Below are 72,089 nucleotides of genomic sequence, written 5' to 3' on the forward strand. Positions count from 1 at the left end.
CCTGACAAATTTCAGTTGGTGGATAATGAATCTATAATATATGAAAGTTTAATTGTAATCATTACATTATGGTAAATAATGAAATTTAACACTATATGCTAATTTTTTGAGAAGGACCTGTATATTGATAGAGCAGGCGATTCTGAATGCGGTGATCCCAAATATGTGTATATTTGTTTTTTTTTTGTTTGTTTTTTTTTGGGCGAGAGGGGGTGATATGAACTTTTATAATTTTTATTTCTTAATATTTTTAAAAACATTTTTTTTTTTTACTTTTTTACTTGCTTCAATAGTCCCCATGGGAGACTAGAAGCTGCACTTGTCTGATTGCTTCTGCTACATAGAGCAGGGCTACAAAATATTTTCCACATTCTGAACATGAAAAAGGCTTCTCCCCTGTGTGGAGTCTCTGGTGTCTAACAAGATCTGATTTCTTCAGAAAAACGTTTTCCACATTATGAACAGGAAAAAGGCTTCTGCACTGGGTGGGTTCTCTGGTGTCTAACAAGGAGATATTTCTCTGCAAAATATTTTCCACATTCCGAACATGAAAAAGGCTTCTCCCCTGTGTGGAGTCTCTGGTGTTTAACAAGATCTGCTTTTGTCACAAAACATTTTCCACATTCTGAACAAAAAAAAGGCTTCTCCCCTGTGTGGAGTTTCTGGTGTCTAACAAGATCTGCTTTCCTCACAAAACATTTTCCACATTCTGAACAAAAAAAAGGCTTCTCCCCTGTGTGGATTCTGTGGTGGTTATCAAGATGCGATTTCTGGATAAAACATTTCCCACATTTTGAACATGAAAAAGGCTTCTCTCCTGTGTGGGTTCTCTGGTGTCTAACAAGACCTGATTTCTTCACAAAATGTTTTCCACATTCTGAACATGAAAAAGGCTTCTCCCCTGTGTGGAGTCTCTGGTGGTTATAAAGATGCGATTTGTGGATAAAACATTTCCCACATTTTGAACATGAAAAAGGCTTCTCTCCTGTGTGGGTTCTCTGGTGTACAACAAGATTTGATTTCTTCACAAAACGTTTTCCACATTCTGAACATGAAAAAGGCTTCTCCCCTGTGTGGAGTCTCTGGTGCCTAACAAGATATGATTTTGTCACAAAACTTTTTCCACATTCTGAACAGAAAAAAGGCTTCTCCCCTGTGTGGAGTTTCTGATGTCTAACAAGATCTGCTTTCGTCACAAAACATTTTCCACAATCTGAACATGAAAAAGGCTTCTCCCCTGTGTGGAGTCTCTGGTGGTTATAAAGATGCGATTTCTGGATAAAACATTTCCCACATTCTGAACATGAAAAAGGCTTCTCTCCTGTGTGGGTTCTCTGGTGTATAACAAGGTCTGATTTCTTCACAAAACGTTTTCCACATTCTGAACATGAAAAAGGCTTCTCCCCTGTGTGGAATCTCTGGTGGCTAACAAGATCTGATTTTGTCACAAAACTTTTTCCACATTCTGAACATAAAAAAGGCTTCTCCCCTGTGTGGAGTTTCTGGTGTCTAACAAGATGTGATTTCGTCACAAAACATTTTCCACATTCTGAACAGAAAAAAGGCTTCTCCACTGTGTGGAATTTCTGGTGTCTAACAAGATGTGATTTCGTCACAAAACATTTTCCACATTCTAAACATGAAAAAGGCTTCTCCCCTGTGTGGATTCTCTGGTGGCTATCAAGATTCACTTTGTGGATAAAGCATTTCCCACATTCTGAACAGGAAAAAGGCTTTTCTCCTGTGTGGATTCTTTGGTGTCGATCAAGATGAGGTTTCCTATTAAAACATTTCCCACATTCTGAACATGAAAAGGACTTCCTTGCTTTTGGAGCAGTTTGTTTTTTAATGCCTCTTTTGGGTCTTTGATTTTCCTTAGTAGTCGGTACTGAATCAGATGACAGATCTTTGCTGTGAAGGGATGATAGTATAGCTGGAGTAATGGCATTCACTTCAATTGTATCCTGTGAGATCTCAAGATCATCTGATTTTAAAATTGAAGATGTCAGCTGTCCCTCTGATCTCCAGGTACAGTCATCTGTCAAGAATAAAACCAATTATTTTTCAATAAAATATCCATGAACTTTATATTTTTGAACATTTCTCCTAAAACTGTCTGTAAAAATGGTAAGTTGATGTATATACTCGAGTATAAGTATAGGTTTTCAGCACATTTTTTTGTGCTGAAATCACCCCCCTCAGCTTATACTCGAGTGAGGTGTCCAGAACATGGAGGGGGAGAGGCAGCAGCGGAGCATCGGGTCACAGAGGTAGGACCCGGCTGCTGCAGCTAACTCCGATGCTCGCTGCTAAAAAGAAATGAATATTCATTTCTCTGTAAAAGCTCGATCAGTGTCGGTCCTGCAGTTGCCGGGAGGTCACGTGTGCCGCTACTTAACCGAGATGAATATTCATTCTGAATATTAATTTCTCTTAAGTAGCGGAACACATGACCGCCTGGCAGTTGACGCTGTGTGCGCTACTTAATACTCACTGCCCCACACACATAGTTCCGGCGTTGGGAGCGGTGAGTATTCCGGAAGCTGTGCTCTACGTGTGAGCAGCGCATGACGTCCCTGCCATGCAATGCTTACAAGCATAAAGCAGCTGCTGGCATCGAGACAAGACGCTGCGAGGGAGCGAATGAAGGTAAGTGTAATGGTTTATTTTTTTATGTTTTTTTGATGGAGGCCAATCATACAAGGATAGGGATGGGGCCGTGCATACAAGGATAGGGATGAGGCCATGCATAAAAGGATAGGGGTGGAGCCATGCATACTAGGATAGGGATGAGGGCATGCATACAAGGATAGGACTGGAGCCTTGCATACAAGGATAGGAATGGGGCAATGCATACAAGGATAGGGATGGAGCCATGCATACAAGGATAGGGATGGGGCCATGCATACAAGTATAGGACTGGAGCCTTGCATACAAGCATAGGAATGGGGCCATGCATACAAGGATAGGACTGGAGCCTTGCAGACAAGCATAGGAATGGGGCCATGCATACAAGGATAGGGATGGGGCCGTGCATACAAGGATAGGGATGGGGCCGTGCATACAAGGATAGGGATGGGGCCGTGCATACAAGGATAGGTATGGGGCCGTGCATACAAGGATAGGTATGGGGCCGTGCATACAAGCATAGGGATGGGGGCCAATCATACCAGGATAGGGATAAGGAGCCTTGCATACAAGGATAGGGATGAGGAGCCTCGCATACAAGGATAGGGATGGGGCCGTGCATACAAAAATAGTGATGGGGCCATGCATACAAGCATAGGGATGGGGGCCAATCATACCAGGATAGGGATAAGGAGCCTTGCATACAAGAATAAGGATGAGGATCCACGCATACAAGGATAGGGATGAGGGGACAATGCATACCCGGCTTATACTCGAGTCAATAAGTTTCCCACTTTATTTTTTTTAGGTAAAATTAGGTGATTCTGCTTATACTCGGCTTGGCTTATACTCGAGAATATACGGTATGTAAAAATAGCTTTATTGATTTATTCTCATTTGCACAAGGAAAGACTAGAAGCAATGGGATGAAACTGAAGTGGAGGAGACACAGATTGGATATTAGAAAAAAACCTTTTGACAGTGAGGGAGATCAATGAGTGGAACAGTCTGCCTCGAGAGGTGGCGAGTTCTTCTTCAATGGAAGTGTTCAAATAGCAATATGACTTTTATAAACCAATCCATCTATATCCACTTTCACAAAGTCAAATCTTCCCATTGCTTCTGAGCCTTTCAGTGTGCCCAAATCAAAATTAGGACCCATGTAGTTGTCATTATTATTGTGAGAAGAACCCACTTAATTTACGGTGTGTGTCTCGTGGAGCACAATCTGGGCACTATGTGGTGAGTAATAAAATGGTATATTCACATTTTTCACTCTCCAACATCCACTGCACACTAATTTTTGGAAAGTGGCTATGGAGTCAAAATAGTCACTACTATAGATTAATTCACTGAAGGTTAATGTAGCACCCCAGGTAACCAGTTGCTACAGAGATGTTGCTATTCCTTCGGGGAAGGTAATGTCATGATCAGAGGCAAGGGAGTTCTCTTCACCAGGTAAGGCACCCACATGCAACACATTCTGAATCCAGGCCAGGAGGAGGATCTCAAGACCCGGATTCAGGGATACCCCCAGCTATATGTATCCTGACCTGGAGGAGGAGTTAGGTTAGTTGGAGAGGAACAATTTAGTGGACGGACATCTAGGAGAGACGCAGAGAGGTCTGACAGCCACGAAGGAGCTGCAGCCTCTGGGAAAGGAGAAAGAACCTGGAGCGTTGATGTGGTGTACCTGGAGAGGAAAGGAGCAAAGGTTATGAACAGGGCTCAGAGGGGAACTGTGACCGGGCACCCTCAGAGCCGAAGCGCCAGAACCAGGTACCGGGAGCACGAAACTTTTGTGGAACTCTAGGACACAGAGCAGAACTGGAGGGCCAGGAACTGTATGTAATTGGCCCACACCTCGCCTGAGGTGCAGCAGCACCTAAGGAGCCCGGAGCATGATAGAGTCCCTGTAAAACAGCTCGAACTGCCCATTGTGCAGGTACCTGTCCCAGGACAGGGGGAAAGTGGAGGACCCTGTAGGAAATTTCAGGCAGCAGGGACTTCGTCTTTAAGAGGCGCTAGAGGAAAGGCTCACGGACCTCACCTGGAGAAGGGGACCCTCCATTGCCTCTGAGCTGGCCGGGCCATACCACCACCTGTGCCGGGTGCCCTGGACTGTGGCCAGCCAACTGCAGTAAACCAGGTAAAGACTTACAACTTGTGTCCTATCTTGATTCACTGGCACATAACATCCACGCCTTACATCTTAGGACCCTGCTTCACCTGTGGGAAGAGTAACATCAGTGCTGCCAAAACATCCCCTAGAGGACTCCTTTAATGCAGCTTCGGTCCCACTATTGACCAAACTCCACAGGTGGCATCACGACAGGCTTTAGACACTTTTCCCTTAAAAGACCATTCCCCTTTAACGTTGAGGCCCAGGGCCATGGAACGGATCACAGCCACAGTGACATTCCCCCTCAAGACTGGACCCGATACAGAGTACCCCACTGCCCTGGGGGTGAATCATTATCATTTCCAAAATGGAGTCACTTTATGAGGTTTTAAACTGCTCTGGTTTTCTGCATTTTGTCATATTAAGGCTTGTGAAAATGGTGTGTACCATCTCGCCTGGGATCCGCACCTGCCACCTCTACTTCTGTCACCAGGCATGGTCTCATTCATTCTGCAGGCAGCACTGGAGATGGAAGAGATATCGGAACCAGAAGCTCTGGATGGTGCAGGCTCTGTTCAGCCACTTAAGGTACCTTCACACTGAACGATAATCGCTAGCGATCCGTGACGTTGCAGCGTCCTGGCTAGCGATATCGTTCAGTTTGACAGGCAGCAGCGATCAGGATCCTGCTGTGCCATCGTTGGTCGGCGCAGAAAGTCCAGAACTTTATTTTGTCGCTGGACTCCCTGCAGACATCGCTGAATCGGCGTGTGTGACGCCGATTCAGCGATATCTTCACTGATAACCAGGGTAAACATCGGGTTACTAAGCGCAGGGCCGCGCTTAGTAACCCGATGTTTACCCTGGTTACCAGCATAAACGTAAAAAAAACAAACACTACATACTTACCTTCCGCTGTCTGTCCCCCGCTGTGCTTCTCTGCACTGTGAGTGCCGGCCAGCCGGAAAGCAGAGCACAGCGGTGGCGTCACCGCTCTGCTTTCCGGCCGCTGTGCTTACACAGTGCAGAGAAGCAGAGCGCCGGAGGACAGACACCGGAAGGTAAGTATGTAGTGTTTTTTTTTTTTTTTTACTTTTACGCTGGTAACCAGGGTAAACATCGGGTTACTAAGCGCGGCCCTGGTTACCAGGGAATCGGCATCGTTGGTCGCTGGAGAGCTGTCTGTGTGACAGCTCTCCAGCGACCAAACAGCGACGCTGCAGCGATCGGGATCGTTGTCTGGATCGCTGCAGCATCGCTAAATGTGAAGGTACCTTTAGATTAGGGTTGCTGTGAACTGTAGTACCATCCAGTCAGGCATTATGGGTGTGTGCTGTCCATCTGGAGTAATCTGCTTCCTGCTTTCGCCAATTGGAAAGCACCCCACCCTACTAAAGCTCAAAGCAAATTGCAGGAAGATGCCAGATACAGCCTTGTTCTACTCTGATTCAGTCCTCTGTGCTAAGCTGCTGTGACCCCTTAATCTTGCTTCTTATGATTTTGTATTTTCTCTGCCCTCGTGTATCTTACCCAACTACTTGACTATTCGTCATCCCACCTCACTCCACAGAACAGCAGGTAACACCATGGCCCAAGCCTAGGGATCTCTGTGTAAGAACAGATCCATGTAAAGAATGTTGATCAAGGCAATCCTTGGGATCTGCAAAGCTGAGTAGATAGTGCCAAGCCTGATTGTGGTAGCCATATTTTGAGCTGCCAGGTAACCAATAAGTTGTGTCTGGAATCTATTCCAACAAGATATGCATTCAAATAGCTAAATGGCGATCCTACCCTTCTTAACCCTGCCATGTGCCCAGACAGTAGTGTACAACCGTATACAGGGTATTGTTGGATTCAAGAGATGTTGGAAAATAATTTGTGAGGTCCATTTGTTTCCCATTATCCTTTGTGAAGAAGTCCACAATTATCACTACAAAAAGCGACATGTCAGATGTGAAAAATGGGAGTATGTTGGGCAGTAACTACTGTAGTAAAAAACTGTGACTATGAACAATAACACATCTATCAAAATGTTCAAACTCAACAGTCTTCATCAGTAAAATATGAGTAAGGAGGTGGCTTCACAGAGCCTGCTCAGAGCAGGCACTGTGAAGCCTGCAGTGCTCTGAGACAGATCGGTGAACTGACAGAGTGCTGTGCAAACTGTCAGATCACCGATCTGTGATGTCCCCCTCTGGGACAAAGTAAAAAAGTAAAAAAATTCCTAAATAATGAAAAAATATATATATATTATTCCCATAAATACATTTCTTTATCTAAATAATAAAAAAAAAAAACAATAAAAGTACACATATTTAGTATCACCACGTCCGTAATGGCCCGACCTATAATACTGGCCCCCTAGTTAACCCCTTCAGTAAACATCGTAAGAAAAAAAAAAAACGAGGCAAAAAACAACGCTTTATTATCATACCGCCGAACAAAAAGTGGAATAACACGCGATCAAAAAGACAGATATAAATAACCATGGTACCGCTGAAAACGTCATCTTGTCCTACAAAAAACGAGCTGCCATACAGCATCATCAGCAAAAAAATAAAAAAGTTATAGTCCTGACAATAAAGCGATGCAAAAATAATTATTTTTTCTATAAAATAGTTTTTATCGTATAAAAGCGCCAAAACATAAAAAAATGATATAAATGAGGTGTTGCTGTAATCGTACTGGCCCGAAGAATAAAACTGCTTTATCAATTTTACCAAACGCGGAATGGTATAAACGCCTCCCCCAAAAGAAATTCATGAATAGCTGGTTTTTGGTCATTCTGCCTCACAAAAATCAGAATAAAAAGCGATCAAAAAATGTCACATGCCCGAAAATTTTACCAATAAAAACGTCAACTCGTCCCGCAAAAAAAACAAGACCTCACATGACTCATGGACCAAAATATGGCAACGCAAAAAATATTTTTTGCAATAAAAAGCGTCTTTCAGTGTGTGACGGCTGCCAATCATAAAAATCCGCTAAAAAACCCGCTATAAAAGTAAATCAAACCCCCCTTCATCACCCCCTTAGTTAGGGAAAAATTAAAAAAATGTATTTATTTCCATTTTCCCATTAGAGCTAGGGTTAGGGTTAGGGCTAGGGTTAGGGTTTGGATTACATTTATGGTTGGGAATAGGGTTGGGATTAGGGTTAGGGGTGTGTTTGGATTAGGGTTTCAGTTATAATTCGGGGGTTTCCACTGTTTAGGCACATCAGGGGCTCTCCAAACGCGACATGGTGTCCGATCTCAATTCCAGCCAATTCTGCGTTGAAAAAGTAAAACAGTGCTCCTTCCCTTCCGAGCTCTCCCGTGTGCCCAAACAGGGGTTTACCCCAACATATGGGGTATCAGCGTATTCAGCACAAATAGGACAACAACTTTTGGCATCCAATTTGTCCTGTTACCCTTGGGAAAATACAAAACTGGGGGCTAAAAAATAATTTTTGTGGGAAAAAATTTTTTTTTTATTTTCACGGCTCTGCGTTACAAACTGTAGTGAAACACTTGGGGGTTCAAAGCTCTCACAACACATCTAGATGAGTTCCTTAGGGGGTCTAGTTTCCAAAATGGTGTCACTTGTGGGGGGTTTCTACTGTTTAGGTACATCAGGGGCTCTGCAAACGCAATGTGACACCTGCAGACCATTCCATCTAAGTCTGCATTCCAAATGGCGCTCCTTCCCTTCCGAGCCCTCCCATGCGCCCAAACAGTGGTTCCCCCCACATATGGTGTATCATCGCACTCAGGACAAATTGGACAACAAATTTTGGGGTCCAATTTCTCCTGTTACCCTCGGGAAAATACAAAACTGGGGGCTAAAAAAATAATTTTTGTGGGAAAAAAATTTTGTTTTATTTTTACAGCTCTGCATTATAAACTTCTGTGAAGCCCTTGGTGGGTCAAAGCGCTCAAAACACATCTAGATAAGTTCCTTAGGGGGTCTACTTTCCAAAATGGTGTCACTTGTGGGGGGTTTCAATGTTTAGGCACATCAGTGGCTCTCCAAAAGCAACATGGCGTCCCATCTCAATTCCTGTCAATTTTGCATTGAAAAGTCAAACGGCGCTCCTTCCCTTCCGAGCTCTCCCATGCGCCCAAACAGTGGTTTACCCCCACATATGGGGTATCAGCGTACTCAGGATAAATTGTACAACAACTTTTTCGGTCCCATTTCTTCTCTTACCCTTGGGAAAATAAAACAAATTAAAACAAATTGGAGCTGAAGTAAATTTTTTGTGAAAAAAAGTTAAATGTTCATTTTTATTTAAACATTCCAAAAATTCCTGTGAAGAACCAGAAGGGTTAATAAACTTCTTGAATGTGGTTTTGAGCACCTTGAGAGGTGCAGTTTTTAGAATGGTGTCACACTTGGGTATTTTCTATCATATAGACCCCTCAAAATGACATCAAATGAGATGTGGTCCCTAAAAAAAATGGTGTTGTAAAAATGAGAAATTGCTGGTCAAATTTTAACCCTTATAGCTCCCTAACAAACACAAAAAATTTTGGTTCCAAAATTGTGCTGATGTAAAGTAGACATGTGGGAAATGTTACTTATTAAGTATTTTGTGTGACATATCTCTGTGATTTCATTGCATAAAAATTCAAAGCTGGAAAATTGCGAAATTTTCATAATTTTCACCAAATTTCCGTTTTTTTCACAAATAAATAAGTACCTGCTACTATCAAATAATTTTTACCACTATCATGAAGTACAATATGTCACGAGAAAATGTCAGAATCACTGGGATCCATTGAAGCGTTCTAGAGCTATAACCTCATAAAGGCACAGTGGTCAGAATTGTAAAAATTGGCCCGGTCATTAACGTGCAAACCACCCTTAGGGGTAAAGGGGTTAAAAAAAAAATACCAGGGAGTTCCAAACTTACAAACTCACCTAACTGAGGCAGGCTGATCCTACCACAATCAAAGTATCAACCAGAATGAACATGTAAAAAAAAACAAAAAAAAAAAAACATAGAACAAAAAATATGTTACATCTCCCCCAAAAAAGTATGTACGAGGGGAGAACTCCAACACTAAACTGGAGTTGCACTCATTTATGGTGGACCATTGAGTCATAACCAGAAGAGTAGAGAAAGTATTAGTGCCCCCATTTCAGGAGAGATTGTGCAGTAATCTGAATTTCTTATGATTGAAAACATAATGTAATTTATGACATGGAGTGAATCTATGAAACCAGGACTCGCGCCATGCCAACACATCTCCTGCAGGCATGCTATTCCATCCGGTTTGCGTTTAGTTGGACCATCATTTATTGTTCAACAGGACAATGACCCCAAACACACCTCCAGGCTGTGTAAGGGCTATTTGACCAAGAAGGAGAGTGATGGGGTGCTACACCAGATGACCTGGCCTCCACAATCACCAGACCTGAACCCAATCAAGATGGTTTGGGGTGAGGTGGACCGCAGAGTGAAGGCAAAAGGGCCAGCAAGTGCTAAGCATCTCTGGGAACTCCTTCAAGATTGTTGGAAGACCATTTCCTGGTGATTACCTCTTGAAGCTCATCAAGAGAATGCGAAGAGAGTTCAAAGCAGTCATCAAAGCAAAAGGTGGCTACTTTGAAGAACCTAGAATATAAGACATTTTCAGTTATTTCACTTTTTTTGTTAACCCCTCTGTGACCTTAGACGTACTATCCCGTCGAGGTGCCCTGGGCTTATCTGACCCTGGATGGGATAGTACGTCATAGCCGATCGGCCGCGCTCACGGGGGGAGCGCGGCCGATCGCGGCCGGGTGTCAGCTGCTTATCGCAGCTGACATCCGGCACTATGTGCCAGGAGCGGTCACGGACCGCCCCCGGCACATTAACCCCTGGCACACCGCGATCAAAGATGATCGCGATGTGCCGGCGGTGCAGGGAAGCACCGCGCAGGGAGGGGGCTCCCTGCGGGCTTCCCTGAGCCCCCCGCAGCAACGCGATGTGATCGCGTTGCTGCGAGGGTCTCCTCACCTCCCTCCCTGCTCGAGCCCCGGATCCAAGATGGCCGCGGATCCGGGTCCTGCAGGGAGGGAGGTGGCTTCACAGAGCCTGCTTAGAGCAGGCACTGTGAAGGCTGCAGCGCTGCATGTCAGATCAGTGATCTGACAGAGTGCTGTGCAAACTGTCAGATCACTGATCTGTGATGTCCCCCCCTGGGACAAAGTAAAAAAGTAAAAAAAAAATTTTCCAAATGTGTAAAAAAAATAAAAAAAAATATTCCAAAATAATGAAAAAAAAAAAAAATTATTATTACCATAAATACATTTCTTCATCTAAATAAAAAACAAACAAACAATAAAAGTACACATATTTAGTATCGCCGCGTCCGTAACGACCCGACCTATAAAACTGTCCCACTAGTTAACCCCTTCAGTAAACACCGTAAGAAAAAAAAAAAAAAGAGGCAAAAAACAACGCTTTATTATCATACCGCCGAACAAAACGTGGAATAACACGCGATCAAAAGGACAGATATAAATAACCATGGTACCGCTGAAAGCGTCATATTGTCCCGCAAAAAAAGAGCCGCCATACAGCATCATCAGCAAAAAAATAAAAAAGTTATAGTCCTGAGAATAAAGCGATGCAAAAATAATTATTTTTTCTGTAAAATAGTTTTTATCGTATAAAAGCACCAAACCATAAAAAAATGATATAAATGAGGTATCGCTGTAATCGTACTGACCCGAAGAATAAAACTGATTTATCAATTTTACCAAACGCAGAACGGTATAAACGCCTCCCCCAATAGAAATTCATGAATAGCTGGCTTTTGGTCATTCTTCCTCACAAAAATCAGAATAAAAAGCGATCAAAAAATGTCACGTGCCCAAAAATGTTTTCAATAAAAACGTCAACTCGTCCCGCAAAAAACAAGACCTCACATGACTCTGTGGACCAAAATATGGAAAAATTATAGCTCTCAAAATGTGGTATTGCAAAAAATATTTTTTGCAATAAAAAGGGTCTTTCAGTGTGTGACGGCTGCCAATCATAAAAATCCGCTAAAAAACCCGCTATAAAAGTAAATCAAACCCCCCTTCATCACCCCCTTAGTTAGGGAAAAATAAAAAAAAATGTATTTATTTCCATTTTCCCATTAGGGCTAGGGTTAGGGCTAGGATTAGGGTTAGGGCTAGGGTTAGGGCTAGGGTTAGGGCTAGGGTTAGGGCTAGGGTTAGGGCTAGGGTTAGGGCTAGGGTTAGGGCTAGGGCTAGGGTTAGGGCTAGGGTTAGGGCTAGGGTTAGGGCTAGGGTTAGGGCTAGGGTTAGGGTTAGGGCTAGGGTTAGGGCTAGGGTTAGGGTTAGGGCTAGGGTTAGGGTTGGGGCTACAGTTAGGGTTGGGGCTAAAGTTAGGGTTAGGGTTTAGATTACATTTACAGTTGGGAATAGGGTTGGGATTAGGGTTAGGGGTGTGTCAGGGTTAGAGGTGTGGTTAGGGTTACCGTTGGAATTAGGGTTAGGGGTGTGTTTAGATTAGGGTTTCAGTTATAATTGGGGGGTTTCCACTGTTTAGGCACATCAGGGGCTCTCCAAACACGACATGGCGTCCGATCTCAATTCCAGCCAATTCTGCGTTGAAAAAGTAAAAAACAGTGCTCCTTCCCTTCCGAGCTCTCCTGTGTGCCCAAACAGGGGTTTTCCCCAACATATGGGGTATCAGCGTACTCAGGACAAATTGGACAACAACTTTTGTGGACCAATTTCTCCTGTTACCCTTGGGAAAATACAAAACTGGGGGCTAAAAAATAATTTTTGTGGGAAAACAAAAAGATTTTTTATTTTCACGGCTCTGCGTTATAAACTGTAGTGAAACACTTGGGGGTTCAAAGTTCTCACAACACATCTAGATAAGTTCATTGAGGGGTCTAGTTTCCAATATGGGGTCACTTGTGGGGGGTTTCTACTGTTTAGGTACATTAGGGGCTCTGCAAACGCAATGTGACGCCTGCAGACCAATCCATCTAAGTCTGCATTCCAAATAATGCTCCTTCCCTTCCGAGCCCTCCCATGCGCCCAAACGGTGGTTCCCCCCCACATATCGGGTATCAGCGTACTCAGGACAAATTGGACAACAACATTTAGGGTCCAATTTCTCCTGCTAACCTTGGAAAATTACAAAACTGGGGGCTAAATTATAATTTTTGTGGAAAAAAAAATATTTTTTATTTGCACGGCTCTGCGTTATAAACTGTAGTGAAATACTTGGGGGTTCAAAGCTCTCACAACACATCAAGATGAGTTCCTTAGGGGGTCTACTTTCCAAAATGGTGTCACTTGTGGGGGGTTTCTACTGTTTAGGTACATTAGGGGCTCTGCAAACGCAATGTGACGCCTGCAAACCATTCCATCTAAGTCTGCATTCCAAATAGCGCTCCTTCCCTTCCGAACCCTCCCATGCGCCCAAACGGTGGTTCCCCCCCCACATATGGGGTATCAGCGTACTCAGGACAAATTGGACAACAACTTTTGGGGTCCAATTTCTCCTGTTACCCTAGGGAAAATACAAAACTGGGGGCTAAAAAATAATTTTTGTGGGAAAAAAATTTTGTTTTATTTTTATGGCTCTGCATTATAAACTTCTGTGAAGCCCTTGGTGGGTCAAAGTGCTCACCACACCTCTAGATAAGTTCCTTAGGGGGTCTACTTTCCAAAATGGTGTCACTTGTGGGGGGTTTCAATGTTTAGGCACATCAGTGGCTCTCCAAACGCAACATGGCGTCCCATCTCAATTCCTGTCAATTTTGCATTGAAAAGTCAAACGGCGCTCCTTCCCTTCCGAGCTCTCCCATGCGCCCAAACAGTGGTTTACTGCCACATATGGGGTATCAGCGTACTCGGGACAAATTGGACAACAACTTTTGAGGTCCAATTTCTTCTCTTACCCTTGGAAAAATAAAAAATTGGGGGCAAAAATATAATTTTTGTGAAAAAATATGATTTTTTATTTTTACGGTTCTGCATTATAAACTTCTGTGAAGCACTTGGTGGGTCAAAGTGCTCACCACACCTCTAGATAAGTTCCTTAGGGGGTCTACTTTCCAAAATGGTGTCACTTGTGGGGGGTTTCAATGTTTAGGCACATCAGTGGCTCTCCAAACGCAACATGGCGTCCCATCTCAATTTCTGTCAATTTTGCATTGAAAAGTCAAACTGCGCTCCTTCCCTTCCGAGCTCTCCCATGCGCCCAAACAGTGGTTTACTGCCACATATGGGGTATCAGCGTACTCAGGACAAATTGGACAACAACTTTTGAGGTCCAATTTCTTCTCTTACCCTTGGAAAAATAAAAAATTGGGGGCAAAAATATAATTTTTGTGAAAAAATATGATTTTTTATTTTTACGGTTCTGCATTATAAACTTCTGTGAAGCACTTGGTGGGTCAAAGTGCTCACCACACATCCAGATAAGTTCCTTAGGGGGTCTACTTTCCAAAATGGTGTCACTTGTGGGGGGTTTCAATGTTTAGGCACATCAGTGGCTCTCCAAACGCAACATGGCGTCCCATCTCAATTCCTGTCAATTTTGCATTGAAAAGTCAAATAGCGCTCCTTCCCTTCCGAGCTCTCCCATGCGCCCAAACAGTGGTTTACTGCCACATATGGGGTATCAGCGTACTCAGGGCAAATTGGACAACAACTTTTTGGGTCCAATTTCTCCTGTTACCCTTGGTAAAATAAAACAAATTGGAGCTGAAGTAAATTTTTTGTGTAAAAAAGTTAAATGTTCATTTTTATTTAAACATTCCAAAAATTCCTATTAAACACCTGAAGGGTTAATAAACTTCTTGAATGTGGTTTTGAGCACCTTGAGGGGTGCAGTTTTTAGAATGGTGTCACACTTGGGCATTTTCTATCATATAGACCCCTCAAAATGACTTCAAATGAGACGTGGTCCCTAAAAAAAAATGGTGTTGTAAAAATGAGAAATTGCTGGTCAACTTTTAACCCTTATAACTCCCTAACAAAAAAAAAAATTGGTTCCAAAATTATGCTGATGTAAAGGAGACATGTGGGAAATGTTACTTATTAAGTATTTTGTGTGACATATCTCTGTGATTTAATTGCATAAAAATTCAAAGTTTGAAAATTGCGAAATTTTCAAAATTTTCGCCAAATTTCCGTTTTTTTCACAAATAAACGCAGGTACTATCAAAGAAATTTTATCACTATCATGAAGTACAATATGTCACGAGAAAACAATGTCAGAATCACCAGGATCCGTTGAAGCGTTTCGGAGTTATAACCTCATAAAGGGACAGTGGTCAGAATTGTAAAAATTGGCAAAAATTGGTGCAAACCACCCTTGGGGGTAAAGGGGTTAAGTATATAATTCCACATGTGTTAATTCATAGTTTTGATGCCTTCAGTGTGAATTTACAATTTTCATAGTCATGAAAATACAGAAAAATCTTTAAATGAGAAGGTGTGTCCAAACTTTTGGTCTGTACTGTATATATATTTATATGTAAATGTCCTCAATGGGTACTGTTTATAGGATTGGGGCTAGAATAGGATAGGCTAGAACTGTAGTGGGGCTAGAATAGAGGGGGGCACAGTAGTAATAGATGATATCATAGAATAGAGCAGGAGGTAGGCAGCACAGGGGTTAACTAAAGGGGAGGTACAGCCAGGAGCAGGGAAGTATAATCAGGATACTTCCTGATTAGAGACAGACAACCTGGCAGCCTTGCCAAGGGCAGGATGCATTCAATGTATGAGACAGCTACAGGTCATGGGGGTAAAGCTGCGGATGGCAATAAGGGCTCCCAGGCTGGAGAATAGTACAGTCGGGCATCAGCTCAATAGGATCATCCTCAGGGCAGTTCTGGGGTCTACGACTGGGTCGGGGGTCAGCAAGATGGAACTCCTGGCACCTTTGCAAGATGGAATCGGACAAGGGGCTGACAGGGAGCTGGTGATGCAGGTAGTACGGAAGGGGCACGGATTGTCCACAGAAATGGCATGGATTTCCAGGAGAGAAGAAGGAGAGGTTATAGAGGAAATGGAGTCTGCCCAGAAGGAAGGGAAAGTGCAAGATATGATGCTTTGTGTAAAATGTGCTGCAAAAGTGATGGGTGCCCATGTTATCAGTAAAGTTGAACTGTTTGAAAAGGACTGTAACGCTGCAGTGTTTTATGGAACCTGGAATCCTGAAGCTGGAGTGAAAGAAACCGAGGGAACTGAAATGAGTACTCTGCTGCACACATCTCACACACACACACACACACCAGAAAGAACTCTGTATTTCATCTGCGGGGCACCAGGGTGTGAAAACACTACAGCTCGCTGCCACGACTACCACTCTGGCTGCATTATACTTGCAGGTTGTAAGCGCTATACAAAAGAGTTTTCAAAATTTCACAAAGCCATTTAAACATTTTCGGATGGAGGAGAATGTTATGCTCTACCCGCAAAATGGGGATCACATGATGCCACGTCCGAACTACACCATTGATAAAGCAGCCACAGCCAGTGACTGAGAAGAATCTGTGACTTCTCTGTAGTTAGTGGTCACTACTCACCTGGGTATTCATATGTACGAGTCTCCTCTTTAGACCGCTCATCACCCCTCACATATGTCTCTGTAGTATTAATATGGGTCAGATCTTCACCCTGAAACAAATATTGTAAAAGTCACAGACAGATGGAGAAAGTCACATCTATAATCAGCTCTAATCCTGCCATCTCCACCGTATGAAACATGTAACACTGGTGGATAAAACTGACTGAGCACAAGACCTTCACAGCCGTCTACACATCATAGGGAAGATCTCATGACACCTTCTCTCCATCTACCTGATGATTCTGAGAGACATTGGGATCTTCTTGTTTACAGTCCTGTGGAAGAAGAGGATGGGGACATCTCTCGGGTGTTGTCCTCTTACTGGATAGATCTGGAGGAAACACACAGGCACTGAATTCATTCCTTACATACAGATAATACATATAATTATAGGCTGTGTGCATTTCATCCTATTACCCGGTGAAGTGAGGGGCTGGGGAACCTCCATCATGACGTCCTTGTACACATCCTTGTGTCCTTCTAAATACTCCCACTCCTCCATGGAGAAATAGACGGTGACATCCTGACACCTTATAGGAATCTGACACATACAATGATACAGTCATCACTCCGATCCCTTCATAGCATTACTGTATAATGTCCCAGCATTCCCAGCAGTGTCACCTCTCCAGTCAGCAGCTCAATCATCTTGTAGGTGAGTTCTAGGATCTTTTGGTCATTGATGTCCTCATGTATCAGTGGGTGAGGTGGAGGCCTTGTGATTTGGCTCAGGGGTCTTTCCCATCCCTCGGACACAGGGGCCTGACAGCGCTCACTAGAGGTCTTCTTCACTGCTGTGTAATCCTGGATAAGGAGAGACACATTAATAAATCTCACTACAGACATTTCCAGATTCCTCACCTCTTGAGTTCTGTCCAACAGTTTTATTGCCATAAATAAGAATTATGTAATGTGACGCTATAAAAATCTCTCACCTCTCTAGTGAGACGAAAGAGGATCTCTAGGGTGAGGTGTAATATCCTCTCTGCCATCTTGTCCCTCTTCATATCCATTCTTGATGGGTAGTTAAGAAAAATTATCTTAATATAGAAGATGTCTACTGAAAGGATCGGATATTGTAGGTACCTGAAGAGGAAGACGATGAGAGGATGAATCATTACAAAGAATTTGAATAATAATAAAATTACTGGAGATAACAAAGGAAACATTTCAGAAGACAGAACGTGTAGATGTTGTATTCTCTAGTCTTGTATGGACTGGAACATAAGCTGAATTACTGAGTAAGACATCTCCTCCATGCAGCCAATCACTGGCTATGTTACTCACTGCTTCGTCAATTAATTTGCTGCAGGAATCACAAGTTCGTTGGGACAGACCAGAAAATACAGAGTGTGGTGGGGACCCAAGCAGCTATTACCGTATTTTTCGGACTGCAAGATGCACTTTTTCCCAAATACATTTTTGTTGGAAAATGGGGGTGCGTCTTCTAGTCGGAATATACTTACAATTAGTGTGACAGCAGCAGGAGTCGGGTGATTCTACGGCGGTCCAACACTGCAGGGAGATCACACTCCCTTCCTAGGTTGGTGCGGCAGTATTCGGCGGTGTGCAGTGGTGCAGGGCTCCACCAACATTTTTGGAAAACCCAGAGCACTGCACATCCACACTGCTGCCATGCGGTAGCCCCTGGTAAAATGGCCTCTAGGAAAATGGCCACCGGGTTGGCATATGCACACATTGAAATCTCGGGAGATGAGATCTTGGAGCCGAGATCTCAATTTGCAGCAGCATTTTCCCAGAGGCCATTTTACTGGAGGCCACCGCATCGCAGCAGTGGGGGTGTGCGGGGCTCGAGGGCTTTCACAAAATGACAGGGTAGCCCCCGCAACCCTGAACACCGACAAACCTGCCGTGTCAGCCTGGGATGGGAATTCCCAGAGGCTACTGCTTAACAGCAATGCATGTGCGGGTGCTCCGGGCTTTCAGAAAATGTTGGAGGAGCCACCGCACCAGTAGAGAACCACAGAACCTACCGCATCAGTCTGCGATATTAGTCATATCACTGCTGGACCACCGAACACCCCCTGTGAACACCCTCCACCAGCGCTACGGATTTCCCACGGCAAGCTGAATTTGGTCTGTACGACGGGCCATCATTTGACACATTTTTTCCCTATTTTCCTTCTGTAAATTTGGGGTGCGTCTTATGGTCCGGTGCGTCTTATAGTCCGAAAAATATGGTATATTTTTATTATTTTACAACATAGGTTTTATTAGTAGATGTCAGAGAAAAAACAATAAAGTTTAGGCCACAGACAACAAATAGTTTGTTCCTCGGAGTCGGCAGCTGAATACGTTTCTCATAGACTCATCTTCCATAACGCTAATTCTCGTCTCATTTACAGACCCTGAAATCGGCATTAACAATACTGCAGGAGATATTCATTACACGTGACAGGAGAAATAACGACTTCATGATGAGGATGACATCATATTCTACTTCGGCTCTAGGAACATATTTGTCCAAAGTCCATCACTGACTACATCACCACCAGCCATCTAAATGAATGTTTCCAGTCTTCCCCGCACTGTAATCTTCTATTACGTCAGATCTCATGTCTGATTCACACACATAAGTTTGAGGCTTTTATAAAGAAAAAAAAAAAATTTGTTTTCAAAAACACTATGGTCAGAAATTACCATATTTTTTGGAATATAAGACACACTGGACCATAAGACGCACCTAGGTTTTAAATTTTATATATACAGCTCTGGCAAAAATTACGAGACCACTGCAAAATTTTCAGTTTCTCTGATTTTTCTCTTTATAGGTATGTTTTTTGATTAAGATGTACACTGTTTAATTTTATAAAGTAGTGACAACATGTCTCCGAAATTTAAAGCTAAAAATGTTGTATTTATTTTAAGCAAATGAGAAATTGACAAAAAATATAGTTCTTACCGATAACGGTATTTCTCTGAGCCCATGACGGCACCATGGAGAAAGGGGATCCGCCCACCAAGGACAGGAAACCTACAGATAAAAAGGCGGTACCACTCTCCCGCATCAGTTGTTTACTAGAGAACGATGGGAGACTATGGAATAGCGTATTCGTTTTAACATTACTTAACTTAATTGAGATACCGCGTGACCTAATCATATAAAAGCATATGGCACTATGTTAGTGTGCACACCCATAAGTGAAGGGATGGACTGTACGGGTGCCGTCATGGGCTCAGAGAAATACCGTTATCGGTAACAACTATATTTTTCTCTGACGCCCATGGAGACATTTGCATAGATTGTACATTCAGGGAGGGACCACCGCTTCCAGAACCCTTTTACCAAAGGTAAGGTCTGAAGAGGAGATAAGGTCCAATCTATACTGCCTATAGAATGTGAATGGTGATGACCAGGTAGCAGCTCTACATATCTGGTCAATTGAAGCCCCAGCCTTCTCCCAGGACGGACATTGGACTTGATGAGTATGACAGGCTGATGGCATCCGTGATCCATCTCGCCAAAGTGGCTTTGGAGGCTTTTTTCCCCTTCTGGGGACCCTGAAAGCACACAAAAAGAGGCATCCTCCCTACTCTCTCTCGTGGCTTCTATGTACTGCATAAGGCATCTCCTGACATCTAGCGTATGTAATGATTCATCCTCATTTTTAGGGTTGGGACAAAAGGAGGGAAGAGATATCTCTTGAGTTCTGTGGAACCGGGATGTCACCTTCGGGACGTATGCTGGGTCTATTTTGAGAATGACTCTATCCTCTAAAAACTGTGTGTAAGGAGGGTTAGCAGATAGAGCCTGTATGTCGCTAACTCTACGAGCAGATGTGAGGGCGACGAGCAGGGATGTTTTGAGGGATAGGAATTTCAATGGGATATCTCCTAAGGGTTCGAAAGGAGGTTTAGTCAGGGATTTAAGGACCAAATTTAAATCCCATTGAGGGTAACTTTGCTGCCCCGATTAACCTGGAAACCCACCGATTCCCTGCCAAATCATAGTTGAATAGGGCTCCCTATGCTGCCACATGGACTTTTAGGGTACTCGTGGCTAGACCGATTTCCAACCCATTTTGTAAAAATTCTAATATGGATTTAAGAGGCACCTCTTCCCCTATTTTAGCGCCCGATGATGAAAGGAATTTTTTTCCATATCTTCCCATACTGCTTTGTTGTAATCAGTTTCCTAATTTGTAAAAGAGTAGATACCAGCCCAGCCTCTGCTTTCTAGTAGCTCCCTCTCAAATGCCAGGCTGTCAAGTGTAAGCTCGTAACTTGTGGATGGTGAACTGGACCCTGGGAGAGTAAGTTTGGGAGGTCTGGGAGTACCCACGGGTCGGATATCGACATTCTCCACATCCAAGAGAACCAAGGCCTCTTTGGCCAGAACGGGGCTATTAAGATCACATGAGCCCCGTCCTTCCGAATCTTCCTCAGCACTACTGGAATCAGAGCAAATGGGGGAAACGCGTAAGCCAGCTGATGTAGCCATGGTATCAAGAACGCATCCAAAGCCACTAGATTCCCCAGTGGAGTTATGGAGCAAAAAGAGTTTACTTTTTTGTTTAGGTTGTTTGCAAAGAGGTCTATGTTGGGTACCCTCCATTTTTCCGTGATCTGGGTGAATATTGCCTGATTTAGCTCCCATTCCCCTTGCCTTAGACGGGAATGACTCAGAAAGTCCGCTTTGTAGTTGTCCACCCCTTTATATGCAGACTTGTCAGAGATAGAAGGTTCCTTTCAGCTATTTGAAATATTGACTCGGTAACTTCCATCAGATTTTGAGAGCGAGTACCCCCTTGGCGATTCAGGTACACCAATACTACCCTGTTATCTGACATAAGTCTGACATGGTGAGAGTGAAGGGCCCCCAAGAATTCCAGCAGAGCGAACCTGACCGCTAGAAGTTCTTTCATACTGGAAGATTATTTTGCCAGAGACGACGACCAGGTGCCTTGGGCTAATAGGTTGCCCATATGAGCCCCCCACCCACTGGGGCTTGCTGTGGTTACGATTTTTGAAATTGGAGTTACCCACGGGACTCCCTGGGAAAGATTTTTTTGCGATGTCCACCAAATTAGTGACCGAGTTGAGCGTGGAGATAACCTGAACCGACCTTCTAAATGCCCCCTTAGGGAGACTTCCTGACAAAATTTGCCATTGAAGGTCTCTCGAATGGAGCTGAGCCCATTGGGCTGCAGGGATGCATGAAGTCATGGATCCCAAGAGGGAAATAGCCTGGCGGAGACTTATGGCGGGGAGAGCTTGTATTTTGGACACCAGCCCTGTTATTATTTGTATTTTTGTCCCCGGGAAGGCAACATTCCTCCTTTACGGAGTCTAGAGTGAGACCTAGATATTCCTGGACCTGGGAAGGCAATAACCTGGACTTTTTAAAATTTATCAGCCAGCCCAGCTCCTCTAGAGAACGCATAACTGTTTCTAGCTGATTGTTGTAGTATTGGGGAGAGGAGCCTATTACCAAAAAGTCATCTAGGTATGGCACAATCAGGGTGTCCTGATCTCTCAGATGAGCCATTACCTCCGCGATTAGCTTTGTGAATATTCTTGGGGCTATGGCTAGTCCGAACGGTAGGGCTGAAAACTGAAAGTGGTGTAACACCCCCCTGATGTAAACTGCTATCCTGAGAAACCTCTGGTGATCTCTGTCGATAGGGACGTGATAGTAGGCATCCTTCAGGTCCAGGACTACCATGAAACACCGAGGAAACAGCATTTTTATAGATGTTTATTGTTTCCATCTTGAACGCTTGTACCTCTAGGCATTTGTTTAGGTTTTTCAAGTTTATGATAGTCCTGTAAGACCCGTCCGTTTTTTTCCTCAGGAACAGAGGGGAATAGTATCCTTGCCCTCTTTCTTGTGGGGGGGAACTTCAGGAAGGACTCCCTTGTCCACTAGTCCAATGACCTCGTTTTCCAATGCCAATTGTTCTTTCACTGAAGACCTTGGTGATGTTATCAAAAAGGAGGGGCGAGGGGTTTTGAGAAGTGTCAGTTTCAGCCCTGATTTTATTATGCCCAGGATCCATGGGCTGCGGGTAATTTTCTCCCAGGCCGAGAGAAAGAGTGACAATCTTCCCCCCACCTGGGGCAAACCTTCATTGGGAAGGTTTTCTGTTGCCACTGGGGTTTTTATTAAACAAGAATCCTTTATTTTTGTTTTTCTTGTCCTCCCATTTTTCCTGGTTTTTCCCCGGCTTTTTACGGAAAAACCTCTTGCTCCGAAAGGGCCTTCTATAAGAGGGGAAACCCAGGGAGGGAAAAGATTTCTTTTTATCACCCACCTTCTCTAGGATGTCATCTAAGGAGGGACCAAACAGGAATTCCCCCTCACAGGGAATGGTACATAATTTTGATTTTGTCTGTAAGTCCCCTGGCCAGCACTTAAGCCAGAGGGCGCGCCTAGCCGCGTTAGAGAAAACTGCTTATCTAGCAGCTAATCTAATAGAATCGGCAGAAGCATCTGCCAAAAATGCGGCTGCCCCCCTCATTACCGGCAAGGTGTTTAGTATGGAGTCTCGGGATGTTTTCCCTTTTAGCTTCCAGTTGGTCTAACCAAACCATTAATGAACGGGATGTGCATGCGGCGGCGACTGCCGGCTTTAGACCTCCCCCAGCTGCTTCCCAGGAGCTTTTGAAAAAGGAGTCTGCCTTTTTGTCCATGGGGTCCTTCAAGACCCCTATGTCCTCAAATGGGAGGGCGAATTTCTTTGATGCCTTAGCTATGGCGACATCTACTTTGGGGGCTTTTTCTCAGAAGGAGCAAGATTCATCCTCAAAAGGGTACTTTCTTTTTGGTGTTATTTGCTCAAGACCCCCGAACATGATGTCATGTACCGATCTTTTTTTGGGGTGAGAGTCCACTAACCCCATAGTGCTTCTAACTGCTTTAATGAGGCCATCTGTGTCTTCCAAGGGAAAACAACTGTGACCCCCAGAGGAAGAAGAGGATGATGAAGAAGAAGAAGAGGAGTTAGACGTATCTGAGTGGAGCGCCCCCAGACACAGGGCCACAGATTCTCGGTATCGGTCCTCTCTGTCTTGGTGCTGGGGTTGTCACGGTGGCTAGACCCGGTCCGTGACCCTGCTAAGGGGCGTCCAATGAAAGGTGATGGTGCGTGGTGCAAGGTGCGAGGAATAACGAGGACACAGGATTGTAGTCTCTTTACCTTTACTGAAGGCTTTGGGGTCCGCAGTCCAGAGCACTGCTAACGGGGCTGGCTGAGACCGGCCGGTCCGAAGGCACATCCAGAGTTCCCTTTGCAGGTGGGAATCAGTGTCTACCTTCTAGCGCCCGTGTGTTGTAGTCCTTCCCTGCTGAGCACCACGGGATAGTCCTCACAACTGTCGTACCCGGAATCCATCTTCTTGTCGGTAAGCTGTTGGTCTCCCATCAAGGACAGAAAACCAACTGATGCGGGAGAGTGGTACCGCCTTTTTATCTGTAGGTTTCCTATCCCCTCTCTCCGTGGTGCCGTCATGGGCATCAGAGAAATAATAAAAAAGAAACACTGCTTTCAGACCTCAAATAATGCAAAGAAAACAAGTTCTTATTCATGTAGAAACAACAATACTAATATTTTAACTTAGGATGAGTTCAGAAATGAATATTTGGTGGAATAACCATGATTTTTAATCACAGTTTTCATGCGTCTTGGCATGCTTTCCACCAGTCTTTCCCACTGCTTTTAGGTGACCTCCTGGAACAAAAATGTAAGCAGTTCTTTGTTTGATGGCTTGAGACTATCCATCTTCCTCTTGATTACATTCAAGAGGTTCTCAATGGGGCTCAGGTTTAGAGATTGGGCTGGCCATGACAGGGTCTTGATGTGGTGCTCCTTCATCCACACATTGATTGACCTAGTTGTATGGCACGGGGCATTCTCCTGCTGGAAAAACTAGCCCCTAGAGTAAGGGAGCATTGCCTGAGCAGAAGGAAGCTGTTGTGAATTCTGCTTTTGGGCTCCCTCCGGTGGCTGTAGATGGTAATGCAGTTGTGCCTGGACTGCAGGATTGGACAGGTGTATCTGCTAATTGCAAAGCTGACTGGGGTATTTAGCTGTGCAGGATTCATTAGTCCCTGACAGTTGTCAATGTTCTATTGCCAGTAATGGTTCTCTGCCTGGCCTCTCCTGCGTGCTGCCATTTCAGCTAAAGATAAGTGTCTCATTCTGTTTCTTAAACTCACAGGCTTTGTGTCTATTTTTCAGTCCTGTTCATAGTTTCTATTTTGGTTCCAGCTTCGACTGTCCTGTTGTTTTCTCAGTCTGGTTGGATTCGCTGGAGTTGCAGATATACTCTCCACACCTTTAGTTAGGTGGTGGAGTTTTTGTATTTTTCTGCTGTGGATATTTTGTAGATTTTGTGCTGACCGCTCAGTATCCTGTACTATACTTTCCTATCCAGGTAGAAGTGGCCGCCTTTGCTAAATCTGTTTTCCGCCTGCGTGTGTCTTTTCCTCTCCTACTCACCGTCATTTGTGGGGGGCTGCCTATCCTTTGGGGGTCTACTCTGAGGCAAGTCAGTTGTCCTATTTTCTATCTTTAGGGATAATTAGTCCTCCGGCTGTGTCGAGGTGTCTAGGTCTGGATAGGCACACCCCACGGCTACTTCTAGTGTCTGTGATAAGTTTAGGGTTAGCGGTCTGTATAGTTACCACTACTCCAGCGAGGGTTTTTTCATGTTGTTCCAAGGCCGCCTGATCATAACAGTACAACTGGCCAACAATGAGTTAATTGCATCTCAGAAGAAGGGAGGAAAGGTTTTGAGCCATTTTTTTCTTCAGCCTGTTTTGTCTTCTCCTCCCTCTTAATCTCTGGGTGGCTGAGGAACCTAGAACTAACATGACTGTTCAGGAGTTAGCTTCTCATGTGGATCAGCTTGCTGCTAGGGTACAGGGTATTTCAGATTATATTGTTCAGACTCCTGCTTTAGAACCTAAGATTCCCAATCCTGATTTATTTTTTGGTGACAGATCCAAATTTTTGAGTTTCAAAAATAACTGTAAACTGTTTTTGCATTGAGACCCCGATCCTCTGGGGATCCCATTCAGCAGGTTAAAATCATCATATCCCTGCTGCGTGGTGACCCACAGGATTGGGCATTTTCCCTGGAATCTGGGGATCCTACTTTGCTATATGTTGATTCTTTCTTTCAAGCATTGGGGTTATTGTATGATGAGCCTAATTCTGTGGATCAAGCTGAGAAGACCTTGTTGGCCCTATCTCAGGGGCAAGAGGCGGCTGAATTGTATTGTCAGAAATTCAGAAAATGGTCTGTGCTGACTACATGGAATGATGATGCTTTGGCGGCAATTTTCAGAAAGGGTCTTTCTGAATCCGTTAAGGATGTTATGGTGGGGTTTCCCACACCCTCCAATCTGAGTGATTCTATGTCTTTGGCCATTCAGATTGACCGGCGCTTGCGGGAACGCAGAACTGTGCGCGCTGTGGCGTTATCCTCAGAGCAAATTCCTGAGCCTATGCAGTGTGATAGGATTCTGTCTAAAACGGAACGACAAAGTTTCAGACGTCTCAACAGGTTGTGTTTTTATTGTGGCGATGCTTCTCATGTCATTTCTGTCTGCCCTAAGCGGACAAAAAAGATCGCCAGTTCATTGACCATCAGTACTATACAACATAAATTTCTGTTATCTGTGTCCTTGATCTGCTTATTGTCGTCATTTTCTGTCATGGCGTTTGTGGATTCAGGCGCCGCCTTGAATTTGATGGACTTTGACTTTGCTAGGCGTTGTGGTTTTCCCTTGCAGCCTTTGCAGAATCCTATTCCTTTAAGGGGCATTGATGCTACACCCTTGGCTAAAAATAAGCCCCAGTTTTGGGTACAGGTGACCATGCGCATGGCGCCAGCCCACCTGGAAGATTGTCGATTTCTGGTGTTGCATAATTTGCATGATGCGGTCGTGCTGGGTTTCCCGTGGTTGCAGGTCCATAATCCCGTTTTGGATTGGAAGTCCATGTCTGTAACTAGTTGGAGTTGTCAGGGGGTTCATAATGATGTTCCTCTGATGTCAATCGCCCCTTCTCTCTCTTCTGAAATTCCAGAGTTTTTGTCTGATTTTCAGGATGTATTCGATGAGCCTAAGTCCAGTTTCCTTCCACCGCATAGGGACTGTGATTGTGCTATTGATTTGATTCCAGGCTGTAAGTTTCCTAAGGGTCGACTATTCAACCTTTCTGTACCTGAACATACCGCCATGCGGAGTTATATTAAGGAGTCTTTGGAGAAGGGGCATATTCGTCCATCTTCTTCACCGTTGGGAGCGGGGTTCTTTTTCGTTGCTAAAAAGATGGTTCTTTGAGACCCTGTATTGATTATCGCCTCTTAAATAAGATCACGGTCAAGTTTCAATACCCCTTGCCTTTGCTTTCTGATTTGTTTGCTAGGATTAAGGGAGCTAGTTGGTTTACTAAGATTGACCTTCAGGGGGTTATAATCTTGTTCGTATTAAGCAGGGTGATGAATGGAAAACTGCGTTTAACATGCCCGAAGGCCATTTTGAATACACCTTGGGATGCCATTCGGACTCTCTAATGCTCCATCTGTTTTTCAGTCCTTCATGCATGATATCTTCCGGAGTTATCTTGATAAATTCTTGATCATATATTTGGACGATATTTTGATTTTTTCCGATGATTGGGAGTCTCATGTGCAGCATGTCAGGATCAGGGGCGGACTGGGCCGGGTGGCAGGAATGCATCTGCCCCCCGGGCCGGTGCCTGAGCAGGTACACAGGGCCGCTGGAGGAGCAGCAGCTATTTTAATACATAGCGCGCCGCATCCCTCCAGCCGGCCCTATGTGCGCGCGTTGCCTGTTCTGACAAGTGCCGTGGCGGCCCGCACTAGTGTGCGAGCACGGCCGCGGTCCTTGTTCCTGCGCGTGCTCGTCTGCTGGCTGCTGCGCTGCCCATGTCAGAGCGGGCAAGCAGGAGACCAGGCGCGCGCGCGGCCCGCACTAGTGTGCGAGCACGGCCGCGGTCCTCGTTCCTGCGCGTGCTCGTCTGCTGCCCATGTCAGAGTGGGCAAGCAGGAGACCATGCGCGCGCGCACGTGGTGATATTTCAAAAAGCCACGCGCGCATAGACTGTGTCTGACGCTGGCCAGCCTGCACCAGCGTCAGAGAAGACTGCTCACCAATGCCTGGGCCCTGGGATGATCCTCTCCTCCTCTTCACTGCCAACGCTGGCCAGGACGCGACACCCGACCCACCTCAGCTCTTCATCCTCCCGACCTCCCCCCATCTCAGGGACCTGGGTGAGTCCCAAGATGATTTTTTTTAATGTATATACAGCAGTATTGCCTATATAATGTGTATAGACTGCTATATATACATTATATAGGTGATACTGCTGTATATAATCATTATACCACTATAATGTATGTATAGCAGTCTATATCTTATATGGGTGACACTGCTACTTATGCGTATATACCTTATATAGGTGACACTGCAATGTGTGTGTATGTATATATGTGTGTATATATATATATATATATATATATATACACACACACGTATACATACACACACACCGCAGTGTCACCTATATAAGGTATATACGCATAAGTAGCAGTGTCACCCATATGAGATATAGACTGCTATACATACATTATAGTGGTATAGTGATTATATACAGCAGTATCACCTATATAATGTATATATAGCAGTCTATACACATTATATAGGCAATACTGCTACTGATGTGTATATAGGTGATACTTCTGTGTATATATGTCGTTATGTAGGTGATACTGGTGTGTGTGTGTGTGTGTGTGTGTATGTATATACACACACACACACGTACATATATACACAGCAGTAACACCTATATATAACGTATATACACATCAGTAGCAGTATTGCCTATATAATGAATATAGACTGCTGTATATATGATATATAGGTGATACTATCATTATATACAGCAGTAGCAGTATCGCCTATATAACGTGTATGCAACATTTGCAGTATCACCTATATAATGTACAGACTAATGTATATACGTTATATAGGTGACACTGCTGTGTATAGTCGCACTATCTATTTGTATCTAATCTATATATATAATTGCCTACGGGTTACTTCCGTCTTTCTGTCCTCAACTTCCGTAACGGAAATCCAGCGTTGCTGATTGGTCTCGCCAGCTGCCTGTCATGGCTGCCGCGACCAATCAGCGACGGGCACAGTCCGATTAGTCCCTCCCCTACTCCCCTGCAGTCACAGTGCCCGCCGCCCACTCCATACTCCCCGCAGTCAGTGTGCCCGGCGCCCGCTCCATACTCCCCGCAGTCAGTGTGCCCAGCGCCCGCTCCATACTCCCCGCAGTCAGTGTGCCCGGCGCCCGCTCCATACTCCCCGCAGTCAGTGTGCCCAGCGCCCGCTCCATACTCCCCGCAGTCAGTGTGCCCAGCGCCCGCTCCATACTCCCCGCAGTCAGTGTGCCCGGCGCCCGCTCCATACTCTCCGCAGTCAGTGTGCCTGGCGCTCCGCTCCATACTCCCCGCAGTCAGTGTCCCCTGCGCCTGCTCCATACTCCCCGCAGTCAGTGTGCCCTGCGCCCGCTCCATACTCCCCGCAGTCAGTGTGCCCTGCGCCTGCTCCATACTCCCCGCTCCATACTCCCCGCAGTCAGTGTCCCCAGCGCCCGCTCCATACTCCCCGCTCCTTACTCCCCGCAGTCAGTGCCTGCTCCATAATCCCCTCCAGTCAGCGCTCACACAGGGTTAATGCCAGCGGTAACAGACCGCGTTATGGCACGGGTAACGCACTCCGTTACCGCTGCTATTAACCCTGTGTGACCAAGTTTTTACTATTGATTCTGCCTATGCAGCATCAATAGTAAAAAGATGTAATGTTAAAAATATTAATAAAAAAAACCAAAAACCTGCTATACTCACCTTCCGTCATTGGACGATGCGCTCCAGCCGGCCGCCATCTTCCGTTCCCAGAGATGCATTGCGAACTTACCCAGAAGACTTGGCGGTCTCACTGGCGGTTTCCTGGGAATGGAAGATGGCGGCCGCATCACACAGCTTCGCTGGATCCCAGGGGTGAGTATATAACTATTTTTAATTTTAATTTTTTTTTTTTTTAACAAGGATATGGTGCCCACACTGCTAAATACCGCGTGGGCAGTGTTACATACCTACGTGACTGGCCAATATACTACGTGGCTCTGTGCTGAATATTACGTTGCTGGGCAATATACTACGTGGCTGGGCAATATACTACGTGGCTGGGCAATATACTACGTTGCTGGGCAATATACTACGTGGCTGGGCAATATACTACGTGACTGGGCAATATACTACGTGACTGGGCAATATACTACGTGACTGGGCAATATACTACGTTGCTGGGCAATATACTACGTGGCTCTGTGCTGAATATTACGTGGCTGGGCAATATACTACGTGGCTGGGCAATAAACTACGTGGCTGGGCAATAAACTAAGTGGCTGGGCAATATGCTACGTGGACATGCATATTCTAGAATACCCGATGCGTTTGAATCGGCCCACCATCTAGTGTATGTATATATATATATATATATATATATATATATATATATATATATATATATATATATATATATATATATATATATATATATATATATATATATATATATAATCAGTTTCATCTATTCAATGTGTGTACAGCAGTCACAGTATCACATACAATATATAGGTGATACTACAACTACACACATCAGTCGCAGTATCGACTATGTATTGTATATACAGTAGTTTCAATGTGATATATGTTCAGCAGTCGCAGTGTCTCCTATGTGATGTATGCATCATAATATAGTATAATGCTGTCTTAATTACCGAATATTGTAGAGAGGTTTATAGTGTAGAGATGTTTATATAGTATGGCGCTATGCATATAGTGTGGAATTCACACTATATACACTGCTGCCACATCTCTACACTATATAATATATGCACCGCTCTATATTCCTTAACACGGTATATAATATGCCGCTGTGTATATAATATATTGTAGTATACCATTTATACTTGTGTATAAGCCGAGTTTTTCAGCATATTTTTTTTGTGCTGAAAACACCCCCCTCGACTTATACACAAATCATTGTCCCAGAAAGACGGAGAAGGAGCAGCAGGTGACAGAGGCAGGAGCCGGCGGCTGTGGCTAAAGCCTGTGCCGCTGCTAAAGAGAAATGAATATTCACTGCACTTACCATCCCTGCGCACCCTCGCTGCATCTCGTTTCGGCGCTAGCAGCTCTTCAGGATGACCGATCACGAGTCTTCCGCTCATTAAGGTAATGAATATTCACCCCTCTCCACTCCCATAGGTGTGATAAATATTCATTACCTTAATGAGCGGGGGACGTGATCGCCCGGCCGGAGCTGCTGGCACCGGAACGAGATGCTGCGAGGCCATGCAAAGAAGGTAAGTAGGATGTGGTTTTTTATTATTTTTTAGGAACCATGCATACATGAACAGGGATAAGGAGCCATGCATACAAGGATGGGGATAAGGATCCATGCAGACAAGGATGGGGATAAGGAACCATGCACACACAGACGGGGATAAGGAGCCATGCATACAAGGATGGGGATAAGGAGTCATACAGACAAGGATGGGGATAAGGAGCCATACAGACAAGGATGGGGATAAGGAGCCATGCAGACAAGGATGGGGATAAGGAGCCATACAGACAAGGATGGGGATAAGGAGCCATACAGACAAGGATGGGGATAAGGAGCCATGCAGACAAGGATGGGGATAAGGAGCCATACAGACAAGGATGGGGATAAGGAGCCATACAGACAAGGATGGGGATAAGGAGCCATACATACAAGGATGGGGATGAGGAGCCATACAGACAAGGATGGGGATAAGGAGCCATGCAGACCAGGATGGGGATAAGGAGCCATGCAGACAAGGATGGGGATGAGGAGCCATACAGACAAGGATGGGGATAAGGAGCCATACAGACAAGGATGGGGATAAGGAGCCATGCAGACAAGGATGGGGATAAGGAGCCATACAGACAAGGATGGGGATAAGGAGCCATGCAGACAAGGATGGGGATAAGGAGCCATACAGACAAGGATGGGGATAAGGAGCCATGCAGACAAGGATGGGGATAAGGAGCCATGCATACAAGGATGGGGATAAGGATCCATGCAGACAAGGATGGGGATAAGGAGCCATGCACACACAGACGGGGATAAGGAGCCATGCATACAAGGATGGGGATAAGGAGTCATACAGACAAGGATGGGGATAAGGAGCCATACAGACAAGGATGGGGATAAGGAGCCATGCAGACAAGGATGGGGATAAGGAGCCATACAGACAAGGATGGGGATAAGGAGCCATGCAGACAAGGATGGGGATAAGGAGCCATACAGACAAGGATGGGGATAAGGAGCCATACAGACAAGGATGGGGATAAGGAGCCATACATACAAGGATGGGGATGAGGAGCCATACAGACAAGGATGGGGATAAGGAGCCATGCAGACCAGGATGGGGATAAGGAGCCATGCAGACAAGGATGGGGATGAGGAGCCATACAGACAAGGATGGGGATAAGGAGCCATACAGACAAGGATGGGGATAAGGAGCCATGCAGACAAGGATGGGGATAAGGAGCCATACAGACAAGGATGGGGATAAGGAGCCATGCAGACAAGGATGGGGATAAGGAGCCATGCAGACAAGGATGGGGATAAGGAGCCATGCATACAAGGATGGGGATAAGGAGCCATACAGACAAGGATGGGGATAAGGAGCCATACAGACAAGGATGGTGATAAGGAGCCATGCAGACAAGGATGGGGATAAGGAGCCATGCAGACAAGGATGGGGATGAGGAGCCATGCAGACAAGGATGGGGATGAGGAGCCATGCAGACAAGGATGGGGATGAGGAGCCATGCAGACAAGGATGGGGATAAGGAGCCATGCACACACAGACGGGGATAAGGAGCCATGCATACAAGGATGTGGATAAGGAGTCATACAGACAAGGATGGGGATAAGGAGCCATACAGACAAGGATGGGGATAAGGAGCCATACAGACAAGGATGGGGATAAGGAGCCATGCAGACAAGGATGGGGATAAGGAGCCATACAGACAAGGATGGGGATAAGGAGCCATGCAGACAAGGATGGGGATAAGGAGCCATACAGACAAGGATGGGGATAAGGAGCCATACATACAAGGATGGGGATGAGGAGCCATACAGACAAGGATGGGGATAAGGAGCCATGCAGACCAGGATGGGGATAAGGAGCCATGCAGACAAGGATGGGGATGAGGAGCCATACAGACAAGGATGGGGATAAGGAGCCATACAGACAAGGATGGGGATAAGGAGCCATGCAGACAAGGATGGGGATAAGGAGCCATACAGACAAGGATGGGGATAAGGAGCCATGCAGACAAGGATGGGGATAAGGAGCCATGCAGACAAGGATGGGGATAAGGAGCCATGCATACAAGGATGGGGATAAGGAGCCATACAGACAAGGATGGAGATAAGGAGCCATACAGACAAGGATGGTGATAAGGAGCCATACAGACAAGGATGGTGATAAGGAGCCATGCAGACAAGGATGGGGATAAGGAGCCATGCAGACAAGGATGGGGATGAGGAGCCATGCAGACAAGGATGGGGATGAGGAGCCATGCAGGCAAGGATGGGGATGAGGAGCCATGCAGACAAGGATGGGGATGAGGAGCCATGCAGACAAGGATGAGGAGCCATGCAGACAAGGATGGGGATGAGGAGCCATGCAGACAAGGATGAGGAGCCATGCAGACAAGGATGGGGATGAGGAGCCATGCAGACAAGGATGGGGATGAGGAGCCATGCAGACAAGGATGGGGATGAGGAGCCATACAGACAAGGATGAGGAGCCATGCAGACAAGGATGGGGATGAGGAGCCATGCAGACAAGGATGGGGATGAGGAGCCATGCAGACAAGGATGGGGATGAGGAGCCATGCAGACAAGGATGGGGATGAGGAGCCATTCATACAGGGACAGGGGAGCCATGCATACAAGGACGGGATGTGGGGACAATGCATACCCAGCTTATACTCGACTCAATACGTTTTCACAGTTTTTTGTGGCAAAATTAGGTGCCTCGGCTTATACTTGGATTGACTTATACTCAAGTATATACAGTATATTGTGGAGCTGTGTATACTTCTAATGTCCTGCATAAATGGTGTAATTCTCAGTATCTATTCTGATGTATATGTGTATCTGTCTATCTATCACTCCGATTAATTGTTAGAAAACTAGCGGACTCTTTATTGGCCCATGTGGCAACGTTTTGGATCCATAACTGAACATTTCTCTGATATGGAAGTGAAATGTTGCCACATTGACTAATAAAGAGTATTAAAAAAAAAAATCAGTTCCATTTTCTTCCACAAAAGTGGTACAATCATCTTCTCACTTGCTGTCCGTGTGCAGTTGTGGTTTTTTTTTTCTCAGCAGATGTTGCAGTCTGATACACGGTGAGTCAGACCATTGAGGAGATGGAGAAATTAATTTCTCCGTCTCCTCCACACCTGTGCTGCGAGAGCATTGGAGCACGGACACTCTGATCACGCTCACAGCAGAGCAAGAGCCGAGTATCATTGGCATATCACATCCGATGCCATATTCTAGTGTTATTCCACCCTAATGAGCACCTGTATTAAGCCCACGTTCACACGGTCAGTATTTGTTCAGTGTTTTCATCAGTATTTATAAGCCAAAACCGGGAGTGGAACAATCCAGAGGAAAAGTATAATAGAGACATCTGCACCAATTCTGTATTTATCACCCACTCCTGGTTTTGGCTACAAATACTGAGGTCAAATACTGACCAAATACTGACCGTGTGAATGTGGCCTTATTCTGTATCTATACACTGCACAGTACCACTCCTCATTATAGAGTGGGGCTGTGTGTCTGTCACTATACAGTGGGGCTGTGTGTGTCATGAATTATACAGTGTGTGTGTGTGTGTGTGTGTGTGTGTGTCATGATACAGTGGGACTGTGTGTGTCAATATATATATATATAAATAATATCTCTATCTATCGCATTCTTGCGGTCACCAGACCACCTGTTGCCGGCACCAGAGAATCCTCATAGCGCACAGTGCGCACGATATGAGGATTCACACATAGTGACTGTAGACATGTAGCTTAAGATCTGACAACCCCTTTAAGGATGGGCCGCTACTCATGGGCCACTGCTTGTGCTTGCCCCCCAGGCTAAAATTTGCCAGCCAGCCCCTGGTCAGGATGGTGTTTCAGGTCCTTCGTGACAATGCCTTGTTTGTGAAAGGGTCTACAGTCATGGCCAAAAGTTTTGAGAATGAGACAAATATTAATTTTTCCAAAGTCTACTGCTTCATTTTTTCTAATGGCAATTTGCATATACTCCTGAATGTCAGAGTGATCAGCTTAACAGCAATTACTGTACTTGCAAAGTCAATATTTGCCCAAAAAACTAGGAGTTAGTCATACCGGTAACGGTATTTCCAGGAGTCCATCATGACAGCACCACAGGAGGTTGCTCTTCATATCCTTGATAGGGACAGGAACACAGAAGAGGTTAAATAGCCCCTTCCCACCTCCACCCCTCAGTGATTTTACAAAGTACCACATCAGGATGGATACAACACAATTTTATTGAACTTCCTCTCTATACATGTTCATATCACACATCAGACAGGAGTTCAAGGGGGGGCAAATAATGGGTGCTGTCATGATGGACTCCTGGAAATACCGTTACCGGTATGACTAACTCCTAGTTTCCAGGTCGTCCCTCATGACAGCACCACAGGAGAAATACCAAATAACTCCTATTAGGGCGGGATTACAGCTTGGAGGACTTTTCTCCCAAAGCTAGTCTGTTGCTTTGAGCGTATATTTCAGCCGGTGAATCTCCTCCAGATCACCTAAAAGCCCACTCACTGAGAGCAGTATCTGCTTCATGGGCAGAGAGTGCGGGTGCATCCATGGACCAAATTTGCCGGGCGGCAACTTGGTGTAGCTCAAATACCTTTTGCAAGCACTACAAGCTGAGAAAGTCCGCTATTTGGTTCTGTGAGCCTTTCAGATGTACTGCTGTGATAGACCTCACGGTATTCTCCGCCCAGGAGAATATTGTTTCTGCTAATGTTTGAAGTGGACGGTGTCTTGGTCCTCCTTGATGTAAGAGAAAAGCTACCGTGGTCGAGTTGTCCGAGAAGATTCGGATGTGGTGTCCTTGAATCTCGTGTTGGCACCTTTTTAATGCTTCCCAGACCGCTCTGAGTTCCCTGTAATTGGAGGAACTGTCGCGTATCGATGGTGGCCATGTCCCCTGAAGGTATCGACCTTCTATATGGGCACCCCAGCCCGTTGAGCTTGCGTCAGTAGTTATGTTTACGCATGGAGATATTTTCCATGGTTTTCCTCTTTTGAGGTTTTTTATGTTGATCCACCATGAGAGGGACTGCTTTACCTCGCTGGGTAACCACATCCTGTTGTCTAATGAATCTTTTCTTCCGTTCCATACTGAAAGAACTTCCCTTTGAAGTGTTCTGGAGTGAAACTGGCTCCACTGTACACTGGGAATGCATGAGGTCATCAGTCCTAGAATTCTCATAGCTTTCCTGATGGAGATGTATTTCCGTTTTTTTATTGATTGAAGTTCTTTTTTGATTGATCGCTGTTTTTGGTCTGGAAGGAACGAGTATTCCAGTTCGGAATTTAGTAGTACTCCCAGAAATATCTTTTGCGTCTCTGGTTCGAGACTTGACTTTTTTGTATTTATTACCCACCCCAGACGTTTCAGGAGTGACATGGTAATTTTTAAGGATTCCTCCATCTGCTGAGGTGAATCTGCGATTAGCAACAGATCGTCCAGATATGGTGCGATGAGAATTTCCTTTTCTCTTAAGTAGGCCATGACCTCCGTCATGAACTTCGTAAATATCCTTGGGGCAGAGGAGAGACCAAATGGTAGGCACTGAAACTGGAAATGAAGTATTCTCTTGTGGTTTCTTATTGCGAATCTGAGGAATCTTTGATCTGAGGGATGGATGGGAACATGATAATATGCATGTTTGAGATCTAGCGTGCACATTACCGAGTTCTTTTTTTATTAGCGGTGTAATTGATTTGAGAGATTCCATCTTGAAGCGTTTGTACGCCACCCATTTGTTTAATGGTTTTAAGTTTATTATTGTCCGGTAATCTCCGTTTGGTTTTTTTATGGAGAACAGACTGGAGTAATGCCCCTGAAACCGTTGATGATGGGGTACCGGTATTATGACGTTTAAATCTAAGAGTTCCCGTATGTCTGTTAGCAGCCTTTGATGTACTGCGGACGACTCCGTCTGTGTTAAGCAGAATCTCTTGGGGGGTAGACGAGTAAACTCTATCTTGTAACCCTGTGTAACAGTCTGTAGAATCCACTGATTCTGAGTTATGTTCTGCCATCCTTCCTGGAAGTATTGTAGTCTTCCTCCTATATTGTTGGCGTCATTGTTTGCTGGGTCCTGTTGACTGGTCTCGAAAGGAACCTCTTCCTCTGCCCCCTTTAGGGTAGCTCCACCTACCGGACTTCCCTTTGCCTCTGTAGTCCTGTCTTGGGTGGGAGCGAGTTTTCCGAAAGAATTGTGGTTTTTTTGGTTTCTCTTCCAGGAAGCCTTTTTTCTTGTCGGACGCTTTTTCGAGTAGTTCGTCAAGGACTGGACCAAAGACGTGAGATCCTGAGAATGGAATCGAACACAGTTTGTTCTTGGATTGGGTATCTCCCGTCCACGATCTCAGCCATAAGGCCCTTCTCGCTGCGTTCGACAGTGCATTATTCCGGGCAGCAAAACGTACTGTTTCCGCTGAAGCATCCGCCATGAAATCAGTCGCCATTTTCAAAACTGAAAAAGATTTAAGGATCTCTTCTCTTGGAGTTCTGTTTTTAATATGACTCTGCATCTCGTCCACCCAAAGACTCATGGACCTTGCTACCGAGGTAGCCGCTATATTCCTGCGAGTTCTCAGGCCCCCAAACATCTCGTCTTGAATTGATAAAGGTTCAAACGAGTCTTCTATTTTCATAGTGCTTCTTACTACTTTTAGAAGTATATCCGTATTTTCGGATGAGAACAAGTATTTCTTTCGTTCTTCTGGAAGCACAGTCAATGTATTATCCTCGTCATCCGAGCCTGGATCGGAATAACCCGAGACCTCTCCTTCCTCGGAACTCACATCCATATCCCATCTAGGCCTTTTAGGCCACGGAGACTGGGGTGGCACCATTGTAGACACCGTAGCTTGGACTTCGTCTCTAATCATAGATTTGATATTATCTAACAGCGAAGCCTGTTCGTCTTTAAGAAGTTTAGCGATGCATTTTTCGCATAATTTCTTTTTATAGCCCTCTGGGAGTTTGGTGGTGCACAATGGGCATCTAATAGTCCTTTTTTTAGTAGCTGACCTCTCGGGAATGTCCTTATCCTGAAAATGTAAAGGAGATCCCTGTAGCTACGGAACTAACGTTCTGTAATGCATCCCATACCACGTACTACTCACATGGTCCGTGGCTAGCTCTAAGGATTGGACGTCTGGGCAAGTAGCACCTTCCATCTTCCTAAGTCAAATGTGCTGTCAGATGTCCGTCATTAAGTAGTCAACCTTACCCAGCTTCAAGACATCTAATTCGTCCTCCTTCCGAGCTCAGCTGCTGGCCTCCACGGTGATTTCAGGTCCCCAGCTGTACTGCGCATGCGTCATCTGGAACGCACGCTGACCAGCCTGGGACCTTTCCTGACGCATAGTCCGGATGCTGTTCCGGTCTTTGTTTCTCCAGCAGCTTCCCGGCGCCCCGGAAATGCCTCTGCGCCGCCGACCCCGGGAATCCGGCCACGCCCCCCGGAAGTAGTCACCCGACCGGAGCGCCGGAAGTCCCGGGTACAACGCCAGCACCGGCCGCACGTGGAGCCTGAGGGGAGCGCTCAGCACCGCAGCCGCAGCTGCTGTCTCAGAGCCCCTTGTGAGGGGATGAGGCAGTCTATGGGGAGCACACAGCTTTACCCAGTCGTGGAGGGACCTCCGTTGGTATCCTGCGACCTGAGGAGTTTCCGGATCCTCGCGGCCAGAGCCCCCTCCAGGAGGATGGGACCGCACACAGGAGCTCCTGCTCGACCGAGACCTGACTTCCCATCAGGTAAAACCTTGATCTTCCTGGAGATCTCTCTCCTGCATCCGTCCCTGATAGGGACAGGAAAAACACTGAGGGGTGGAGGTGCGGAGGGGCTATTTAACCTCTTCTGTGTTCCTGTCCCTATCAAGGATATGAAGAGCAACCTCCTGTGGTGCTGTCATGAGGGACGACCTGGAAATGAACTTTAACCCCCAAAACACATTTCAACATCATTGCAGTCCTGCCTTAAAAGGAGCAGCTAACATCGTTTTAGTGATTGATCCATTAACACAGGTGTGGGTGTTGATGAGGACAGGGCTGGCGATCAATCAGTCATGATTAAGGAAGAATGACATCACTGGACACTTTAAAAGGAGGCTGGTGCTTGGTATCATTGTTTCTCTTCAGTTAACCATGGTTATCTCTAAAGAAACACGTGCAGCCATCGTTGCACTGCACAAAAATGGCCTAACAGGGAAGAGTATCGCAGCTACAAAGATTGCACCTCAGTCAACAATCTATCGCATCATCAAGAACTTCAAGGAGAGAGCTTCCATTGTTGTCAAAAAGGATCCAGGGCACCCAAGAAAGACCAGCAAGCGCCAGGACCGTACCTTAAAACTGTTTCAGCTGCGGGATCGGACTACCAGCAGTGCCCAGCTTGCTCAGGAATGGCAGCAGGCTGGTGTGAGTGCTTCTGCATGCACTGTGAGGCGGAGACTCTTTGAGCAAGGCCTGGTTTCAAGGAGGGCAGCAAAGAAGCCACTTTTCTCCAGAAAAAACATCAGGGACCGACTGATATTCTGCAAAAGGCACAGGGAGTGGACTGCTGAGGACTGGGGCAAAGTCATTTTCTCTGATGAATCCCCTTTTCGATTGTTTGGGACATCTGGAAAACAGCTTATTCAGAGAAGAAGAGGTGAGAGATACCACCAGTCTTGTCTCATGCCAACTGTAAAGCATCCTGAAACCATTCATGTGTGGGGTTGCTTCACAGCCAAGGGAATCGGCTCATTCACAGTCTTGCCTAAAAACACAGCCATGAATAAAGAATGGTACCAGAATGTCCTCCAAGAGCAACTTCTCCCAACCGTCCAAGAGCAGTTTGGCACCCAACAATGCCTTTTCCAGCATGATGGAGCACCTTGCCATAAAGCAAAGGTGATAACTAAATGGCTCATGGAACAAAGCATAGAGATTTTGGGTCCATGGCCTGGGAACTCCCCAGATCTTAATCCCATTGAGAACTTGTGGTCAATCATCAAGAGACGGGTGGACAAACAAAAACCAACAAATTCTGGCAAAATGCAAGCATTGATTATGCAAGAATGGACTGCTATCAGTCAGGATTTGGTCCAGAAGTTGATTGAGAGCATGCCAGGGAGAATTGCAGAGGTCTTGAAGAAGAAGGGTCAACACTGCAAATATTGACTTGCTGCAATAACTCATTCTAACTGTCAATATAACCTATTGATGTTCGTCCTTCGTTTTCGAAGATGACCATGACTTCAGGGTTAGAAGAGAATTAATAGTTATGGGTCCGGAGGTGGCTGATGAGTCCAATCCAGGCCCTGAAGGTTCGCCCACATACTTGACATACGAAAGCAGATGTGGTCAGTACACCAGATTCTGCTTGTGCCTTGCGTACAGCACGCTTTCTTATTGCGTCACAGATTTTCCTATCTTCAGCTGCACGTGCTCCTGAGGTGATCCTGCCCCGCCAACCTGGACGATCCAGGGCAAGCTCTTCCCATTCATTGGTGTTGACTTCCAGGTTTTTGAGAGACACCTTAAGGCAGTCTTTGTAGCGCTTCTTCTGCCCCCCAACTGCTCGCTTTCCTTGGCACAGTTCTCCGTACAGCAGTTGTTTCGGTAGTCGGCTGTCCGGCATTCGAACCACATGTCCAGCCCACCTAGCTTGGACTTTCAGCAGGAGAGTGTAAACGCTGCAGAGCCCAGTTTGTTCCAGAATTGCCGTGTCTGGGACATTGTCTTGCCACCTGATGTGGAGGAGTCTGCGGAGGCAACTCATGTGGAAATGATTAAGCTGTTTAGCATGCCGGCTGTACACTGTCCAGGTCTCGCTAGCATAGAGAAGTGTGGTGAGGACCACCGCACAGTAGACCTTCAGCTTGGTGGTAAGGCTGAGTCCCCTTCGTTCCCAGACGTTCTTACGCAGTCTACCGAAGGCGGCACTGGCTTTGGCGATTCTGTTGTTAACCTCAGCGTCTATGGTTACTTCACGGGAAAGTGTGCTGCCTAAGTAGGTGAAGTTATCGACTGCTTTGAGGTTTTGCTCCTTCACCGTGATACGTGGCTCCTTGTACAGTTTTCCTGGAGCCGGTTGATACATAACTTCGGTGATAACTAAATGGCTCATGGAACAAAGCATAGAGATTTTGGGTCCATGGCCTGGGAACTCCCCAGATCTTAATCCCATTGAGAACTTGTGGTCAATCATCAAGAGACGGGTGGACAAACAAAAACCAACAAATTCTGACAAATTAATGGACAGTGACAAATTGCAAGCATTGATTATGCAAGAATGGACTGCTATCAGTCAGGATTTGGTCCAGAAGTTGATTGAGAGCATGCCAGGGAGAATTGCAGAGGTCTTGAAGAAGAAGGGTCAACACTGCAAATATTGACTTGCCGCAATAACTCATTCTAACTGTCAATATAACCTATTGGTACTCATAATATGATTGCAATTAAGACAAACACTAAAAACCAGAGGGCAGCAGATCATGTGAAAATATAATTTTGGTGTCATTCTCAAAACTTTTGGCCATGACTGTAAGTGTCTTTTTGAGGTGCAGAAGGTTTCCTTTTTCGGCTTTATTTTTTCTCCCTCATCTATAGAGATGGATCCGGTTAAGGTTCAGGCCATTCATGATTGGATTCAGCCCACATCCGTGAAGAGCCTTCAGAAATTTTTGGGTTTCGCTAATTTTTATCGCCGTTTCATTGCTAATTTTTCCAGTGTGGTTAAACCCTTGACTGATTTGACTAAGAAGGGCGCTGATGTGGCGAATTGGCCCTCTGCGGCTGTCTCTGCCTTTCAAGAACTTAAACATCGTTTTTCTTCTGCTCCAATGTTGCGCCAGCCGGATGTTTCTCTTCCGTTTCAGGTTGAGGTTGACGCTTCTGAGATTGGGGCAGGGGCCGTTTTGTCTCAGAGGGATCCTGTTGGTTCCTTGATGAAACCGTGTGCCTTCTTTTCCCGTAAATTTTTGTCTGCGGAACGCAATTATGACGTCGGTAATCGGGAGTTGTTGGCTATGAAGTGGGCGTTTGAGGAGTGGCGACATTGGCTTGAGGGAGCTAAGCACCGTATTGTGGTCTTGACCGACCATAAGAATTTGATTTACCTCGAGTCTGCCAAACGGTTGAATCCTAGACAGGCTCGATGGTCCTTGTTTTTTTCTCGTTTTGATTTTGTGGTCTCGTACCTTCCTGGTACTAAGAATGTTAAGGCTGATGCCCTCTCTAGGAGTTTTTTGCCTGATTCTCCTGAGGTCTTGGAACCAGTCGGTATTTTGAAGGAAGGGGTGGTCCTTTCTGCCATTTCTCCTGATTTACGACGGGTTCTTGAGAAATTTCAGGCTGACAAACCTGACCGTTGTCCTGTGGGGAAACTGTTTGTTCCTGACAGATGGACTAGTAGAGTGATTTCTGAGGTTCATTGTTCTGTGTTGGCTGGTCATCCTGGTATTTTTGGTACCAGAGACTTGGTCGGTAGGTCCTTTTGGTGGCCTTCTTTGTCGTGTGATGTGCGGTCTTTTGTGCAGTCCTGTGGGACTTGTGCGCGGGCCAAGCCTTGTTGCTCCCGTGCTAGTGGGTTGCTTCTGCCATTGCCGGTCCCTGAGAGGCCCTGGACGCATATTTCTATGGATTTTATTTCTGATCTTCCTGTTTCCCAAAGGATGTCGGTTATCTGGGTTGTTTGTGACCGATTCTCTAAGATGGTTCACTTGGTGCCTTTGACTAAATTGCCTTCTTCTGATTTGGTTCCGTTGTTTTTTCAGCATGTGGTCCGTTTGCATGGTATTCCGGAGAATATTGTGTCCGACAGAGGTTCCCAGTTTGTTTCTAGGTTTTGGCGGCCCTTTTGTGCCAAGCTGGGCATTGATTTGTCTTTTTCTTCTGCATTTCATCCTCAGACAAATGGCCAGACTGAGTGAACTAATCAGACCTTGGAGACCTATTTGAGATGCTTTGTGTCTGCTGATCAGGATGATTGGGTGGCTTTTTTGCCATTGGCCGAGTTTGCCCTTAATAATCGGGCTAGTTCGGCTACTTTGGTTTCGCCTTTTTTTTGTAATTTTGGTTTTCATCCTCGTTTTTCTTCTGGGCAGGTTGAGCCTTCTGACCTTCCTGGTGTGGATTCTGTGGTTGACAGGCTGCAGCAGATTTGGGCTCATGTGGTGGACAATTTGGTGCTGTCTTAGGAGGAGGCTCAACGTTTTGCCAACCATCGTCGGTGTGTTGGTTCCCGGCTTTGGGTTGGGGATCTGGTTTGGTTATCTTCCCGTCATGTTCCTATGAAGGTTTCTTCCCCTAAGTTTAAGCCTCGGTTTATTGGTCCTTATAGGATTTCTGAGATTATTAATCCAGTGTCCTTTCGCCTGGCGCTTCCGGCCTCTTTTGCTATTCATAATGTCTTCCATAGATCTTTGTTGCGGAAATATGTGGAGCCCGTTGTTCCCTCTGTTGATCCTCCGGCCCCTGTGTTGGTCGATATGGAGTTGGAATATGTTGTTGAGAAGATTTTGGATTCTCGTTTTTCGAGGCGGAAGCTTCAGTACCTTGTCAAATGGAAGGGTTATGGCCAAGAGGATAATTCTTGAGTTTCTGCCTCTGATGTCCATGCCGCTGATTTGGTTCGTACCTTTCAATCGGGCTCATCCTGATCGGCCTGGGGGCTCTGGTGAGGGTTCGGTGACCCCTCCTCAAGAAGGGGGTACTGTTGTGAATTCTGCTTTTGGGCTCCCTCCGGTGGCTGTAGATGGTAATGCAGTTGTGCCTGGACTGCAGGATTGGACAGGTGTATCTGCTAATTGCAAAGCTGACTGGGGTATTTAGCTGTGCAGGACTCATTAGTCCCTGACAGTTGTCAATGTTCTATTGCCAGTAATGGTTCTCTGCCTGGCCTCTCCTGCCTGCTGCCATTTCAGCTAAAGATAAGTGTCTCATTCTGTTTCTTAAACTCACAGGCTTTGTGTCTATTTTTCAGTCCTGTTCATAGTTTCTATTTTGGTTCCAGCTTCGACTGTCCTGTTGTTTTCTCAGTCTGGTTGGATTCGCTGGAGTTGCAGATATACTCTCCACACCTTTAGTTAGGTGGTGGAGTTTTTGTATTTTTCTGCTGTGGATATTTTGTAGATTTTGTGCTGACCGCTCAGTATCCTGTATTATACTTTCCTATCCAGGTAGAAGTGGCCTCCTTTACTAAATCTGTTTTCCGCCTGCGTGTGTCTTTTCCTCTCCTACTCACCGTCATTATTTGTGGGGGGCTGTCTATCCTTTGGGGGTCTACTCTGAGGCAAGTCAGTTTTCCTATTTTCTATCTTTAGGGATAATTAGTCCTCCAGCTGTGTCGAGGTGTCTAGGTCTGGATAGGCACACCCCACGGCTACTTCTAGTGTCTGTGATAAGTTCAGGGTTAGCGGTCTGTATAGTTACCACTACTCCAGCGAGGGTTTTTTCATGTTGTTCCAAGGCCGCCTGATCATAACAGGAAGCAAGTGGTTTTCGAGGATAACCTTGTATGCGGCTTGATTCATACTTCCTTCGCAAATATTAACCTGCCCAATTCCAGCCTTGCTGAAGCATCCCCAATTCATCACTGATCCTCCACCAAATGTCACAGTGGGTGCAAGACGCTGTGGCTTGTACGCCTCTCCAGGTCTCTGTCTAACCATTAGACGACCTGGTGGGCAAAGCAGAAAATTAGACACATCAGAGTAGATTATCTTACTCCAGTCCTCTATAGTCCAATCTTTAGGGTCTTTGGCAAACTTCAGCCTGGCTCTCCTTTGCTTCTCATTGATGAAAGGCTTTTTTCTAGCTTTACATGACTTGAGGCCTGCCTCTAGGAGTCTGTTATGAACTGTTCTTGCCGTACACTTCATCCCAGCTGCTATTTGCCATTCCTTTTGTAGGTCACTTGATGTCATCCTGGGGTTGCTGAGTGACATTCGAATAAGAGGCCAGTCATCCCGGTCAGTGGAGAGTCGCTTTCACCCTCTGCCGGTCTGTAGCTTTGTTGTCCCCAATGTCTGCTGCTTGACTTTGTTGTAATGGACTACAGTCCATCTACTAGAAAAGCCAGAATTGAGCCCATCTTTTCCTCACTCAAAGCCTGGCGTGTGATGTTACAGGAACTACGGAGCGGTGCTGAGAGCAAGAGGGTATCCGATGCGTTTCAAAGGAGTGGCATCCTTCTTCATCAGGGTTACCGCTATTATCCAGGGACGCCACTGGCCGGGGCTCTCCCTGGCTCTATGCAGCTTCTTTGCATTCTTGCTGTGCCGCGGCTGCCACTAGTCCACCTTCCTGCCATCTGAACACCAGGACCGCCACCATGGATCTTTTCAGGCAGCAACATATAAAGCAGCACCACATCCACAATGCCTTTGGATCCTGGTGAGTTCCCAGCCGGCCCTACCGGTGCATGTGGTTTACACAATTTACATGTGTGCATATATACGCCACACACCCATACCCTGTAGTGTGCAGAGCACCTTAGTCGGGTCACATTTAAGTTAATATCCTGTGGGTTGACAATACTTGCGCGAGGCACAGGATCCACTAGGCGCACATAGTGGAAGCCTGAACACACAACTATTTTCATATAGTCATCCACCCCTATTCAGCAGGGCTCCTACTCAGACCCCCCCCCCCCACAAGCCCCCAATAGGTGCACTTCCTTTCCTCTCATTTTTTGACCCAATTCCCTTCATGGTTGTCATACCCTTAAGCACGGTTTCCGCTTCACTATCATAATTGGTAACACGTCAGTTCTGGCACCTGTCAGTCTCGATTCCAACTGCTGAGGGTAGCATTCAGGAGTTAGCGCTTGTGTGTTTTTCCTATATACAACCGTGGCAGTTTAACCACTTGCTCTTGTCAAAAGCAAACATGGCATCTCAGAAGGTGTGACAGTTCGGCTGAATGCCCTCCGCCCCGACTGAGTACTCGATAGTATGGGGCGGCCTAGATACTACGATACTTACATGCCTAATAATGGCAAATACAGATAGCATCATAAGAAATCGGGATTAAAGCAACCCGTATACATATGGGTACAACCCTGCGGAGCTCCCAAACAACATTCAACCACCAAAGCTTGGAGCAAAAACACCACCAAAAAAAAAAAAAAAAAAACAAAGAAAAGGTTTTCTTGATTAGAATAAAATTGTATTCTTTTATTGCAAAAAATGAGTAAAAACAGAAGTCATTAAGTTATAAATATGTTATAAAACAGAGCTATTCGAATATGGCCACAGATGCCAAGATGTACAAATGCTACAGACAAGACATACTCATGGGCAAAAGTAATACATATTCATCAGCGATATCCCCAATCAAAATACCAATCCAATCTAAAGTGCCAGTGCATAAACCCCAGAGATATAGGGATGGCCAAATCCTAAGAGTCCAAGAGGTAAGTATACAATAGTAACAGAGATTTCTCACTGTTCTTTGATCAGTGACCTGTCATAGAAAACACCACCTAAAACACTAAGGGGCCATACATATTGCAAGTAGTCTCACCCATATACAGTACAGACCAAAAGTTTGGACATGCCTTCTCAGTTAAAGATTTTTCTGTATTTTCATGACTATGAAAATTGTACATTCACACTGAAGGCATCAAAACTATGAATTCACACATGTGGAATTGTATACTTAAAAAAGTGTGAAACAACTGAAATTATGTCTTATATTCTAGGTTCTTCAAAGTAGCCACCTTTTGCTTTGATGACTGCTTTGCACACTCTTGGCATTCTCTTGATGAGCTTCAAGAGGTAGTCACCGGGAATGGTTTTCACTTCACAGGTGTGCCCTGTCAGGTTTAATAAGTGGGATTTCTTGCCTTATAAATGGAGTTGGGACCATCAGTTGTGCTGTGCAGAAGTTTGGTGGATACACAGCTGATAGTCCTACTGAATAGACTGTTAGAATTTGTATTATGGCAAGAAAAAAGCAGCTAAGGAAAGAAAAACGAATGGCCATCATTACTTTAAGAAATGAGGGTCAGTCAGTCCGAAAAATTGGGAAAACTTTGAAAGTGTCCCCAAGTGCAGTTGCAAAAACCATCAAGCGCTACAAAGAAACTGGCTCACATGAGGACTGCACCAGGAAAGGAAGACCTCTGCTTCTGATAAGTTTATCTGAGTCACCAGCCTCAGAAATCGTAGGTTAACAGCAGCTCAGATTAGAGACCAGGTCAATGCCACACAGAGTTCTAGCAGCAGACACATCTCTACAACAACTGTTAAGAGGAGACTTTGTGCAGCAGGCCTTCATGGTAAAATAGCTGCTAGGAAACCACTGCTAAGGATAGGCAACAAGCAGAAGAGACTTATTTGCGCTAAAGAACACAAGGAATGGACATTAGACCAGTGGAAATCTGTGCTTTGGTCTGATGAGTCCAAATTTCAGATCTTTGGTTCCAACCACTGTATCTTTGTGCGACGCAGGAAATGTGAATGGATGGACTCTACATGACTGGTTCCCACCGTGAAGCATGGAGGTGGTGTGGTGGTGTGGGGGTGCTTTGCTGGTGACACTGTTGGGGATTTATTCAAAATTGAAGGCATACTGAACCAGCATGGCTACCACAGCATCTTGCAGCGGCATGCTATTCCATACGGTTTGCGTTTAGTTGGACCATCATTTATTTTGCAAAAGGACAATGACCTCAAACAGGCCTCAAGACTGTGTAAGGGCTATTTGACCAAGAAGGAGAGTGATGGGGTGCTACGCCAGATGACCTTGCCTCCACAGTCACCAGACCTGAACCCAATCGAGATGGTTTGGGGTGAGCTGGACCGCAGAGTGAAGGCAATAGAAGACCATTCTCGGTGACTACCTCTTGAAGCTCATCAAGAGAATGCCAAGAGTGTGCAAAGCAGTCATCAAAGCAAAAGGTGGCTACTTTGAAGAACCTAGAATATAAGACATAATTTCAGTTGTTTCTCACTTTTTTGTTAAGTATATAATTCCCCATGTGTTAATTCATAGTTTTGATGCCTTCAGTGTGAATGTACAATTTTCATAGTAATGAAAATACAGAAAAATCTTTAAATGAGAAGGTGTCTCCAAACTTTTGGTCTGTACTGTAGATGTCCATCTGTAGCCACGCGCCCCGACGCGCGTTTCGCAATGGCTTCCTTGGGGGGCTGGGATTTAATTAGAATCACCTGAAAAATTAATCATCACGTGTTTTAGATTGATTTCAGTGATCCATTGAGCCCTGAGACACTATACCACCCACGAGTTTATTTGAAAAACAAAACAATGAAATCTTTACGACACTTAAATCCAATTTGCATAATAATTTGTAAACATTATCCTGTGTGAATTGCAAGATGCTATTGTTGGAAAATTATACTATGTAGGGGGATAACTGTAATGTGGGAACATTATACTGTGTGTAGGAATCTGCTAATCTGCTATTGTGGGAACATTAAACTATGTAAGAGGATGGTGGTACTGTGGGAACATTACGCTGTGTGTGGTGGGATGATGGTACTATGGAAACATACTGTGTGGAGAGAATGGCGGGACTGTGAGATTATACTATGTTTGGGGGTATGGTGAAACTGTGGAAATATCTTTTGTGTGATACATGCCAGTACTGTGGAAACTTTATACTGTGTGAGGGGAATCATATATACTGCATAAGGGGTGTAAAAACATGTGTCATAAGAAGAACAAATCCTCAGGATTTGCGGCATTTGTACAAAAAGACTGGCTCCTGCCATTCAGACAGGACCCTTCAGAATCAATGTGAAGAGAGAGAGTTTCAGGAAGAAACAGTGTAGATGGTACACCAGGTCAGGTGACCTTGATGACACAGTTTCCTGTTATTATAAAGGCCATAGCCCCAAAGCCAAAACATGTTTAGCACCAAGCAAAAAAACAGGGTGCCAGTGAAGAATCTGAGGTACCAGGCCAAGGTAAAGTGCCCAAGGCAGCTGGTTGTGGTGGCAGTGCCCAGGCGGCACCAGATGAATCCCAGAGTCCAGACTAGGCCAGCCAAGGCCCGAGAACCACACCTGTGCTGATCAAGACCTAGAGTCCAGACTATGCCAGCCAAGGCCCGAGAAGCACACCTGCGCTGATCAAGACCCGGAGTCCAGACTATGCCAGCCAAGGTCTGAGAACCAGACCTGCCCTGGTCAAGACCCGGAGTCCAGACTTTGCATGTCAATTCCTGAAAACCTAACCTGCGCCGGTCAAGACTCAGAGTCCAGATTACGCCAGGCAGGAGCAGAGTCCCAGCTCTTGTTACTTCTGGTTCAAGAGACGGATGTGCCAATGATCTGTGAGGAGAGTCTGCTCAGTAGTATACGCCTGCATTAAAGAGCAGGAGGAGCGAGTGAGTCGGCCATTGCTTCCAGCACTGAAATCAGTACAGGTGTTGGTCCAGGGTGTACAAGAGACAAGTTGAAAGCTGGTAGAAGTGAAGGCGGCCCAGCGAGCCTTGATAGGCTTTATTAGGAGGACTTATGGCCAAACGGGAAGGACGGAGACCCCGCTATGGCCGTTGTTCGCAGAGTAGAGTGTTGTAGTGTTGTCGACTATATGTGTCAGGAAAATCACCCTTGTCAGTAGCTAAAGTAACATGTGGTTAGAGGCTGCTATTACAGTGAGAGTGAGGCGGAGAATTCATTGTGTATCTGATATTGGATATTTCACCTCGTAATCACCCTGTTTTGCATTATTCACTGTTGCCATAGTGATCACAATTCCCATTATCAGGAAATAAATAATTATATCCGAATAAGAACAGGAAAATGTGGCACTCACCCAGGCAGATTGCGAATCAACGTCCTTTATTCATCGTAGCAAAACAATGGACATAGTAAGGAGAGGCGGCTGGGAGAGATAGGCGGTGCGGGGAGGAAGAACAGGACTACGGCCGTTTCGCGCTTGTGCGCTTCCACGGGTCCAGGTGCACAATTAAAAACGTCATATCCTTTATAGGGAACTAGACAACTAGATGTGAACAGGTGTACAATAAAAAACCAAATCGGTTGTGTGCAGAAAACAACATTAACAAGCATGAATATATATCGGCATTGTAAGTCACATAATACAGAGATGCCTGCGTAAATACTATTACAGAAATATTACAAAGAGTATTACAAAAAAATATTACAAAAAAATAGTCATGTCCAGTTTATCATTGAGACCAATGGGCCCTTGCGCATTGGTCTCCATGATCCAACGTGCCTCACGCTGCAATAGAATTTTCTTGCGGTCACCACCTTTTACTGGATTTTTTATCACCTCGAGACCTGCGAATTGTAATACATTCGGGTTTGCGTTGTGGTGATCCCGCATATGTTTGATAAAACGCGGGCGACCTTTCCCAGACGTTACTGAGTTGCAGTGCTCGCCGAATCTTGTGGCCATCGGACGTATAGTCTTACCAATATAATAAAACTGACATGGGCAGAGGATTACATAGACTACGTATGAAGTTTTACACGTAATTAGGTCCCCAACTGTATGACAAACCGAACCTATGCGGACAGGGTTTTTCAGGAGTCTTAAATGGCAGAATTTACAGTTACCGCATTTATGATTACCCGTAGGTTGATATTTCGTGAGCCAATTATTTTCTATTGTGGGGAGACGGTTTTTAATTAGTAAATCCCCCAAATTTCTCGTGCGCCTATACCCAAATCTTGGGCAGTTCATTGTCAGCTGTGACAATTCTCTGTCAGATTGCAGTACATGACAATTTTTATTAATGGCTGCGTAGATCTCTTTGTCAATCGGACTGTGTGTAAAAGTAAATGTGAACCTATGATGCTCATTAGGGGAGGAGTTTGCAGTTTTTTTACGTGTTTTTAATAACTCCTTTTGTGTGAGTTGCGCCACTCTGCGTTCAGCATTCGCTAAAATATTTGGTGGATAATTTCTATTCAGAAAATTTGTCTTTAACTCTGCAATTTGTTTTTTAAAAAACTCCTCATTGTTGTTGATTTTTCTGTAACGCACCATCTGGCTGGGAAAGGTCGCTCGCGTTTTATCAAACATATGCGGGATCACCACTACGCAAACCCGAATGTATAACAATTCGCAGGTCTCGAGGTGATAATAAATCCAGTAAAGGGTGGTGACCGCAAGAAAATTCTATTGCAGAGTGAGGCACGTTGGATCATGGAGACCAATGCGCAAGGGCCGATTGGTCTCAATGATAAACTGGACATGACTATTTTTTTGTAATATTTTTTTGTAATATTTTTTTGTAATACTCTTTGTAATATTTCTGTAATAGTATTTACGCAGGCATCTCTGTATTATGTGACTTACAATGCCGATATATATTCATGCTTGTTAATGTTGTTTTCTGCACACAACCGATTTGGTTTTTTAATTGTACACCTGTTCACATCTAGCTGTCTAGTTCCCTATAAAGGATATGACGTTTTTAATTGTGCACCTGGACCCGTGGAAGCGCACAAGCGCGAAACGGCCGTAGGCCTGTTCTTCCTCCCCGCACCGCCTATCTCTCCCAGGCGCCTCTCCTTACTATGTCCATTGTTTTGCTACGATGAATAAAGGACGTTGATTCGCAATTTGCCTGGGTGAGTGCCGCATTTTCCTTCTCTTACTCGGATATTTGCTCATTGCTTTTTATGCTGAGCACCACCCGATTGCTCAATACTACATACGTGCTATAGGAGTCTTACAGTGGAATCCTTAGGCTGCGCCTGTATTCCCGGCTGCGAGTAGACCTAGTGCCGTTCATATTCTGTGTTTTTTAAATAAATAATTATATTGGTTACTTCCGCCTTGTGTTTGTCGGTGTGTTGTATCCGGTCACCTGATTACAGGGGCATAATGGAGGCATTATACTGTGTGGGGGGCATCATATATACTGCACGAGGGGCATATTGGGAGCATTACACTGTGTGGGGCCAAGAAAGGGGCCCTGTACTATGGGAACAATCCGTTACATCACTTCCTGTCCTCCATAGTTGGGTCGTATGTATTAATTACAGGAAATAGAACAAAACCGTTATGATTCCTATAACGTGGCAACAAAAAGCTCAAAAGAGTCTCAGTGCTGAAGGGGTTAATGTCCCTCGTGCTCAGTAATGGGGAATCTCCAGCACCGACCTCCACCCGCACTCCACATAGAGAATAATGAAGCCTCCAGCACCGACCTCCACCCGCAGAGCCGCACTCCACATAGAGAATAATGAAGCCTCCAGCACCGACCTCCACCCGCAGAGCCGCACTCCACATAGAGAATAATGGAGCCTCCAGCACCGACCTCCACCCGCAGAGCCGCACTCCACATAGAGAATAATGGAGCCTCCAGCACCGACCTCCACCCGCAGAGCCACACTCCACATAGAGCATAATGGAGCCTCCAGCACCGACCTCCACCCGCAGAGCCACACTCCACATAGAGAATAATGGAGCCTCCAGCACCGACCTCCACCCGCAGAGCCGCACTCCACATAGAGAATAATGGAGCCTCCAGCACCGACCTCCACCCGCAGAGCCGCACTCCACATAGAGAATAATGGGGCCTCCAGCACCGACCTCCACCCGCAGAGCCGCACTCCACATAGAGAATAATGGAGCCTCCAGCACCGACCTCCACCCGCAGAGCCGCACTCCACATAGAGAATAATGGAGCCTCCAGCACCGACCTCCACCGCAGAGACGCACTCCACAAAGAGAATAATGGAGTCTCCAGCACCGACCTCCACCCGCAGAGCCACACTCCACAGAGAATAATGGAGCCTCCAGCACCGACCTCCACCCGCAGAGCCGCACTCCACATAGAGAATAATGGAGCCTCCAGCACCGACCTCCACCGCAGAGACGCACTCCACATAGAGAATAATGGAGCCTCCAGCACCGACCTCCACCCGCAGAGCCACACTCCACATAGAGAATAATGGAGCCTCCAGCACCGACCTCCACCCGCAGAACCGCACTCCACATAGAGAATAATGGAGCCTCCAGCACCGACCTCCACCCGCACTCCACATAGAGAATAATGGAGCCTCCAGCACCGACCTCCACCCGCAGAGCCGCACTCCACATAGAGAATAATGGAGCCTCCAGCACCGACCTCCACCCGCAGAGCCGCACTCCACATAGAGAATAATGGAGTCTCCAGCACCGACCTCCACCGCAGAGACGCACTCCACATAGAGAATAATGGAGCCTCCAGCACCGACCTCCACCCGCAGAACCGCACTCCACATAGAGAATAATGGAGCCTCCAGCACCGACCTCCACCCGCACTCCACATAGAGAATAATGGGGCCTCCAGCCTCGACCTCCACCCGCAGAGCAGCACTCCACATAGAGAATAATGGAGCCTCCAGCACCGACCTCCACCCGCACTCCACATAGAGAATAATGGGGCCTCCAGCCTCGACCTCCACCCGCAGAGCAGCACTCCACATAGAGAATAATGGAGCCTCCAGCACCGACCTCCACCCGCAGAGCAGCACTCCACATAGAGAATAATGGAGCCTCCAGCACCGACCTCCACCCGCACTCCACATAGAGAATAATGGAGCCTCCAGCACCGACCTCCACCCGCACTCCACATAGAGAATAATGGGGCCTCCAGCCTCGACCTCCACCCGCAGAGCAGCACTCCACATAGAGAATAATGGAGCCTCCAGCACCGACCTCCACCCGCACTCCACATAGAGAATAATGGGGCCTCCAGCCTCGACCTCCACCCGCAGAGCAGCACTCCACATAGAGAATAATGGAGCCTCCAGCACCGACCTCCACCCGCAGAGCAGCACTCCACATAGAGAATAATGGAGCCTCCAGCACCGACCTCCACCCGCACTCCACATAGAGAATAATGGAGCCTCCAGCACCGACCTCCACCCACAGAGCCGCACTCCACATAGAGAATAATGGAGCCTCCAGCACCGACCTCCACCCGCAGAGCCGGACTCCACATAGAGAATAATGGAGCCTCCAGCACCGACCTCCACCCGCAGAGCCGCACTCCACATAGAGAATAATGGAGCCTCCAGCACCGACCTCCACCCGCAGAGCCGCACTCCACATAGAGAATAATGGAGCCTCCAGCACCGACCTCCACCCGCAGAACCGCACTCCACATAGAGAATAATGGAGCCTCCAGCACTGACCTCCACCCACAGAGCCGCACTCCACATGTATGGCTGTTCTGTGCACACAGGACCTGTGATGAGGTCACAGGAGGGGCGGAGTCAGGGGTCACATGATCAGGGGCGTCATTGTGTGATATGCGGAGTGCACACGCTATTACCCAGGGGCGGTCCCGCTGCGGTCCGGGTCCGATGGGCGTCGTGGTCCGGTCCGGGGTCTCCCATCTTCATACGATGACGTCCTCTTCTTGTCTTCACGCTGCGGCTCCTGTTGAGGGCAGAGCAAAGTACTGCAGTGCGCTGGGAAAGGTCAGAGAGGCCCGGCGCCTGCGCACTGCAGTACTTTGTTCTGACCTTATCCTTAGGGGACCAAGACTGCCTGGATAAGGTCATAGACCATTTACCTATTTACTACCTTTATATTTGCTATAGTTGTCATATGTCTGTGTGTCCCATTTGAGGGAATACGTCATTTATTCTCTCTCTCCTACCATCGAAACCTTCAAAAAGAACCTGAAGACTCACCTCTTCCGACAAGCCTACAACCTGCAGTAACCACCGATCGACCAAACCGCTGCACGACCATCTCTATCCTCACCTACTGTATCCTCACCCATCCCTTGTAGATTGTGAGCCCTCGCGGGCAGGGTCCTCATTCCTCCTGTACCAGTTGTGACTTGTATTGTTCAAGATTATTGTACCTGTTTTTATTATGTATTCCCCTCCTCACATGTAAAGCGCCATGGAATAAATGGCGCTATAATAATAAATAATAATAATTTATATATAGGACTTTTGGTCTATGCATTGTGGAGCTGTGATGGCCCTCAATATACTATTGTATATATGTACTGACCCAGACCTATGAATATCTTAGAAGAACCCCCCAGATATCGGTTTTGTACCTGCATAGACTCTATGGCTCCAGCATTACATGCATTGTAGGCTGTTGATAGGTTCTTCTGGATAATTATACATGGGATTTGGCGCTGTCAGGCAGTAATATTGGACATGTGCTCCTTTTTACTTGTATGGATTTTATGTATTTGTATTAATAACATTTATTGATTTTACTTCATGGCTTAGACTTCTTGTTCTAGTTGGATACTATTTAAGTTTGGAAGTGCCATTGATTTCGGCCATTCTTTCTCTATAGGTGGTATTGCTTTTATAATGGAGGTGGATGCCTCGGTGCTGGAGCAGTCCTATTTCAAAAGGAGGCTCAAGGTCGGAAGCATCCTTGCTTCTTTTTCTCTAAGACTCTCACACCAGCGGAGAGGAATTATTCCAACGGGGACAGGGAGTTGCTAGCTATGAAGTTAGCCTTTTCAGAGTGGAGACACCTCCTGGAGGGGGCTCATTTTCCCATCCAAGTGTACACCGACCACAAAAATTTGGTGTATTTACAGACAGCCCAGCGGCTAAACTCTCGCCAGCCTAGATAGTCCTTGTTCTTCTCCGGCTTCCTCTTCACCCTCCATTATCTTTCCGGGGAGAAGAACATCCGACGCTCTCTCCCGTTCCGTAGTGTCATTAGTGGAGGAGGAGGAGGAGCCGCGGCTAATTGTCCCCTCAGAGAACCTGAGAACTGTGGTCCAGGTCTCCTTATAGTCTGTACCTCCAGGCAAGACTTTTGTTCCACCTAATTTGTGACCGGAGGTTCTCTCTTGGGCTCACTCGTCCAGGGTGGGTGGACATTTTGGGACCAAAAGGACATCTGAGCTCCTGGCGAGGACGTACTGGTGGCAGCATATGGCCTGTGACATAGTAACATAGTTATTAAGGTTGAAGAAATACTTTAAGTTCATCTAGTTCAACCCATAGCCTAACCTAACATGCCCTAACATGCAGAGGCGTAGCTAGAGCTTTTGCCGCCCGGGGCTGATCCCGAGTTTGGCGCCCCCCCCCCCCCCCCCAGCTCAATACACACAAAGGTTACCAAAAATGGTTTTCCTGTTTTGTAGAACTTAAACTGGGCCTAATGGTGTCACCCCCACATGCCACACCTGTGACTTAATACCACCACACCATGACCAGGCCACATAGTGACCGAATAATACTACATACAAGGGACAAATACCACCGCACCATTTCCAGACCACATATTACCACCACATAGTGACTGAATACTACAATACTGATCAGTAATAAAAAAAAAAACCACAATACTATCACCATAAGTGCCAGTATTCACAGGAGATCTGTACTTAGTATGCAGTGTCTGTGTAGAGGTAATACAGAGATCACTGGTGACATTATACACAGGACCTCTATATAGTATACAGTGTATAGTGTCAGTGTATAGGTAACACTGACTCACCAGTGACGTCTCTAGGTGAAGTCCTTCATCTTTCATCCAGCACAGACCGCCATCATTCCTTCCAGCCAGGACTCGTTTCTGCAGGAAATAACACAGTTATCTCGAGCTCCGCTTGCAGAACACATTACTTAATTTTTCACAACTTCTACATTACACCACATGAAGAAAAAAAGGTGATATAGTGTCACTCTGCACAGTAACAGGACCGCCCCCCCATTTAAAACAGTATACTCAAAAAATAAAATAAATACATCACTGCAGTAATAATATCCCTTAAAGGGAACCTGTCACCCCGTTTTTTGAGATTGAGCTATAAATACTGTTAAATAGGGCCTGCGCTGTGTGTTCCTATAGTGTATGTAGTGTACCCCGATTCCCCATGTATGCTGAGAAATAGCTTACCAAAGTCGCCGTTTTCGCCTGTCAATCAGGCTGGTCAGGTCGGGAGGGCGTGGTGACATCGCTGGTTCTTCCTCAGCTTTACGTTGGTGGCGTAGTGGTGAAGACACAGCGCGCGATCTGCGCTGTAATCCCTTGCATCGGTGGGGGCGGCCATCTTCCTGGGGCCGCGCGTGCGCAGATCGAGTGCTCTGCTGCACGGGGCTTCAGGAAAATGGCCGCGGGATGCCGCGCGTGTGCATTAGAGATCGCGGCGGCCATTTTCCCAAAGCCGAGATGCAAACTCGGCTTTGGGAAAATGGCCGCCGCGATCTCTAATGCGCACGCGCGGCATCCCGCGGCCATTTTCCTGAAGCCCCGTGCAGCAGAGCACTCGATCTGCGCACGCGCGGCCCCAGGAAGATGGCCGCCCCCACCGACGAAAGGGATGACAGCGCAGATCGCGCGCTGTGTCTTCACCACTACGCCACTACGCCACCAACGTAAAGCTGAGGAAGAACCAGCGATGTCACCACGCCCTCCCGACCTGACCAGCCTGATTGACAGGCGAAAACGGCGACTTTGGTAATGTATTTCTCAGCATACATGGGGAATCGGGGTACACTACATACACTATAGGAACACACAGCGCAGGCCCTATTTAACAGTATTTATAGCTCAATCTCAAAAAACGGGGTGACAGGTTCCCTTTAATTATCCCCTATGGTAATAATATTCCCCACCCTGGCCCCGTTTATCTCATTCCTGGCTCCAGCCATATGTTGTCGTATCCTGCCCTCATGAGTATCCATTCTACCCCATATGATCTCCCCATCCTGCCCCACCAGCCTCCATCGTATCCGTCCTGCCCCATGATCCAATCCTGCCCCGTGTCTCCAATCATGCCCCGTATCTACATTCTGCCCATGCCTCAAGTCCTGCCCCCAGTGTGTCCAGCATATTACCCCCATGTTGTCCAGCAATCTGCCCCAGTGTGTCCAGCATATTACCCCCATGTTGTCCAGCAATCTGCCCCAGTGTGTCCAGCATATTACCCCCAGTGTGTCCAGCAATCTGCCCCAGTATGTCCAGCATATTACCCCCAGTGTGTCCAGCAATCTGCCCTCAGTGTGTCCAGCAATCTGCCCCAGTGTCCAGCCTTTCCCCAGTGTGTCCAGCAGTCTGCCCCAGTGTGTCCAGCATATTACCCCCAGTGTCCAGCATTGCCCCAGTGTGTCCAGCAATCTGCCCCAGTGTGTCCAGAAGTCTGCCCCAGGGTCTCCAGCATTGCCTCAATGTGTCCAGAAATCTGCCCCAGGGTCTCCAGTATTGCCCCAGTGTGTCCAGCAATCTGCCCCAGGGTCTCCAGTATTGCCCCATGGTCTCCTGTATTGCCCCAGTGTGTCCAGCATTCTGCCCCATGGTCTCCAGTATTGCCCCGGTGTGTCCAGCAATCTGCCCCATGGTCTCCAGTATTGCCCCAGTATGTCCAGAAATCTGCCCCAGGGTCTCCAGTATTGCCCCAGTGTGTCCAGCAATCTGCCCCATGGTCTCCAGTATTGCCCCAGTGTGTCCAGCAATCTGCCCCATGGTCTCCTGTATTGCCCCAGTGTGTCCAGCATTCTGCCCCATGGTCTCCAGTATTGCCCCGGTGTGTCCAGCAATCTGCCCCATGGTCTCCAGTATTGCCCCAGTACGTCCAGAAGTCTGCCCCAGGGTCTCCAGCATTGCCTCAATGTGTCCTGAAATCTGCCCCATGGTCTCCAGTATTCAGTGTGTCCAGCATTCTGCCCCATAGTCTCCTGTATTGCCCCAGTGTGTCCAGCAATCTGCCCCATGGTCTCCTGTATTGCCCCAGTGTGTCCAGCATTCTGCCCCATAGTCTCCAGTATTGCCCCGGTGTGTCCAGCAATCTGCCCCATGGTCTCCAGTATTGCCCCAGTATGTCCAGCATTCTGCCCCATGGTCTCCAGTATTGCCCCAGTGTGTCCAGCATTCTGCCCCATGGTCTCCAGTATTGCCCCAGTGTGTCCAGCATTCTGCCCCATGGTCTCCAGTATTGCCCCAGTGTGTCCAGCATTCTGCCCCATGGTCTCCAGTATTGCCCCAGTGTGACCAGCAATCTGCCCCATAGTCTCCTGTATTGCCCCAGTGTGTCCAGCAATCTGCCCCATGGTCTCCTGTATTGCCCCAGTGTGTCCAGCAATCTGCCCCATGGTCTCCTGTATTGCCCCAGTGTGTCCAGCAATCTGCCCCATAGTCTCCTGTATTGCCCCAGTGTGTCCAGCAATCTGCCCCATGGTCTCCTGTATTGCCCCAGTGTGTCCAGCATTCTGCCCCATGGTCTCCAGTACTGCCCCAGTGTGTCCAGCAATCTGCCCCATGGTCTCCAGTATTGCCCCAGTGTGTCCAGCATTGCCCCAGACAGTCAGACATAAAGAAAAAAAAAAAAAAGTAAAATCCTCACCTCTCCCGTTCCCAGCGCAGGTCCCGTGCAGTCAGCGTCTCTCCGGCTCTGCGACGCTCAGGACAGAGAGGCAGAGCGGCGCGCACAGTAGTGACGTCATCGCGCCCTCTGCTCTGAGACGTCGCAGAGTCAGAGGACGCTGCAGCTGCCGGCGCCGCAGGAACCAGGAGAGGTGAGTATAGAGCGGGGGGCGGGGGCGGGGGCGGGACCCGGGGGTGGGGGGAGCTGGCCCTGGTCGTGGCGGCGGACGGCGCCGCCCGAAGATTTAAAGGGGCGTCTTTTTTTTTTTTTTTTTTTCATCTTCTTCTCCTGCAGCGCCGGCCGCCCCCAGCATTGTGCCGCCCGGGGCGGACCGCCCCCCCCGCACCCCCCTTCCTACGCCACTGCTAACATGTTGATCCAGAGGAAGGCAAAAAAAACCATGTGGCAAAGAGTAAGCTCCACATTGAGGAAAAAAATTCCTTCCTGACTCCATATATGTCAATCAGACTAGTTCCCTGGATCAACGCCCTATCAAGGAATCTAGTATATATAACCTGTGACATTATACTTTTCAAGAAAGATATCGAGTCTCCTCTTAAATTTAAGTAATGAATCCCTCATTACAACATCATACGGCAGAGAGTTCCATAGTCTCACTGCTCTTACAGTAAAGAATTCACGTCTGTTATTATGCTTAAACCTTCTTTCCTCCAGACGTAGAGGATGCCCCCTTGACCCTGTCTCAGGTCTATGATTAACCCCTTCCCGACCTTTGATGCACCGTATGCGTCATGAAAACCTGTGCCAATCCGACCTGTGACGCAGCATATGCGTCATGGTCGGATTGCGCTCCTGCAGGCCAGGTGAAAGGGTTAACTGTAATTTCACCTGACCTGCAGGGAAAGGGGGAGTTGTACTTGAGCCCAGGGGGGGTGGCTTTGCCCCCACCCCCCACCCCCCCGTGGCTAAGATCGCTCTGATTGGCTGTTGAAACCGGTTTTTACGTACCGGTAATAGGATTTTACAGAGTCCACGACAGCACCCACAACGAGAGAGGAGATCCGCCCACCTTCCGGACAGGAACCTACAGGTTAAAAAGGGGCGGTCCCCCTCGCCCTCCAGTTTGTGTTCCAGAGTACAAGGGATACCGCCAATGAATCAGTACATGACAATATTATCTTAAACAATACTAAATACCACCACCTCTATAGAGTGAACTCTAAGGCACACCTTCCAACAGAGTGCAGGAATAATTAACTAAATACGGGGGGGAATGTATGGGTGCTGTCGTGGACTCTGTAAAATCCTATTACCGGTACGTAAAAACCGGTTTTCCTATCACCACGACAGCACCCACAACGAGAGACTTTCAAAGACTAATTAACTGGGAGGGACCACAGCACTAAGTACTGAACGGCCAAACTGTAAGCTGGAATTAGCAGATAGATCAAGGCGATAGTGCTTATAAAAGGTGGAAGGTGATGACCAAGTTGCCGCCTTACATATCATTTCAATGGGGACATCTGCCTTCTCCGCCCAGGATGATGCCATGGCCCGAGTGGAGTGCGCCCTGATGCCTTCTGGTGGTGTTACTCCCCTGGCAGAATAGGCAAGACATATCACTTCTCTAATCCATCTAGCGATAGAGTTCTTCGTGACACCAGAACCCTTTTTCTGATTCTGGAAAGAAACAAACAGAGCCCTACTCTGTCTCCAGCTTCGTGTCCTATCCAGGTATTCTAATATCGCCCTCTTTACATCTAGGGTATGATATTTTTTCTCCTCTTCTGACCCTGGGTTTTCATAGAAAGATGGTAAATAAATCTCCTGACTTCTATGAAATTTAGTTGCTACTTTTGGCAAATATGCAGGATCGGGTTTTAGGACAATCTTATCCTGGAGAATTATTAGATAGGGAGGATCTACTGATAACGCATGTATATCACTGACCCTCTTGGCAGATGTTAAGGCTAACAGTAGAGATGTTTTTAAGGTTAGATTTTTTATAGAAATAGAGTCTAATGGCTCGAACGGAGGTTCAGTTAATGCCTCAAGTACCAAATTTAAATCCCAAGGGGGGATTCTTACTATATGGATTGGGTTCGAACGCTGACATAAACCTAGCAACCCATCTATTACCAGCTATATCACTGTTGTATAGAGCTCCCAAGGCTGAAACATGAACTCTCAGAGTGTTGACTGCTAAACCCAATTCCCAGCCTTTCTGAAGGAATTCTAGAATAGCTGAAATCGGAGCCTTATCTCCTAATGGTTGCTGATGAAACATAAGGAATTTTTTCCAAATTTTCGTATAAATCTTTGTAGTAACCTCCTTCCTGCTTTTCAATAAGGTAGTAATTAACGCATTGGAGAACCCTCTCTCCTTCAGAAGCTCCCTCTCAAGTTCCAAGCCGTTAAGTGAAGAGTCTCCAAATTTGGATGACGAAACGGACCCTGAGAAAGGAGCTCCGGAACCACTGGCAACACCCAGGGATCCGTCACTGACATCGTTCTGAGGAGAGAGAACCAAGGCCTCCTGGGCCAGAAGGGGGCGATTAAGATCACTCTGGCTCCTTCTTCCCGGATCTTCCTGAGAACTATCGGAATCAGACACATAGGAGGAAAGGCATAAGCCAGCTGGAAGTCCCAACGGACACGAAGGGAATCCACTATGAATGGTTGGTCTGTCATCTGTAAGGATGCGAACCTCCTGACCTTCCTGTTCTTTCTCGTAGCAAATAAGTCTATTATCGGCAGACCCCACACATTGACTATCTGATCGAATACCTGTTGATCTAGGGACCATTCTCCCTGACGAAGGGAATGGCGACTGAGATAGTCCGCCTCTATATTGAGTTCCCCTCTTATATGAACTGCCGACAGGGATTGTAAGTGATTCTCGGCCAGAGACAATATCTGTGCTGTAGTGGTCATCAGGGATCGAGACCTTGTCCCCCCCTGATGATTGATGTAGGCTACCACTGTCATATTGTCTGTCTGTATCTGCACATGTGCATTCCTCAGGGATGGTAGTAAGCAAAGAAGAGCCTGTTTGACTGCCATAAGCTCTCTTAGATTTGAGGAATACTGGGATTCTTGAATCGACCATTGCCCTTGGGTTAGAATGTCCTCCATATGGGCTCCCCAACCAAACGGACTGGCATCTGTTGTAATTACATTGTTCGGAGTGATGGTCCAGAGAACCCCTTTTGACAGATGTGCGAGATCGAGCCACCATCCCAGATCGTGAAGAGTGGCGGGTGATAGATCGAATTTTCTGCTCAGAGCACCCTGAAGATCTTTTTCCGCTTGAAGAACCTCGTATTGAAGCATACGAGTGTGAACCTGAGCCCATCTCACTGCCGATATACACGCAGTTAAGGATCCTAGTAGAGACATTGCGTCTCTTAGACTTAAGTTTGGAGTTTTCCTTACAGTCCTGATTTTTTGAATAATCTTCTGCTTCTTTTCTTCTGGAAGGAAGGATGATTGGTTTTCTGAGTCTAGCAGAACTCCTAGAAAGATCTGACGTCTTGTGGGTTCTAGTTTTGATTTTTCCCAGTTGACTATCCACCCGAGTTCCTGTAGGGATGATATTATGGCATTTACCCTACATGTACACTGAGTAATTGAATTCCCAATTATCAAAAAATCATCTAGATAGGGCACCACAAGGGTTTCCTTTTCCCTAATATGGGCCATTACTTCCGAGATAATCTTAGTAAAAATTCTGGGTGCCATGGATAGGCCAAAGGGCAATGCCAAATATTGGAAATGTTTAATCTGATTGTTTACCCATACTGCCATCCTGAGGAATTGCTGGTGATTTCTGTGAACTGGAAGATGGTAGTACGCATCTTTTAGATCCAAGACCGACATGTAGCACCTAGGAAACAAAAGCTTAGTTGTTGATATAATGGATTCCATCTTAAAAGCGTGGTACTGAAGATATTTATTCAATTTTCGTAAATTTATGATAGTCCTAAAGGACCCATCAGGTTTAGAGATTAAGAATAGTGGAGAATAAAAACCCGTCTTCTCCTGGTGTTTTGGTACTTCTTCAATAACTCGCTTTGTAAGCAATTGTTGAATCTCTAATTCTAATGCCTGCTGTTGGGCCGGAGTGTCCAGTGATGTTATCACAAAATGATCTGGCGGAGTTCTCAAAAATTCTAATTTTAATCCTGACTCAACCACCCCCATTATCCAGGCACTAGAAGTAATCCTTTCCCATTTTCCTGAGAAGAACTTTAGTCTTCCCCCTACTGGTAGATCTGTTCTATCTGTAGTTACGTCTACGTCTTGAGAAAGATGGAGGGTTCTTATAGTATCCACCTTTCTTCTTTTGATCCGATGTTTCCCAGTCGCGACTATTTCCCTGCTGGTCTGACTGGAATCTTCTGAAGGGCATGCGTCTCCGGAAGGCATTCCTAAAAGTGGGATTAAATGTTTTAGGGAATCCCTTCTTTCTGTCTTCTGCCTTTGCCAGGATGTCATCCAGCACCGGGCCGAATAGGTACTCACCCCTACATGGAATGGAGCACAATTTGGCTTTTGCCTGAGCATCCCCCTTCCAGGTCTTCAGCCAAAGTGCCCGTCGGGCTGCGTTTGAGAGACCCGCCGATCTTGCAGCCAATTTCAGGGAATCAATCGATGCATCCGCTAGATAAGCCGCTCCTTCTCTGACCTGAGACAGGGAGTTTAACAATTTATCTCTGGGAACTTTTGCCTTAAGCTGCTCCTCCAGCTGAGTCACCCAGACCATAATTGATCTTGACGTGCAGGTGCCTGCGATTGCGGGCTTAAAGGCTCCTGATGATGCTTCCCACACTTTCTTAAGGAACATGTCAGCCTTCCTGTCTGAAGGATCTTTAAGGAGTCCTACATCCTCCAATGGTAGCGAGCCTGTTTTTGAGGTAGAGGCTACTGCCGCATCTATTTTTGGGATCTTCATCCACTGGGATAAGGTGTCATCCTCAAAGGGGTACCTTCTTTTTGCGGCCGAAGGTAAGAACCCTTTATCCAGCTTGTCCCACTCTCGTGTGACCAGATCTTTAATGGTCTCTACTACCGGGAAAGCTTTGCGACTTCTCTGGCTCAGCCCTGCGAACATGATCTCCTGGGTTGTTTTAGGCTCTTTACTCTCAGCTACACCCATCGTCGCACGGACTGCCTTAATTAAAGCCTCCATATTATCTGTGGCAAAGCAAGGCCTCCCTTCCTCATCTGAGGAGGATGGTGATGAACTCTCCGAGCACTCGCCCTCTTGCAATGAAGGGCTGGAATCGGATACCACTTCCATAGCAATCTTCTCATGTCGTTTAGATTTAAGAGAAGATTTTATCTCTTCCCTGATTACTTCCCTCAAATCTGATACACGAAGGGGGGCCTCTTCCTCTAACGTGCGGCATATGCACGTCTGACATAACCTCTTTATATAGGTGTCAGGTAGTGGTTCCATGCATAACGCACACTGCTTATGTTTGGATTTTGAGACCTTCTTCCCCTATAATAAAACATAGTATAGAAGACAATTGTATCAGCCAGTGGCTCAGATATAACACTCACCGCTGCTGATGAAATTAGAGTACCGGTTTCTGAGGGGGTGAGGTGCGATGTGACGTGCCAGGATCCTGCTGCCCGCGTGCCACATCTCCACTCTGAGATCTGCTGCTGCTCCTTTGCTGCTCTCATTTTCGGTGTTCGGCGTCTCCTGTGGAAGACATGTTGCCGCACACCACTCACCAAGCGCTGCCTTCTTTTCAAAGGTCCCGCGCTCCTCCTCCCGGCCTCCTCCGGAAGTCGTTATCCTCACTTCCGGGTCATAAGCGCCGACCTGCTCCCGCAGTGTCGCGCGCGTGTGGACGACCCAGGGCGGCGTGCCTTCCCCTGGGAACGCCACTTCAGCGTTCAGCGTTCAGCCGCTCCTTGCCAGACGAGGGGGGAAGCTGGACACAGAACTTCCCCCGACGCTGCTTCCGGGCCCCCGACTCTGCCGTTCTCACCTGGACACCGCACAGAGGCATGGCGGACCCGGGTAGGTGAAAACAACCTGTAGGCTCCCGCCGTCCGGACAGGAACCCAAACTGGAGGGCGAGGGGGACCGCCCCTTTTTAACCTGTAGGTTCCTGTCCGGAAGGTGGGCGGATCCCCTCTCTCGTTGTGGGTGCTGTCGTGGCGATAGGAAAAGTGACGTTTCACTTTCAATCAGATCGATAGTAATATTTCACCAATGAAAATTGGTGAAATATTACAATCCAGCCATGGCCGATGCTGCAATAGCATCAGCCATGGCTGGAGATCGGAATCTGCCCCCGTTACCACCACCGATCTCCTCCCCTCCGTCCTCAGTCCTGTCATCTAGTGTCCTCCGCTCCCCTCCGTCCTCCTGTCCGCTCCCACCCCCGCTGTCCGATACCCCCCTCATACTTACCGGCCTCCTGTGTCCATCCCGGTGTCCGTCCGTCTGTTCCATGGGCGCCGCCATCTTCCAAAATGCCGGGCGCATGCGCAGTGCGCCCGCCGAATCTGCTGGCCGGCAGATTCGTTATAGGTACATTTTGATCGCTGTGATAGAACCTATCACAGCGATCAAAATAAAAAAAATAATAAATAAACCCCCCCTTTATCACCCCCATAGGTAGGGACAATAATAAAATAAATATTTTTTTTTTGCCCCACTAGGGTTAGGGTTGGTTCACACTGCATCTAAGCAGTCTATTAGATGGACTACGTTACAATGCGGTGTAACGTAGTCCGTTACAGCCGCCATTGACAGCAATGTCGGACACATCGCTAGTGCACGCCCAAAATGGGCATGTGCTAGGGATGTGCCGTCATTGAGTGACGGACCCGGAGACATGGGCTGCAGCATTTCCGGGTCCGTCACTGCTAGCGCAGATAGAGCTAGCAGATGCTCTATCTGCGCTAGCGCGATGCAAACGTTGGCACTTGCGCTAGCAGCAGCCCGTTAGCGTATGTGCTGAACGGGCTGCTGCTAGCGCAGTGTGAACCTGGCCTTAGGGTTGGGGTTACGGCTTGAATTAGGGTTAGAACTAGCCTTAGGGTTAGAATTAGGCTATGTGCACACGGTGCGGATTTGGCTGCGGATCTGCAGCGGATTTGGCTGCGGATCCGCAGCGGATTGGCCGCTGCGGATTCGTAGCAGTTTTCCATCAGGTTTACAGTACCATGTAAACCTATGGAAAACCAAACCGCTGTGCCCATGGTGCGGAAAATACAGCGCGGAAACGCTGTGTTGTATTTTCCGCAGCATGTCAATTCTTTGTGTGGATTCCGCAGCATTTTACACCTGTTCCTCAATAGGAATCCACAGGTGAAATCAGCACAAAAAACACTGGAAATCCGCGGTAAATCCGCAGGTAAAAGGCAGTGCCTTTTACCTGCGGATTTTTCAAAAATGGTGCGGAAAAATCTCACACGAATCCGCAACGTGGGCACATAGCCTTAGGGTTAGGGTTGGAATTAGGGCTAGGGTTGTAAATAGGGTTAAAATTAGGCTGTGGTTAGGGTTATGGTTAGGTTTAGGGGTGTGTTGGGGTTAGGGTTAGGATTAGGGTTGGGATTAGGGTTAGGGGTGTGTTGGGGTTAGGGTTGTGGTTAGGGGTGTGTTGGGGTTAGGGTTGTGATTAGGGTTATGGCTAGAGTTTGGATTAGGGTTAGGGGTGTGTTGGGGTTAGTGTTGGAGTTGGAATTGAGGGGTTTCCACTGTTACGGCACATCAGGGGTCTCCAAACGCAACATGGCGCCACCATTGATTCCAGTCAATCTTGCATTCAAAAAGTCAAATGGTGCTCCCTCCCTTCCGAGCCCCCACGTGCGCCCAAACAGTGGTTTACCCCTACATATAGGGTACCAGCATACTCAGGACAAACTGGGCAACAATTATTGGGGTCCAATTTCTCCTGTTACCCTTGTGAAAATAAAAAATTGCTTGCTAAAACATCATTTTTGAGGAAAGAAAAATGATTTTTTATTTTCACGGCTCTGCGTTGTAAACTTCTGTGAAGCACTTGGGGGTTCAAAGTGCTCACCACATATCTAGATAAGTTCCTTGGGGGGTCTAGTTTCCAAAGAAGGGATTTCTACTGTTTAGGCACATCAGGGGCTCTGCAAACGCAACGTGATGCCCGCAGACCATTCCATCAAAGTCTGCATTTTAAAAGTCACTACTTCCCTTCCGAGCCCCGACGTGTGCCCAAACAGTGGTTTACCCCCACATATGGGGTATCAGTGTACTGAGGACAAACTCGGCAACAACTATTGGGGTCCAATTTCTCCTGTTCCCTTTGTGGAAATAAAAAATTGCTTGCTAAAACATAAATTTTGAGGAAAGAAAAATGATTTTTTATTTTCACGGCTCTGCGTTATAAACGTCTGTGAAGCACTTGGGGATTCAAAGTGCTCACCACACATCTAGATAAGTTCCTTGGGGGGTCTAGTTTCCGAAATGGGGTCACTTGTGGGGGGTTTCTACTGTTTAGGCACATCAGGGGCTCTGCAAATACAACGTGACGCCCGCAGACCATTCCATCAAAGTCTGCATTTCAAAACGTCACTACTTCCCTTCCGAGCCCTGACTTGTACCCAAACAGTGGCTTACCCCCACATATGGGTTATCAGCGTACTCAGGACAAACTGGGCAACAAATATTGGGGTCCATTTCTCCTGTTACCCTTGTGAAAATAAAAAATTGCTTACTAAAACATAATTTTTGAGGAAAGAAAAATGTTTTTTTTATTTTCCTGGCTCTGCGTCATAAACTTCTGTGAAGCACTTGGGGGTTTAAAGTGGTCACCGCACATCTAGATTAGTTCCATGGGAGGTCTAGTTTCCAAAATGGGGTCACATGTGGGGGAGCTCCAATGTTTAGGCACACAGGGGCTCTCCAAACGCGACATGGTGACCACTAACGATTGGAGCTAATTTTTCATTCAAAAAGTCAAATGGCGCTCCTTCCCTTCCAAGCCCTGCCGTGTGCCCAAACAATGGTTTACCCCCACATGTGAGGTTTCAGTGTACTCAGGAGAAATAGCCCAATAAATTTTATGATCCATTTTATCTTGCTGCCCATATGGAAATGAAGAAATTGTGGCTAAAAGAAATTTTTTGTGAAAAAAAAGTACTTTTTCATTTTTACGGATCAATTTGTGAAGCACCTGGGGGTTCAAAGTGCTCACTATGCATCTAGATAAGTTTCTTGGGGGGTCTAGTTCCCAAAATGGGGTCACTTGTGGGGGAGCTCCAATGTTTAGGCACACAGGGGCTCTCCAAACGCGACATGGTGTCCGCTAAAGATTGGAGCTAATTTTTCTTTGAAAAAGTCAACTGGCGCTCCTTCCCTTCCGAGCCCTGTCGTGCGCCCAAACAGTGGTTCCCCCCACATATGGGGTATCGGCGTACTCAGGACAAATTGTACAATAACATTTGGGGTCGAGATTCTGTTTTAACCCTTGGGAAAATAAAAAAAATAGTTGCTAAATGATCATTTTTGTGACTAAAAAGTTAAATGTTCATTTTTTCCTTCCATGTTGCTTCTGCGGCTGTGAAGCACCTGAAGGTTTAATAAAACCTTTTGAATGTGGTTTTGAGCACCTTGAGGGGTGCAGTTTTTAGAATGGTGTCACGTTTGGGTATTTTCAGCCATATAGACCCCTCAAACTGACTTCAAATGTGAGGTGGTGCCTAAAAAAAAATGGTTTTGTAAATTTCGTTGTAAAAATGAGAAATCGCTGGTCAAATTTTAACCCTTATAACTTCCTAGCAAAAAAAAATTTGTTTCCATAATTGAGCTGATGTAAAGTAGACATGTGGGAAATGTTATTTATTAACTATTTTGTGTCACATAACTCTTGTTTAACAGAATAAAAATTCAAAATTTGAAAATTGCGAAATTTTCAAAATTTTAGCCAAATTTTTCCATTTTTTCACAAATAAACGCAAAAATTATCGACCTAAATTTTCCACTATCATGAAGCCCAATATGTCACGAAAAAACAATCTCAGAACCGCTAGGATTCGTTGAAGCGTTCCTGAGTTATTAAATCATAAAGGGACACTGGCCAGAACTACAAAAAAACGCCCAGTCATTAAGGTCAAAATAGGCTGGGTTATGAAGGGGTTAAAAAGATAATCAGAAAGGTCTTTGTACTGTCCCCTCATATATTTATACATTAAAATAAGATCACCCCTTAGCCTTCATTTTTCCAAACTAAATAGCCCCAAGTGTAATAACCTATCTTGGCATTGCAGACCCCCCAGTCCTCTAATAACCTTGGTCGCTCTTCTCTGCACCCGCTCTAGTTCAGCTATGTCTTTCTTATACACCGGAGAACAGAACTGTACACAATATTCTAGTGTGAGCGCTTTAGTGAGTTGTATAGATGTAAAATTATGTTCGCCTCATGAGCATCTATGCATCCCATTATTTTATTTGCCTTTGTAGCAGCTGCCTGACACTGGCCACTAAATGTGAGTTTGTCATCCACCCATACACTCAGGTCTTTTTCATTGACGGTTTTGCCAAGAGTTTTAGAATTAAGCACGTAGTTATACATCTTATTACTTCTACCCAAGTGCATGACCTTACATTTATCCCGATTAAAGCTCATTTGCCATTTATCAGCCCAAGCTTCTAGTTTACATAAATCATCCTGTAATATAAAATTGTCCTCCTCTGTATTGATTACCCTGCAGAGTTTAGTGTCTACTGCAAATATTGAAATTCTACTCTGTATGACCCCTACAAGGTCATTAATAAATATGTTAAATATAAGAGGGCCCAATACTGACCCCTGTGGTACCCCACTGCTAACCGCGACCCAGTCCGAGTGTGCTCCATTAATTACCACCCTTTGTTTCCTATCCCTGAGCCAGCTCTTAACCCACTTACACATATTTTCCCCTATCCCCATTATTCTCATTTTATGTATCAACCTTTTGTGTGGCACCGTATCAAAAGCTTTTGAAAAGTCCATATACACTATGTCCACTGGGTTCCCTTGGTCCAGTCCGGAACTTACCTCTTCATAGAAATTGATCAGATTAGTCTGACAGGAACGGTCCCTAGTAAACCCGTGCTGATACTGGGTCATGAGGTTATTCCTCTTCAGATACTCCAGCATAGCATCCCTTAGATGCCCTTCAGGATTTTACCCACAGTAGACGCAAAGCTTACTGGTTTATAATTAACGAGTTCAGTTTTTGTCCCCTTTTTGAATATTGGCACCACATTTGCTGTACGTCAGTCTTGTGATACAGACCCTGTTATTATGGAGTCTTTAAAGATTAAAAATAATGGTCTATCAATGACTGTACTTAATTCCTGCATTACTCGGGGGTTTATCCCATCCGGGCCCGGATATTTGTCAATTTTAGTGATTTTTATACGCTGCCGAACTTTCCGCTGGGTTAAGCAGGTGACATTTAATGGGGAATTGTTGTTATCACTGATCATATTGTCTGCCATGGAATTGTCTTGTGTAAATACTGATGAAAATAGTAATTTAGTATATTGGCTTTTTCCTCATCCTCATCCACCATTTCACCCAGACTATTTTTAAGGGGGCGAACACTATAATTTTTTAGTTTCTTACTATTTACGCAGTTAAAGAATATTTTGGGATTATTTTTACTCTCTCTGGCAATGAGTCTCTCTGTCTCAGTCTTTGCTGCCTTGATTTGCTTTTTACAGAATTTATTTAATTTTCTGTATTTAGTTAATGTCTCATAACTACCGACTTCCTTTAATTCTCTAAATGCTTTCTTTTTTACACTTATTGCGCCCCTTACAGCTCTATTTAGCCATATTGGTTTCCTCCCATTGCTAGTATGTTTATTTCCATACGGTATATACTGTGCATAGGTCCTATCCAGGATGCTAATAAATGTCTCCCATTTTCTTTGTGTATTTTTATGTCTCAGGATATCGGAAATTTGCCCTCCTGAAGTTTAGTGTCCTTGTAACCCCTCTAGTACACATCTTATTAAAGGATACATGAAAACTTATTATTTTGTGATCACTATTCCCCCAGTGACCCCAACCCTTATGCTTGCTATGCGGTCTGGCCTGTTTGTTAATATTAGGTCTAGCAGTGCCCCCTTTCTTGTTGGGTCCTGAACCAGTTGTGAAAGGTAATTGTCTCTCATAGTTGTCAGACACCGATTACCTTTGCTGGAACTGCGTAAGTGTGAACGGCGGTAAGTGTGTGACTTGTGATTCAGTGACTTTGGATTCAGGGAGTTTCCAAGGGAGGAATTACTGAGTTGCTATCTGTATTTTACTAATACTTTGTATTTATTTTTTATTTAACGTTTCTGTCTGGTGGAATCCCCATTAGGAAATGTGCTCCACTATTGTTAATGCCATCCAGTGCACATCTTGCCACATGTATGCAGTCCTTGATCAGCCGGTCGAGGGTGCATACTGCTGTGCGAGATGTGAGCACATTGTGCATTTGGAAGCCCAGATTCTGGATCTAAATGTGCAGCTGGCAACACTGAGATCCATTGACAATATGGAAAGGAGTCTTCTGCTCACTGAGCTCAATGGAATAGATGAGGCGGGGGATGGTAGGATGGAGCTGCAGGACAGTGGAGCAGCAAGCTGGGTGACAGTTAGAAGGCCGGGTAGAGGGAAGAGTGCCAGGGAGGCTAGTCCTGATCTGGCACACCTGAATTAGTTTGCTAAGTTGGCAGATGAGGGGGTGCATGTCCTCTGAAAGCCGGAGGAGTGTCTGCTCCAGTAAGGAGGGAAATAGGAGGTTAGAACAATTAATAATTTAAGAAAGAATAGAGGTACAGAGACATGGTGAGGATATCTGAGACATGGCTGGAAAAGAGCCATGACTGGGCTGTTCACTTGCAGGGCTATAGTCTGTTCAGAAATGACCGAATGGATAGGTGAGGGGGAGGGGTGTGTCTATATGTAAAATCGTCCCTAAAACCCATCCTGCGTGATAATATAGGTGAATCTAATGAAAATGTAAAGTCCCTGTGGGTGGAGATAAGGCGAGAGGGAAAAAATAATAAATTAC

The 72,089-nt window shown here is 46.1% G+C and overlaps 1 protein-coding gene across 1 annotated transcript; it reads right to left on the bottom strand.

Annotated features, from left to right (window-relative positions):
- Positions 1-200: 200 nt before the first annotated feature.
- LOC138663381 (zinc finger protein 432-like) lies at positions 201-53,959 on the bottom strand. The gene is made up of 7 exons (XM_069749558.1): positions 53,909-53,959; positions 17,266-17,416; positions 16,955-17,134; positions 16,748-16,871; positions 16,564-16,661; positions 16,290-16,380; positions 201-2,038 (listed from the first exon to the last, which is right to left on the bottom strand). The coding sequence occupies exons 2-7, from the start codon at positions 17,341-17,343 to the stop codon at positions 456-458; spliced, it is 2,154 nt and encodes a 717-aa protein (XP_069605659.1). The 5' UTR covers positions 17,344-17,416; positions 53,909-53,959; the 3' UTR covers positions 201-455.
- Positions 53,960-72,089: the final 18,130 nt, after the last annotated feature.

Source organism: Ranitomeya imitator, chromosome 2, assembly GCF_032444005.1.
Source record: "Ranitomeya imitator isolate aRanImi1 chromosome 2, aRanImi1.pri, whole genome shotgun sequence".
In the NCBI taxonomy this organism is placed as follows: Eukaryota; Metazoa; Chordata; class Amphibia; order Anura; family Dendrobatidae; genus Ranitomeya; species Ranitomeya imitator.

Bases quoted from the DNA above. Each gene is read 5' to 3' on its own strand.
- LOC138663381 (XM_069749558.1), bottom strand. From the start codon at position 17,343: ATGGATATGAAGAGGGACAAGATGGCAGAGAGGATATTACACCTCACC. The intron at 16,381-16,563 runs GTAGATGGAGAG...TATTTGTTTCAG, and splicing joins ATGTCTCTCAGAATCATCAG to GGTGAAGATCTGACCCATAT. The intron at 2,039-16,289 runs GTGAGTAGTGAC...TATTCTTGACAG, and splicing joins TCGTACATATGAATACCCAG to ATGACTGTACCTGGAGATCA.